The sequence below is a fragment of the Lolium rigidum genome, chromosome 3 (assembly GCF_022539505.1).
Source record: "Lolium rigidum isolate FL_2022 chromosome 3, APGP_CSIRO_Lrig_0.1, whole genome shotgun sequence".
In the NCBI taxonomy this organism is placed as follows: Eukaryota; Viridiplantae; Streptophyta; class Magnoliopsida; order Poales; family Poaceae; genus Lolium; species Lolium rigidum.
The window spans coordinates 280009957-280082045 of NC_061510.1; the positions used below are offsets into that span (position 1 = coordinate 280009957).

Sequence of the window (72089 nt, forward strand, 5' to 3'; positions counted from 1 at the left end):
AAGCACACCTGCTGCACAGCGTACTGGAGCTCCGGGCGCGTCAACGTCAAGTACTGAAGGGCACCGACGATGGAGCGGTAGAATGGCGCGTCGGACGCCAACGACCCATCACTGGCAGAGAGCTTGGCCTTCGTGTCGACAGGAGTAGGTGCGGGGTTGCAGTTGAGCATCCCGGCACGCTCGAGGAGCTCGTGAGCATACTTCCGCTGATGAAGGAAGAACCCATCCGCACGCCGGACAACCTCGATGCCGAGGAAGTAGTGGAGCGGGTCAAGGTCCTTCAACGCAAACTCAGCGCGAAGACTGTCGGTGAGCTGTCGAAGAAGTCCAGCAGTGGAGGCCGTCAGGATGATGTCGTCGACGTACAGCAGTAGATAGGCCATGTCGTGGCCGGTCCGGTAGACGAACAGCGACGCATCCGAACGTGTGGAGCGGAAACCAAGCTGATGTAGGAAGCCGGCGATGCGCTGGTACCAGGCACGGGGCGCCTGCTTCAGTCCATACAGGGACCGAGAGAGCAAGCAAACGTCATCGGGGCGCTCGGAGTCGACGAAGCCGATGGGCTGCTGACAGTACACCTGTTCCTGCAGATGGACATTAAGGAAGGCGTTGGAGACGTCCATCTGATGCACTGGCCAGGCACGAGACGCGGCGAGGTGCAACACTGTACGGATCGTGCCCGGTTTGACAACCGGGGCAAACGTATCCGTGAAGTCGACGCCAGCGCGCTGCCGAAAGCCGCGCACAACCCAGCGCGCCTTGTAGCGCTCGAGAGTACCGTCGGAGCCGAGCTTGTGCTTGAAGACCCATTTGCCGGTGATGACGTTGGCGCGAGGGGGCCGGGGAACAAGCTCCCAGGTCCGATTACGCTGCAGCGCGTCGTATTCCTCCTGCATGGCGGCACGCCAATGCGGGTCGCGTAAGGCAGCGCGAGCCGAGGTGGGCACTGGCGAAGGAGCGGTCGCCGGGCTGGCGGCGACGGAGGAGCCGGTCGGACCGGGCGGCAGACCGGGTGGGCCGGTCCCTGGCCCGGTTGGCCGGTCACCAACCGGCCGCCAACCGGAGCTGGGCGGCGCGCCGGGCGGCAGGCCGGGTCGGCCGGCAGGAGGGCCGGTCGGCGCGGGCGGAAGACCGAGTGACCCGGCCGGGGAACCGGTCGGACCGGGTGCGGGGCCGGGTCTGCTGGTGAAGGGGGCGCCGCCGTCGTGCGGCAATAGACTGTTGCCGCTGGCCCAGAAGGCAGATGGAGACGCCGCGCGGACATACCGGTCGGCGGGGTAGCGTGTAAGCGGCCGTCGCACGCCCGCACGTGCGCGGGTGAGCATGGGCGCAGGGGCCGCAGCGACGGGTGGCGAGGCGGACGGCGAGGCGCCCGACGAGGCAGCTGACGAAGCGCCCGAGGTCGAAGGGGACGCCGCAGGCGACGGGGGCGCCGGGGACGCCACGGGCGTCGCGGGCGACGGGGACGCCGGGGTCGCCATGGGCGACGGAGGCGCCACGGGCGACGGGGGCGCCGAGGGCGCCGCGGGCGACGGGGCGCCGGGGACGGGGCGCCGAGGGCGCCGCGGGCGACGGGGCGCCCGGGCGCCGAAGGCGACGGAGACGCCGAGGGACCAGACGGGGCCGGCGCAGAGGGGGCCGCCGTGGTCAGTCGCGGGCGCGCGGCCGCAGGAGGGCCAGCGGGCGCCGGGGGCGTCGTCGGAGGTGTCGCCAGAAGTCCCTGCTGAAACGGAAAAACCAACTCGTCAAAGTACACGTGCCGGGAAGTGATGACACGATGGGAGACCGGGTCGTAACAGCGGTAGCCCTTGGTGTTGGCGGGGTAGCCGAGAAACACACAGGGGAGAGAGCGCGGCGCAAGCTTATGCGCGGCGGTGGCAGCAGTGTTAGGATAACACCGGCAGCCGAAGATGCGAAGGTCATCGTAGGCAGGCGGCACACCATAGAGGAGCTGATGTGGCGTGTAGGACCAACGCACACGACACGGGCGGATGTTGACGAGGAGAGTCGCCGTGGCGAGGGCATCCGGCCAGAATCGTGGGGGCATGGAGGCGTGGAACAGAAGGGTGCGGACGTAGTCGTTGAGGGTACGAAGCATCCGTTCGGCACGACCGTTCTGTGAAGAGGTGTATGGACACGTGAGGCGAAAGACGGCGCCGTGGGTGGCGAGGAGGGAGCGAATGGTGATGTTGTCGAACTCCTTGCCGTTGTCGGTTTGGAGGGCGTGGATGGGGCGACCGAACTGAGTGAAGATGAAGGCGAAGAAGGCGGTGAGGGTGGTGGCAACATCGGATTTACGGTGAAGAGGAAAAGTCCATACAAAATGCGAGTAATCATCAAGAATCACAAGATAGTAATTATAACCAGAGTTACTCGCAAGCCGGCGAGGTCCAAACATCACTATGAATAAGTTGAAAAGGAAAAGACGCGACTGTGGAGGAGGAACTAAACGGAAGGCGAACATGTTTGCCTAGACGACATGCTTCACAAGAGTGAGTATCCGTTTTATTACAAGTAAAGGAAAAGCCTTGCATTATTTGACGCAGAGCGGCGTAGCTAGGATGTCCAAGGCGGGCATGCCAAAGGTCGACACCGGCGGAGAGGGCGAGTGGACGGCCGGTGGTGGTGGAGGCCGCGCCAACGGGGTAGAGATCGTCGGGGCTGTCACATCGGTGGAGGAGCATCCGGGTACGACCATCCTTGACGAGAGAAACCAAAAGCGTCAAATTCCACAGATCACAGGGTTATCACGACAGAAAGACTTAACAGAAACAAGGTTTTTAATCAAGTCAGGAGAAACAAGGACGTTATGAAGAGAGAGAGGAGTGGAGGTGGAAGGAAAAGACACAGAACCAGTGTGAGTGATGGGAAGAGCATGACCGTTGCCAACGATTATGCGGGAGGAAGTGGAAGAGGGTGTAGAAAAGGAGAGGTTACCGGGGTGCGCCGCCATATGCGCAGAAGCGCCGGTGTCCATGAACCAGTCGCCACCGCCACCATACGCGCCAGCGGAGGGGGCGCTCTGGAGGGCGGTCAGGAGCGCGGGATCCCACGGAGTCGCGCCCGGGTGGGCGGCGTAGGCCGGGGCAGGCTGGGGCGCCGCGTAGAACGCCTGGTGGGTGGCTGGACGCGGCCCCATGATGCCCGGGTAGGGGGCGCGCGGCACGGGCATGGAGTAGGCGTGAACAACCCCGGTCCACGGATTGTGACCGGCGGTCCACGGCGGAGGGGCGGTGTGCTGAGATGGACGGGGCGCAGAAGCAGGGGCACCAGCGTTACCACCATTGCCGCCACCGCCACGGCGACGACGGCCGCGGCGACCACCGCCGGAAGGGGCCGCCTGCCCGGTCCAGGGGCCGGTCTGACCGGCTGGGGCGCCGGCATGGCCGGTCCAGGGCCCGGTCTGGCCGGCCGGCTGACCGTGCGTGCCGGTCCAGGGGCCGGTCTGGCTGGCCTGGTGACCGGCTGCAGGGAAGCCCGGCGGCGGACCCGAGGGGCGAGGTGCGGGCGCGCGGGGCGCAGGAGCCGAAGCGCCACGGGAGAAGCCGGCGACGAAGGCGGTGTGAGCCGCCCGAGCCCGGAGATGCTTGAGGCGGCGCTCCTCGAGGCGCAGGTAGGCCACGGCCTGCTCGAAGGTGGGCGTGGCGAGGAGCGTGAGGTTGGAGGTGGCATTGCTGAGATCCTCGCCGAGACCCGCCGATAGGGTGGAGAGCATGATCTTGTCATCGATCGGAAACTCCAAGTCGCGGAGCTCGTCGGAGAGGCTCTTCAGCTTGAGGGCGTAGTCATCGAGGGACATGTCGTTCTGATGGGTGCCGAAGAACTCTTGCTGGAGGAAGGTGACCCGCTGGATTTTGTTGTCGGTGAAGAGGCCGGTGATCTTAACCCAGACCGTGTGGGCGGAGTCGCCGTCGCGGACGACGGTGCGAAAGATGTCGTTGGAGATGGTCTGGTAAAACTAGCGGATGATGGTGGCGTCGATGGCGAGCCACTCGGGGTCGTGCGGCATGGCGAGGAGGTCGATGGTGCCGTCGACGTGATCGAGGAGATCATACTCGCGGAAGAGGAGCCCGAAGTACGTCTTCCACGGGAAGAAGTTGGCAGCGGTGGTGGAGAGCTTCACCGGCACGCGCTCGGCGATGGGGATGTCGCGGATGACGGCGACGGAGGGGCCGGCGAAGGGGTTGCTGCTGCCGGAGCTTGAAGAGTTGAAGCCGGAGCCGGAGGAGTCGAAGCGATCCATGGCGGAAGCGGAAGTGGTGGTAGGCGGCTAGGGCTAGGGTGGGGTGGCGGAAGCGGAGGAGATGGCCGGCGGCGCCCGAGAGTGAGGGAGGGGCGGCGGCTAGGGTTGGGTGGGGAGGGGCCGGCGGCGCCCTAGGAGGGAGAGGGGCGGCGGCTAGGGTTGGAGGAGGAGGAGCCGGCGGCGCCCTAGGAGGGAGGAGGCGGCGGCTAGGTCAGGACCCGAAGGGTCTCTGATACCATGTAGAAGAGATATTGGAGATTGCACAGCACCAATAGGGCCGGCTGCTCATGTATATATAGGCGGACACATGTACAATTACAGGTACAACCCTAAGAAAACACGGGGACCTATACCTATACAATATGTTACTCAACATCCACCATCGGAGACGAAGCTGCCACATTCCACTTCAGGCCTCGTTCGACATTTTGGGTTTCAAAATCTTCCACTTCAAGGTCCTGCGCCGAGATCAATTAAGGGCCGCGAGTAGTGGCGGTAGTAAGCCATACGCGCGCACATAGATGTTGCTTTCCCGGTGCCACCTATTACCACATCTGAAGTCAAGTTCTTCATACCTAGTATGCACGTATTACATACTCCCTCCGTCCCAAATTAGTTGTCCCAATTTTTTTTAAATATGGATGTATCTAGACATGTTTTAGTGTCTTGATGCATCCATATTTTAACAAACTTGAGACAACTAATTTGGGACGGAGGATAGTACTTTTCTTATGGAACAACAAGATGTGAGAAATGGAGCAGACATTCGTGAGGTGTACGAGTAAAGATGTATGGTTTGGTCGATTATAAAGCAATGCATGATTCAGCTAGCTAGCTGGCAGAGTTTGTAGGACAACTCATTATTGTTGTACTATATCTTTTCTAGTATCGTCCAACACCCAAGAACGTGTTGGTGATATACGTTTCAGCCAATCTGTCAGATGGTGCATTGGGAGATTGGGAGCCTCCCACTGCTTTTTTCTAGGGTAAATGGCATAAGCTCTGCTTTTTTCACTATATAAATAATAACATGTCTCGTAGGTACCTCATCCGGGTGCAGGGTGAACCGCATAACATGGATGGATTAACTACATCAACAATGTTAGCAACAGAAATAAAAGTGTCAGAACAGATACCGGAAAGAAGAACTGTAAACATGATTATAATAATTTTGGCGCCAGATTTTTAAATAAGTTCATCGAATCCGCTAGATTTTACAACAATTTTGCAAAAGATGAACTAAATACAAAGTTTGCCAAACTACAATAAGCTAGCCGGGGGTTTGTACCAAGGTTTTGGCTCCCGACTGGATTTTTTTCCCGATGGTGCTTGGGGGCGATGCGAAGGCGGCGCGTCTTCGTGAAGGGGTCCTCATCGCCGGTGTCCTCGCCAAAGAGGTAGGTCTCGTCGTTGGAGTAGTCAACGACGACGAAGCCGTGCCTCGCCATCTCCGACCCAATGGACGCTCGATTCGTTCGGTGCACGTTGCGCTCCTCCTCCTCGTCACCGCTTGTGTTGAGCTCGATTGGCAGGGGTGGAGGAGGCCTGCGCACTGCTAACAGGATCAATCGCGCCGCCGCCGACGGCCCCACCTCGTCGTCATGCGCGCGCGGAAGAATTTCATTCCACGCAGGAGAGCGTGGCGACATGCTTGCTTGGAGATGTGAGCAGCGCGCTCGGCGAGCGTCTCCAGCACTCGCCTCATCGACACAGAACTGCGGCCTCCCGTCAAATTAATCCAGTCGCCACGAGCAAAATTGGGCGGCGTCATCAGTAACAGAGGAGTACGATTGCGGCGGCGATTTGAAAATGGCGGCCGGTAAGGAGCTCGATTTGGCGGAGTGCAGCGGGCGGAGGAGGCAAGGATGCGGATTTTACCCCATCTGAACCCTCGCATCCGCCTTGAATAGGGGCTTCGCGTTCCGGGTATGGTATCCCGCAACGAAAATCGTGATGTGGGCCGTGCTATGCATCTGTTCTGGCCGTGTTTGATCCACCACCGTATACAATCGCCATGCAGAAAGGTTGGGTGTCTGCTAGAGATATTCTAAGAGAAAACTACAAAAGAACATGTATTCCAAAAAAGACAGCAACTAGCTTGCAGATGCTAAAGTCGACAGCTTAATGTCTTCTTCCACGAGAAAAGCCACCCGGTCATGGCTAGTCGACTTGCTGCTGAAAATGCGACGATTTCTTTCGTTCCACAACGGCCAAGCGGTGAAAGATATCACATGCAAGGGCTCAGCAGGAGATTTTCCAACGGCAGTCCATCAGAAAGAAATCGATTCAGACTGGGAAGGCCAGCCGAGCCGATCGGATAGAGTGCCAGACCTGGGCAGCTTAACGGAGATAAGGTGCACCGCGGATTCCCGAACTTGATCACACAGGGCGCAGTGTTCAGCCAAACGATTGTAATTGGATAGAGATGCACCGAGAACTAACCTGTTGTGTGATTGTTAGGAGGGTAGTGGCACCCCCAGCCTATCAGAGTTCAAATCCTAGATTTGACACTTTGGTGTCTCGTAAAGACGGAATATTCTTCAGTGGGAAGCGATGTTTTCGTCGACAGCGAGGCGACTGAGGTGACTTCGTCAATCTCAAAACTTGCCCGATCAGTTTTTCAACGCAGTCTTTTAGAGGTGCTCATAGGGGTAGGGTGTGCGTATGTGCGTTTATAGGGGTGAGTGTGTACACGCATGTATGAGCTCTCGCAAAAAAAAAAAAAGTAGATGTGCACAAATGACAAGGCTAGATGCTCAATCCTCTGATATTTCTGATTGAAACAACATTTGGAATAATATATTCTCATAGTCGAAAGCAATCTGCATTGCCTTCTATATATGTTCCTTTTCCATTTTAACTCCCGTAGGTAATATGTAAGCATTTAGTCACACCTAGATGTGTACCCGACCCAGCCCGAGAAAAAGATAATGCATCTCAATCGTTCTACCAGGAGTCTGATACGAGATGGCTGGTCGCTTAAGGGCCTATTTGTTTCGCCTGACCGCGGGTGGCTGTGCAGAAAATCTGCTATGCAGGAGAAGCTGCTATTTTGAGTTTTAGTCTTTGGCAGCTGAGCTGGCTGTTAAATTGTGAACTGGAAAATAGTCTGAAATACTCTGACTGTTATGAGAACCTGTATTATTATTGATTTATGTGTAATAAATAACATGTGGGTCTATGAAATACATATGCTAATGTAGTTTTAGTCAAAAGACATATCCATTACAAATATTGATTTATCCAAATCATGTATCATATCATTTTCCTAGCTAGCACAAATAGATCTAGGTTCTCTAGCATTGAACAATGCATTGGCTATGTCATCATGTGTCAAGTTCATGCTTCTCATGTGCCGTCGTTATTGCTTGCCTTTGCACCTTAGGGATGTTAATTCTCGTCGGAGTCACAACGATCAAACTGTTTGTCACGTAAGTGGGAGTCTTTAATAAAATTGTGAAGCGCGATGCAGGCTAGGATAATTTTCTTTTGCGTAACCAAACCGTAAGAAGGAATACCTTTCAACATGCGCCACTTATTTTTCAAAATTCTAAAATTACGCTCGATAGCATTTCGAATTTGAGCATGCGCATAGTTGAAAATTTCTTCCTTCTTCGTTGGTAGCCCTTCTCGACGAAAGTCTGGTAAATGATATGTGTTATTCTTGTAAGAGCATCTCCAACAGGCACGCTAAAAATCGGCGCGCTAAACCACGCTGCCGCCGCGCTATAAACGGATGGCGCGCTAGACCGATATTTGCCCCGCCGGATGCTCCATTTTGAAGCACGCGTTGGCGCGCAAAAAAAACACCTCCGCCGGATGCTCCATTTTGCAGCACGCAGCGCGGCGCAAACAACAAACACACAACTATGCATCAAACAAGATCAAACAACCATATAAATTTACAAATAAAATGTACCATCCAAATACAATAAATTGTTCACAGCAAATACAACAAGTACATGAAATTGTTCACACCAAATACAACAAGTTTAGAGACCAACATAGAACAATACAACATAGTTTTGAGATAATATAACACATAGTTTTCAAACAAATACAACAAGTATGCAACTATTGTTGTCCATTCCAATTCCACCATTCTTTCATGAGATCTTTTCGAAGCTCATCATGTGTGTCGTTGCAGCGAATGGCATGGTATGAGGCAATGAACCGGCAATACTATGTGCGGACCTCCTCACTTGCACGGGAACCCCCATCAAGTCGTAGTGGGTATGATCCACATCTTTCCCGCAATCATCCTCTATAATCATGTTATGCAGGATGACACAAACGGTCATGATATACCAAAGGCATTCTTGGTCCCAAAATCTAGCCGGTCCTCTAACAATGGCAAATTGGGCTTGCAAAATCTCAAATGCTCTCTACATCTTTTCTAGCCGCCGCTTGTGCATTGTGGAATTGGGTTTGCTTCTTACCTCTAGGTTGAATAATCGGCTTCACAAATGTTTGCCACCTTGGATATATGCCGTCGGCGAGGAAGTAGCCATAGTTGTACTTGTGGCCATTTGCTTCAAACTCCACCAGTGGACCTTCCCGCATTGCAAGTCTTGTCATTAGTAGTGATCGTTGGAGAACATTGATGTCATTGCAAGACCCGGGCATTCCAAAAAAATGCATGCCATATCCAAGTCTCTTGGTCGGCGTCCGCTTCAAAGACTATGGTGGCATCCTTCTTGTACCCTTTGAATTGTCCATGCCATGCCGCTGGAGAATTCTTCCAACTCCAATGCATACAATCAATGGAACCAAGCATACCGGAAAATCCCCGGTTGGCTTTGATCTCCAAAAGTCTTGTCGTGTCTTGAGCATTGGGGGCTCTCAAGTATGTGGAGCCAAAGACATTGACAATTGCAACGACAAAGCGCTTCACACACAAGATAGAAGTGCTCTCTCCCATGGCCAAATGATCATCAACTAGATCCGCCGGTATACCATATGCCAACATACGCAAGGCGGCGGTCACCTTTTGATATGTGCTATGACCAAGTTCTCTGGCGGCATTTCTCCTTTGCTCAAAGAACCGATCATACTTGGTCACCTCCGTTGCGATGTGCTTGAACAAGTTGATACTCATCCGAAAACGCCGCCGAAAATAGCTTTCGGGAAATATCGGATTCTCATTGAAATACGACCGCATCAACTTCTCATGCCCTTCAATCCTTTCTCTCCACAACTTCTGTCTACCGAACATCGATCCACCAAATTTTGGCTTCTTAACGGCACGGTAAGCTAATAGTAGCGATATGTTCTCCTCTTCCTCTTGGCTGTACTCGTCATCCGATGAATCGTATGATGAACTGTACAAACATACATATGAAATTACTTAACTACAACTAACTACATTAGCTAATCGGCGAGCAAAATCATGGAGGCCGGACGGCGGAGGTGCATACCTTGCGAGCAAATCGACAAGCATCATGGTCGCGCCATGTCGTTAGCAAGCTCGAAGACGAAGACGACGACATGGCGACGGTGGCGCGGAGGAGAACGCGACGGCGGCGCGGAGGAGGAGTGGGAGGAGAAGCGTCGTCTACTTCCTGTCGCTGGCGGCGGTGCGGTCGGTACAGCGCGGCGGAGCAGCCGCTACTGCCGGGAGGAGGCGCGGGAGAGGCGGATCTACGGCGCGGCGGCGCGCAACAGCGGGGCCGGCGGCGAAATCGACCGGAGGCGGCTGGATTTCGCGGTGGCGGGGCGGTGGGGAAATGAGGGGCGCGGGGGGTGGGGGGAATTTTCCAGTCGTTGGGTTTTCGCGTGTGCGCAGAGTGTTGTATAAACAATTGGATCTTGAATTTTTGGATGCACATCCTTGAAATTTCGATCCACTGTTTTTATGTTATCTTTTCCCAAGTTGTATAAACAATTCAACACCATCTTGAACTTCCTACGAATTGTTTCAAGAGATCGACTGAAATGGTTCTCAACTTGGTGAAATGATTGTGGTCCTCCAACCATCCATAGAAACATACCCAAACATTCAATTGATTCCATATCTCTTGTTGACTCTAACCCATAGCTAGCAACTACGAGGTTGTGAAGTTGTTCAAACACATCTGGATACATTCTAAACATTTTATAGCATCTTTTTCTGTCATCAAGTTGTTCATGCACCCATTCAAGCCGGTTTGTTGTGGAATCCTCCTAGCTGCATTATTAATTTTTTTTTTCAGAATAGAGATTACCATAGTAGCCCAACACAGCCAAATCATGCGCCACTCCAAGAATATGTTTTATCCTTTCAATTTCTTCATCATGTCCATTGTCATCTCCATCCAACTACAAAATTCAAACTAAACAAGTGAAAAACGATTACATAATATAATAGTATACACCAAATTTCAATAACAACTCTCACAAAATAGTGTAAAAGATATTCCAAACAGAATAGAAACACAATGGTGCATAAGTTTTAGAATGATCAAAATAGTCTACAAAATATTCAAAATAAATAGTACACAAAATGGTCCATAGGCTCTAGAATTCCAAATACCAAATAAATAGTGCACATATTACATCCTACATTTGCTTGTTCATCTCATCATGTATCCTCTCGAGATAATCAAACCGTCCTCCAAGTGTTTCAAAGGCTGCCAACAACTCTCAGGTGGTCCCGACATATTTTGTGCCTAAACCTTTTCTGAGATCAGAGGGATCAACGTATGGATTTCCCAAATCGCCGAAATCCTCTGACGTCTCCGGTTGTGCTCGGTTTGTCTCTTCAATCGCGTAGACCTGATGATATTTTGAGTGTTGGTTTTTATCAGGATTGATGACACCATCATAGAGATTGGTGAAGACCTTTCCGATGGCAGCAGATTTGTCGATGAAGTTGAAGTTGTCGACGCTGTCGGAGTCGCTGCTTATAACAGAGTCCGCAGACGACTCGAAGGATGTGTCGCTGAAGATCTTGGCGAGCTTTCCGCTTGCCTTGGTGTCAATGAAGCGTGACGACGAAAACTCTTCGTCGCTCGATGAAAAGTCAGAATCGATCGCTGAAAATTCCGACGATATCGGAACTTCGAGACGATAGGATCCTTCCTTGTTGACGCCAAATCGGAATTCTCCGAACGTCATGACGATGGGCTCCTCCAGATACACACATGCATCCAAACGGGAGGGCGGGTGAGGAATAAAATCGACTAGATCAATTTTTTCCCGTTTACCTCGATCCGTCGCATTGCTTGTGATACGTCTCCAACGTATCGATAATTTCTTATGTTCCATGCTACTTTATTGATGATACCTACATGTTTTATGCACATTATATGTCATATTTATGCATTTTCTGGAACTAACCTATTAACAAGATGTCGAAGAGCCAGTTGCTGTTTTCTGCTGTTTTTGGTTTCAGAAATCCTAGTAAAGAAATATTCTCGAAATTGGACGAAACTTTCGCCCAGGGTCCTATTTTTGCACGAAGCTTCCAGAAGACCGAAGAGATAACGAAGTGGGGCCACGAGGCGGCCAGAGGGGAGGCCGGCGCGGCCCCGGCCCCGGCCGCGCCGACCTACCCCCTGGGCCCCCCGTGTGGCCCCCGCGTTGACCCTCCGCCTACTTAAAGCCTCCATCGCGAAACCCCCGATACCGAGAGCCACGATACGGAAAACCTTACCGAGACGCCGCCGCCGCGAATCCCATCTCGGGGGATTCCGGAGATCGCCTCCGGCACCCTGCCGGAGAGGGGATTCATCTCCCGGAGGACTCTACACCGCCATGGTCGCCTCCGGAGTGATGAGTGAGTAGTTCACCCCTGGACCATGGGTCCATAGCAGTAGCTAGATGGTCGTCTTCTCCTTGTTGTGCTTCATTGTTGGATCTTGTGAGCTGCCTAACATGATCAAGATCATCTATATGTAATTCTATATGTTGTGTTTGTCGGGATCCGATGGATAGAGAGTACTATGATTATGGTGATTATCAATCTATTGTTTATGTGTTGTTTATGATCTTGCATGCTCTCCGTTATTAGTAGAGGCTCTGGCCAAGTTTGTACTCTTAACTCCAAGAGGGAGTATTTATGCTCGATAGTGGGTTCATGCCTCCATTTAATCTGGGACAGTGACAGAAAGTTCTAAGGTTGTGGATGTGCTGTTGCCACTAGGGATAAAACATTGATTCTATGTCTAAGGATGTAGTTGTCGATTACATTACGCACCATACTTAATGCAATTGTCTGTTGCTTTGCAACTTAATACTGGAGGGGGTTCGGATGATAACCTGAAGGTGGACTTTTTAGGCATAGATGCGGTTGGATGGCGGTCTATGTACTTTGTCGTAATGCCCAATTAAATCTCACTATATTTATCATATCATGTATATGCATTGTTATGCCTTTCTCTATTTGTCAATTGCCCGACTGTAATTTGTTCACCCAACATGCTTTTATCTTATGGGAGAGACACCTCTAGTGAACTGTGGACCCCGGTCCTATTCTTTACATAGCATACAATCTACTGCAATTGTGTTTTACTATTTTCTTTGCAAACATCTTCCACTCGATACGTTTAATCCTTTGTTACAGCAAGCCGGTGAGATTGACAACCTCACTGTTTCGTTGGGGCAAGGTACTTTGGTTTTGTTGTGCAGGTTCCGCGTTGGCGCAGGAATCCCTGGTGTTGCGCCGCATCACATTTCGCGACCATCAACCTTCAACGTGCTTCTTGGCTCCTACTGGTTCGATTAAACCTTGGTTTCATACTGAGGGAAAACTTGCCACTGTGCGCATCATACCTTCCTCTTGGGGTTCCCAACGGACGTGTACATCTACGCGCATCAAGCACTTTTTCTGGCGCCGTTGCCGAGGAGATCAAGACACGCTGCAAGGGGAGTCTCCACTTCTCAATCTCTTTACTTTGTTTTTGTCTTGCTTTATTTTATTTACTACTTTGTTTGCTGCACTAAATCAAAACACAAAAAAATTAGTTGCTAGTTTTACTTTATTTACTGTCTTGCTCTCTATATCAAAAATACAAAAAAATTAGTTACTTGTCTTTACTTTATTCGCCTTGTTTACTTTTTGCCTATTGCATCATGTTTCCTTTTAATTTTGCCACAAAAGACATACCGGTAGGACGTGGGTCCATAGTTGGGAGAAATAATATAGAAGAATTTTTCAATCATGTTAGTATCACTGAAGATTTTGAAGATAGACACTTGGTAGAACTTGCACCTACCTATGAAATTGCTGCTGCTGCTTTAGTTCGCATGTTGGAAACTAAATTTGTTAATCTCAATCCTATAATCCAACACATGTTTCTTACACTTGGTGATATGGAAGAAGGGGAAAAGAAAGATTTTGTTTTAGAAACCCTTCTTAGAGAATTTGGTGGTCTAGCAAGAGAGGCTAGAAAGGTTTTTGCTAAATTTAATATGCTAGGTTCTCATACCAATTTTATTGGTCTCCTTGAAAAAATGGACATGGATAGAATAAGGTACACTAATAACATTAATGATGGTGGGGAAATCAAAGCACCAATACCATGTAAACTCCTAGCTATGAATGATGCACTAGAAAATAACTATGCTTGGCTTGTTCCTGAAAATTTGTTCGATGAGAGTAGCAAGCCTAAGACTAATGAAAAGGGAGACGCTAAAACTTATATATCAAACATATTATGCTTGGTTGAGAAAACTCCCAACACCCCTGGTTATGATGTTGATGCTTCTACTCTCGATGTTACTTGATTTGCACTTTCTGCGCCTAGCTGAAAGGCGTTAAAGAAAAGCGCTTATGGGAGACAACCCATGTTTTTACCTACAGCAATTTTTTGTTTTATTGAGTCTTGGAAGTTGTTTACTACTGTAGCAACCTCTCCTTATCATGTTTTTGTGCCAAGTAAAGTTTCTATGTCAAAGTTGATGTTATATTTGGGATCGCTGCGCAGAAACAGCATTGCTGTCTGTCACGAATCTGGGCACAGTCCTCTGTAGAAAATTCGAAAAAATCTTCCAATTTACGAGCGTGATCCTCAGATATGTACGCAACTTTCATTAGTTTTGAGTTTTTCCATTTGAGCAAGTCTGGTGCCAGCTTTAAATTCGTCTTTACGGACTGTTCTGTTTTTGACAGATTCTGCCTTTTATTTCGCATTGCCTCTTTTGCTATGTTGGATTTATTTCTTTGATCCACTAATGTCCAGTAGCATTATGCAATGTCCAGAAGTGAAAATAATGATTGTGTCACCTCTGAATGAGTGAATTATTAATGATGCACTAACCCTCTAATGAGTTTGCTTGAAGTTTGGTGTGAAGGAAGTTTTCAAGGGTCAAGAGAGGAGAATGATATACTATGATCAAGAGGAGTGAAAGCTCTAAGCTTGGGGATGCCCCCGTGGTTCACCCCTGCATATTTTAAGAAGACTCAAGCGTCTAAGCTTGGGGATGCCCAAGGCATCCCCTTCTTCATCGACAACATCATCAGGTTCCTCCCCTGAAACTATATTTTTATTCAATCACATCTTGTGTTCTTTGCTTGGAGCGTCGGTTTGTTTTTGTTTTTGTTTTTGTTTGAATAAAATGGATCCTAGCATTCACTTTGTGGGAGAGAGACACGCTCCGCTGTTGCATATGGACACATGTGTCCTTAGGCTTTACTCATAATGTTCAAGGCGAAGTTTCTTCTTCGTTAAATTGTTATATGGTTGGAATTGGAAAATGCTACATGTAGTAATTCTAAAATGTCTTGGATAATGTGATACTTGGCAATTGTTGTGCTCATGTTTAAGCTCTTGCATCATATGCTTTGCACCCATTAATGAAGAAATACATAGAGCTTGCTAAAATTTGATTTGCATATTTGATTTCTCTAAGGTCTAGATAATATCTAGTATTGAGTTTTGAACAACAAGGAAGACGGTGTAGAGTCTTATAATGTTTACAATATGTCTTTTATTTGAGTTTTGCTGCACTTGTTCATCCTTGAGTTTGCTTCAAATAACCTTGCTAGCCTAAACCTTGTATCGAGAGGGAATACTTCTCATGCATCCAAAATCCTTGAGCCAACTACTATGCCATTTGTGTCCACCATACCTACCTACTACATGGTATTTCTCCGCCATTCCAAAGTAAATTGCTTGAGTGCTACCTTTAAAATTCCATCATCCACCTTTGCAATATATAGCTCATGGGACAAAATAGCCTTAAAAACTATCGTAATATTGAATATGTACTTATGCACTTTATCTTTTATTAAGTTGCTTGTTGTGCGATAACCATGCTTCTGGGGAACGCCATCAACTATTGTTGAATATCATGTGAGTTGCTATGCATGTCCGTCTTGTCTGAAGGATCTATCATTTTAGTGGTTGGAGCATGCAAAATTGTTAGAGAAGAACATTTGGCCGCTAACTAAAGCCATGAATCATGGTTGAAGTTTCAGTTTTGGACATATATCCTCAATCTCATATGAGAATAATAACTTTTCTACATGCTTATGCATTTAAGAGGAGTCCATTATCTGTTGTCCATGTTGTCCCGGTATGGATGTCTAAGTTGAGAATAATCAAAAGCGAGAAATCCAAAATGCGAGCATTCTCCTTAGACCTTTGTACAGGCGGCATGGAGGTACCCCTTTGTGACACTTGGTTGAAACATGGCATGCAAAGATCCGGTAGTCCAAGTTAAGTAGGACGAGGTGCGGACACTATTAGTATACTATGCATGAGGCTTGCAACTTGTAAGATATAATTTACATAACTCATATGCTTTATTACTACCGTTGACAAAATTGTTTCATGTTTTCAAAATAAAAGCTCTAGCACAAATACAGCAATCGATGCTTTCCTCTTTGAAGGACCATTCTTTTACTTTTATTGTTGAGTCAGTTTACCTATCTCCTTCCACCTTAAGAAGCAAACACTTGTGTGAACTGTGCATTGATTCCTACACACTTGCATATTGCACTTGTTATATTACTTTATGTTGACAATATCCATGAGATATACATGTTATAAGTTGAAAGCAACCGCTGAAACTTAATCTTCCTTTGTGTTGCTTCAATACCTTTACTTTGATTTATTGCTTTATGAGTTAACTCTTATGCAAGACTTATTGATGCTTGTCTTGAAGTACTATTCATGAAAAGTCTTTGCTTTATGATTCAGTTGTTTACTCATGTCATTACCTTTGTTTTGATCGCTGCATTCATTACATATGTTTACAAATAGTATGATCAAGATTATGATGGCATGTCACTTCAGAAATTATCTTTGTTATCGTTTTACCTGCTCGGGACGAGCAGAACTAAGCTTAGGGATGCTGATACGTCTCCAACGTATCGATAATTTCTTATGTTCCATGCTACTTTATTGATGATACCTACATGTTTTATGCACATTATATGTCATATTTATGCATTTTCTCGGAACTAACCTATTAACAAGATGCCGAAGAGCCGATTGCTCGTTTTCTGCTGTTTTTGGTTTCGAAATCCTAGTAAAGAAATATTCTCGGAATTGGACGAAACTTTCGCCCGTGGTCCTATTTTTGCACGAAGCTTCCGGAAGACCGAAGAGATAACGAAGTGGGGCCACGAGGCGGCCGGAGGGGAGGCCGGCGCGGCCCGGGCCCCGGCCGCGCCGACCTACCCCCGGGCCCCTCGTGTGGCCCCCGCGTTGACCCTCCGCCTACTTAAAGCCTCCGTCGCGAAACCCCCGGCACCGAGAGCCACGATACGGAAAACCTTACCGAGACGCCGCCGCCGCGAATCCCATCTCGGGGGATTCTGGAGATCGCCTCCGGCACCCCGCCGGAGAGGGGATTCATCTCCCGGAGGACTCTACACCGCCATGGTCGCCTCCGGAGTGATGAGTGAGTAGTTCACCCCTGGACCATGGGTCCATAGCGGTAGCTAGATGGTCGTCTTCTCCTTGTTGTGCTTCATTGTTGGATCTTGTGAGCTGCCTAACATGATCAAGATCATCTATATGTAATTCTATATGTTGTGTTTGTCGGGATCCGATGGATAGAGAGTACTATGATTATGGTGATTATCAATCTATTGTTTATGTGTTGTTTATGATCTTGCATGCTCTCCGTTATTAGTAGAGGCTCTGGCCAAGTTTGTACTCTTAACTCCAAGAGGGAGTATTTATGCTCGATAGTGGGTTCATGCCTCCATTTAATCTGGGACAGTGACAGAAAGTTCTAAGGTTGTGGATGTGTTGTTGCCACTAGGGATAAAACATTGATTCTATGTCTAAGGATGTAGTTGTCGATTACATTACGCACCATACTTAATGCAATTGTCTGTTGCTTTGCAACTTAATACTGGAGGGGGTTCGGATGATAACCTGAAGGTGGACTTTTTAGGCATAGATGCAGCTTGGATGGCGGTCTATGTACTTTGTCGTAATGCCCAATTAAATCTCACTATATTTATCATATCATGTATATGCATTGTTATGCCTTTCTCTATTTGTCAATTGCCCGACCGTAATTTGTTCACCCAACATGCTTTTATCTTATGGGAGAGACACCTCTAGTGAACCGTGGACCCCGGTCCTATTCTTTACATAGCATACAATCTACCGCAATTGTGTTTTACTATTTTCTTTGCAAACATCTTCCACTCGATACGTTTAATCCTTTGTTACGAGCAAGCCGGTGAGATTGACAACCTCACCGTTTCGTTGGGGCAAAGTACTTTGGTTTTGTTGTGCAGGTTCCGCGTTGGCGCAGGAATCCTCGGTGTTGCGCCGCATCACATTTCGCGACCATCAACCTTCAACGTGCTTCTTGGCTCCTACTGGTTCGATTAAACCTTGGTTTCATACTGAGGGAAAACTTGCCACTGTGCGCATCATACCTTCCTCTTGGGGTTCCCAACGGACGTGTACATCTACGCGCATCAGCTTGCTATCGACGAAGTCGACGATTCTGGACGTGCCATCGAGATCAGCTCCTTGCAACCTCTAATCCCCAAGTCGGCGCCAATTGACAAGGGATTAACTTGTCAATGCCTACAGATTGTAGACTAGGGTTTTGCTGGAAGTAGAGGGCAAGTAGATCTCGAAGGTTTCAGCCGAAAAGTACTCGTTGATTGTAAAAACTAGGGTTTTGTTGACAATAGATTCGATCCTTTCTTTGTTCCTCGACTCCCCTTTATATAGGAGGTGGAGTCGAGGGTTTTCGTAATACACAAGTTACAGAGTCCGGGAGGGTTTCGTACATGTCGTTGCTTAGTAGACGGTACCTCGGAGGAGGGATCCTCACGAGGGGGAAAAGAAGTAGGGGCCATAGGGTGGAGTGTCCTCGGGACGGTAGTACGCGAGTTACCCAGCTTCGGAACACCTGCACGATGACAGGGCCTACTGCTGCGGGTCTGGAATCATCTGGGCGCTTGCACGTTGTTACAATGGTTGTGGTTGTGCCTCTAGGGCTCCCGGGATCCGGCTTATAAAGGCGCACGGATCTAGGGTTTACATGGAGAGTCCTAGCCGGATTACAGATTGCCTAACTACGGTACAATGTCTTGCCGTGTACGTCAAGGATCCGCCTCCCATATACGTCGTACTGGATCCGGGTTCCTCATGGGCCTCCACGGATCCGGGTTCCTCCGAAGGTCGGTGCGGATCCGGCTAACTGATCCTGGGCCGGACTTCATCCTTCATGAGTAACAACAACTGGGCTGCCCGATGGGCCACATGCCACATCACCGTCTATGGGCCACCCGGGCATGCCGGATCTAGGCATTGTCGATGGTACACCCATGAAGTATACCCACAATAGTAGCCCCAGAGTTCTCCGAGTTTCACCTCCAGTTTCCGCCTTGCTAGCACCTTATGATCTCCGGCAATGTTGGTAACGCGGAAAAACTTGAAGAACTCCAACTTCTCATTTTCTTCTTTCCCAAACTTTAGTCGGAAAATACCCCCATCCTGCGGGACTTCATCCATCGACAGCACATAGCATGTCTCCGGGTTACTCCCCTGCAACAGATAAGGATCCGATTATCTTTGCGCTGCGACCCAGAACCTTAAAAGGTTCAAACGGTTCCGCCAATTCTGGCGTCATTTTCGCGCGATCTGAGCGGTAACTTATCCTTAGCCATTTTTACCGTTTAGGGTTTTGACACGTGTCGCATATCCAACGGTGCGACGCTTGCGTTCCGACCACAGGATGCGGAGCACGAATCTCCTCCCACGGCCTATAAATATCCACCGTCAACCCGTAAACCTCTCATTCTCCCCCCTTTCTATCTCTCTGCGAAGCGCCGCCCTTGAGCTCCTCCTCCGCCGTGCCGGAACCCGCCGGAAAACCCGTCGGAGTCTCGCCGGAGCTGCTGCGCCACCGCACAGTTCATCGCGTTCTTAACGTCAGCGAGCCACCACGCAAAATCCTCGTCGCCGGCGACTTCCACCACCGCGGAATCCATTACGGTGAGTTCTCGAGCTTCAGCCTTTCGCCGCAGTTAGAAGGGATGATCCTTTAGGAAGACGACGTGGATCCGACTAAATTACGTTTTCTGCCACTGCTTTTTTCTTCAGATGTCTTCTGCAACTCCGCCTCCGAGCCAATCATGGCAACGCCCATCTCCTCCGCCCATCCACCCTTTGCTCCGGTCCACCTGGATCCCACCAAGGACTCCGGCAAGGACACCGAAGGAACCTCTGCTAACCCGGAGAAAGCTTCCGGGGAGGAACAGGCAGAACAGAAGGCGGAAGAGATCGCCTCCAAGAAATCCAAGGCTCGTCAGCGAGCTTCCGAATCCAAAGGGAAATGGTGGCCCTGCACCACCACTGATACGGAACTGAAGAACTTGGAAGCGGAAGGTTTCCTGCTTCCCGGAAGCTGGCGAACAGTTCCGAGTTCCTTGGCCCCAGCTGATACGTCCAATTTGCATCACTATTTTGTATCATAATTTGCTGTTATTCATTGATATATTTCATATTGGGACACAATACTTATGTTATTTCATCTATTTTGCATGTTTCATCATCATTGGAGGATCAAGCACCGGAGCCAGGATTCTGCTGGAAAAAGCACCGTCAGAACGCAATATTTCGGAAGATCAACTGTGGAAGGGAATTTCACGTAAATTCCTATTTTTCCAGATGACGGAGGGAGCCAAAAGGGGAAGAGGAGAAGAGCCACTGTGGGCCTGGACCATAGGGCGGCGCGGCCCATGGCTCGGCCGCGCCACCCTATGCTCCGGGGGCCCCACGAGCCTCTTTCGCCTCCTTTTCTTCGCGTACTCCTTCGTCCCGAAAACCTAAGCCACGAGAGAGGACCTCACGAGGGTTACAGCCCGCCTCTCGCGGGGCGGAGAACACCGGAGAGAAAAGAGCTCTCCGGCGGGCGGGAATCCGCCGGGAAATTCCCTCCCGGAGGGGGAAATCGACGCCATCGCCATCGTCATCGAGCGGGACATCATCTCCATCATCATCATCATCATCTCCACCATCTACACCGCCATCACCACCGCTGCACCTCGTCATCGCTGTAGCAATTCGGGTTAAATCTTGATTGTTTGATAGGGGAAACTCTCCCGGTGTTATTCTATACTTGTTGTAGATGCTATTGAGTGAAACCATTGAACCAAGGTTTATGTTCAGATTGTTATTCATCATCATATCACCTCTGATTGTATTCCATATGATGTCTCGTGAGTAGTTCGTTTAGTTCTTGAGGACATGGGTGAAGTCTAAATGCTAGTAGTGAATTATGGTTGAGTAATATTCAATGTTATGATATTTAAGTTGTGGTGTCATTCTTCTAGTGGTGTCGTGTGAACGTCGACTACACGACACTTCACCATTTATGGGCCTAGGGAGTGCATCTTGTATTCGGTTGCTAATTGCGGGGTTGCCGGAGCGACGTAAACCTAAGCCCCCGTTAGTATATCGATGCAGGAGGGATCGCAGGATCTCAGAGTTTAAGGCTGTGGTTAGATTTATCTTAATTACTTTCTTGTAGTTGCGGATGCTTGCAAGGGGTATAATCACAAGTATGTATTAGTCCTAGGAAGGACGGTGCATTAGCATAGGTTCACCCACACAACACTTATCAAAACAATGAAGATTAATCAGCTGTATGTAGCGAAAGCACTAGACTAAAATCCCCATGTGTCCTCAGGAACGTTTGGTCATTATAAGTAAACAAACCGGCTTGTCCTTTGTGCTAAAAAGGATTGGGCCACTCGCTGCAATTATTTCTCTCGCATTTTATTTACTTGTACTTTATTTATCCGCAATATCAAAACCCCCGAATACTTGTCTCGTGAGCATTTACGGTGAATCCTTCATCGAAACTCGCTTGTCAACACCTTCGCTCCTCGTTGGGTTCGACACTCTTATTTATCGAAAGTACTACGATACACCCCCTATACTTGTGGGTCATCAAGACTATTTAATGGCGCCATTGCCGGGGAGTGAAGCGCTATTGGTAAGCGGAATTGGTAAGGAAATTTACTGTTTGTGCTGATTTTATTTCTGCCTGCTGCTATAAATCATTATGGAGAGATCCTCTCTTCAATTTCTATTTGGGAAATCTACTACTACTGCAACGGTAGTGGATGAAGCGCCGGTGAGGAAGTAGTACCATATAAAATACCTATGAAAATTATTGAACGTGTTATGGATAACCGCTATGAAGGGGATGGAACCGTCCATCCTGGTGATCATTTACTGTTTTTGCATGAATTATGCGGGTTATTCAAATGTGCAGGTATTTCTATGAATGATGTTAGGAAGAAACTATTCACTATATCGTTGTCTGGTAAAGCGGCGCACTGGTATAAATTGCTGAAGAATGGTGATTCTATTGATTGGGAGGACATTGTGCCTTTATTTTATTCCAAATTTTATCCTCCAAGTGAAATTCACAAAGATCGGAACCGCATATATAATTTCTGGCCTCATGATGGAGAGAGTATCGCCCAAGCTTGGGGGAGATTGAAGTCTTTAATGCTCAAATGCCCCATTCATGAGCTTCCTGGTAATGTTATTATTGATAATTTCTATGCAAGACTTTCTTTTCAAGACAAGACCTTGCTGGATACTTCCTGTTCTGGATCATTTACACGCAAGAATGAAGAGTTTAAAAGGGATCTTCTTGATCGGATCCAAGAAAATACTGAAGGATGGGAGAACGACAAAGATAGAGAATCAGGTATAATTTATGATTATAAATGCATTGAAGCTTTTATGGATACTGATAAATTTCGTAATATGAGTGCTACATATGGTCTTGATTCCCAAGTTGTTGCAAATCTTTATGAAGCTTTTGCCTCTCATTATGAACTGCCTAAGAAGAATTTTGATAAGTATCATGAACCGTATAAAGATAAAGTTGATTCATCTCGTAAACAAATGTGTAGTGGTTGAAACTGTTGATAATGTTATTCCCGAAGCTTATATTGAGAAAACTCCTTTCCTCTGCTAAAATGAAGGAGTACTCGTCATATCTAGTGCGGTTAATAAAAGTGAAAAGAAACCTAAAGAACCCGAAGAACAAATTAAAATTGAACCTGCCGTTGCTATAGTTAAAGATCTTGTGACTGAAAATGTGGAGGATGGTCATATTATTTTCTGTGAAGATGCTTCTAATATTGTTTCACATCCTAATAAATCCAAACAAGTTAGTGTTCCTATGCTATCTGTTAGAATTGGTGATCATTGCTATTATGGTTTATGTGATATTGGTGCAAGTGTTAGTGCTATACCTTATGAGCTTTACACGGAGATTATGCACGAAATTGGTTCTTGTGAACTTGAAGATATTGATGTGGTTATTCATTTGGCTAATAGAGAAACTATTTCTCCAATTGGTATTGTTCGAGATGTGGAAGTTCTATGTGGTAAGATTAAATATCCTCGTCGACTTTTTGGTACTAGGTTCTGCTCGCTAGTGATCATTGTCCTATCATTTTTGGTAGACCTTTTCTAAATACTTGTGGAGCTATTATAGATTGTAAGAAAGAGAAAATTTTGACTAGATTTGTCTGGTGAACCTTATGAATTTAAATTTTCTAAATTTACCAAAACTCCTTATAAAACCGACTCGCCTAGTAATGATTTTAAAATGGAGCAAGTGTGCATCTATTGTTCTTGTTCCTAATAATCCTTTGCAGCAACATTTGGAGAATAGTGAAAGTGAAGCTTTTAGGAAAGAAAGAGATGAGCTTGAGGAAATTTTTCTTCGCCAACCTATTCTCAAGCATGATTTACCGATGGAAGATTTGGGTACAACACCGCCACCAAAGGAAGATCCTGTTTTTGATTTAAAGCCTTTACCTGATAATCTTAAATATGCTCATATTGATGATAAGAAAATATATCCTGTTATTATTAGTTCTAAGCTTTCGTAGATTGAGGAAGAAAGGTTATTGGAAATATTGAAGAAGCACCGAGGAGCTATTGGCTATACTCTTGATGATTTGAAAGGGATTTCTCCTTCTATTTGCCAACATGCTATTAATATGGAAGATGATGCAAAACCTCGTTGTTGAACATCAACGTCGTCTAATTCCGAAGATGAAGGAAGTGGTAAGAAACGAGGTATTAAAACTCCTTGAAGCTGGTATTATATATCCTATTGCTGATAGTAGATGGGTTAGTCCTGTTCATTGTGTTCCTAAGAAAGGAGGAATGACTGTTGTGCCTAATGATAATGATGAGCTTATTCCTCAGAGAATAGTTGTAGGTTATAGAATGTGCATTGATTTTCGAAAAGTTAATAAAGTTACTAAGAAAGATCATTACCCTTTACCATTTATTGATCAAATGTTAGAAAGGTTATCTAAAAATACTCATTTTTGCTTTCTTGATGGTTATTCGGGTTTTCACAAATTGTCTGTTAAAGCTAAAGATCAAGAGAAAACCACGTTTACTTGTCCTTATGGAACTTATGCTTATAGGCGTATGCCTTTTGGTTTATGTAATGCTCCTGCTACTTTTCAAAGATGCATGTCTCGCTATTTTTCATGGTTTCTGCGAAAGTATTGTAGAGGTATTCATGGATGATTTTTCTGTCTATGGGAATTCTTTTGATAATTGCCTCGCGAAACCTCGATAAAGTTTTGCAGTAGATGTGAAGAAACTAACCTTGTTCTTAATTGGGAGAAATGCCACTTTATGGTTAATGAAGGAATTGTATTGGGACATAAAATTTCCGAGAGAGGTATTGAAGTTGATAGAGCTAAAGTTGAAGCAATTGAGAAGATGCCCTATCCGAGGGATGTTAAAGGTATTCGTAGTGTTCTTGGTCATGCTGGGTTTTATAGGAGATTTATTAAAGATTTTTCTAAAATTTCAAAGCCTCTTACTAATCTTCTTCAAAAAGATGTACCTTTTGTTTTTGATGATGATTGTAAAGAAGCTTTTGAAACTCTAAAGAAAGCCTTAACAACTCGCTCCCGTAGTTGAACCTCCTGATTGGAATTTGCCTTTTGAAATTATGTGTGATGCTAGTGATTTTGCGTTAGGCGCTGTCCTTGGACAGCGAGTAGATAAAAAATTAAATGTTATTCATTATGCTAGTAAAACTCTTGATGCTGCTCAAAGAAATTATGCTACAACTGAAAAGGAATTGTTAGCTGTAGTATTTGCTTGTGATAAATTTAGACCCTATATTGTTGATTCGAAAGTTACAATTCATACTGATCATGCTGCAATTAGATACCTTATGACAAAGAAAGATGCTAAGCCAAGGCTTATTAGATGGGTACTTCTGTTGCAAGAATTTGATTTACATATTATAGATAGGAAAGGTGCCGATAATCCTGTTGCCGATAATTTGTCTAGATTGGAAAATATTGCTTATGATCCTGTTCCTGTTAATGATAGTTTTCCAAATGAACAATTGGCTGTAATAAAGGTGAGCTCGCGAGAGAGCCCTTGGTATGCAGATTATGCTAACTTTATTGTTTCGAAGTATTTGCCTCCAACCTTTTCAGCTCAACAAAGGAGGAAATTCTTTTATGACTTGAGGCATTATTTTTGGGATGACCCACACTTATATAAAGGAGTGGATGGTATTATGCGAAGATGTGTTCCTGAATATGAACAACAGGAGATATTGAATAAATGTCATGGAAGTGTTTATGGAGGACATCACGCTGGAGATAGAACCGCGCAGAAGGTTCTACAATCAGAGTTCTTATTGGCCAACACTCTTCAAAGATGCAAGGAAATTTATTTTATCTTGTGATGAATGTCAAAGAGTTGGTAATATCTCTAGACGCAATGAAATGCCTATGAATTATACTCTTGTTATTGAACCATTCGATTGTTGGGGATTCGACTTCATGGGTCCTTTCCCTTCTTCGTACGGTAACACTCATATACTTGTTGCCGTTGATTATGTTACTAAATGGGTAGAAGCTATACCTACAAAAAGTGCTGATGGTGAGACCTCTATAAAAATGCTTGTAGATATTATATTTCCTAGATTTGGAGTACCTAGATATATTATGACTGATGGAGGTTCTCATTTTATTCATGGAGGTTTTAGAAAAACTCTTGCTAAGTATGGTATTAATCATAGAATTGCTTCTGCTTATCATCCTCAAACTAGTGGTCAAGTAGAATTATCAAATAGAGAGATTAAAGCTATTTTAGGAAAGACTGTTAATAAATCTAGGAGGAATTGGGCTAGCAAATTGAAAGAAGCACTATGGGCTTATAGAACTGCTTATAAAAATCCTATGGGAATGTCACCTTATAAAATGGTTTATGGAAAAGCTTGTCATTTACCTTTAGAACTAGAGCACAAAGCTTATTGGGCTGTTAGAGAACTAAATAAAGATCCTAAATTAGCCGGTAATAAGAGGTTGTTGCAATTAAGTTCTCTAGATGAATGGAGAAGTGAAGCTTATGAAAATGCTAAACTCTTTAAAGAAAAAGTTAAGAAGTGGCATGATAGAAGGATCATCAAAAGAGAATTTAATGTTGGAGATCAAGTTCTATTGTATCGGTCTCGTCTCAGATTCTTTGCAGGGAAATTACTCTCGAAGTGGGAAGGACCATATGTTGTTGAGGAGGTGTATCGTTCAGGAGCAATTAAAATTAGCTCTCTCCAAGGCAATGCCACACAAGTGGTGAATGGACAAAGACTCAAGCATTATATCTCGGGCGATTCTTATAATGTTGATGTTGATATTATTCAAGTGGAAACACCGGAGGCCTTCATCAAAGGACAAATTGACAGTCCGCCAGAACTGGACTTTGAATAGGTAACAATATAGGTAATAAAAAGTCCGCGTTTACCTTTCCGAACATTATTTTTGCTGTTTTTGGAAAATATGAAAAATTACGGAATCGAAACGGAGTGGAAAAGACGCGCGAGGGCGTGCCACCATAGGCCGGCGCGGGCCCCACCCTGGCCGCGCCGACCTATGGTGACGGCACCTCGGCGTCCCGTTTCCACTCGTTTTCGACCTGGAACCTTCCTTTTGTCGTAAAAATATTTGCTATATAATCCCCCGGACCCCTGGAGGTCCATAATATCGTTTTCTCGTCGTGTTTTGTTTCGAGCTGTTTTCTGCCAGATTTGTTTTGATCTAGAAGCACCATGGTCTCCAGCAACAAAGACAAGGGGCCTTGGAGGGAAGAGATGGATGAGAGGATCAATAAGGAGAAGGAGAAGATAGCGTCGGCAAAAGGAGAGTGGGAAACTACGAGGAGTAAGCCAATTTTGGTGGGATCGGTTAATACTGGGCGCTCTTTTTCTCATAACTTGCAGGGAGCTCTCCCGCCTGCTCTGGACCTCGATTCTTTCCCTTGTGTGGAGGAAGCAATACGGGTTGCTGATGAGTTTTGTGATCAATATCGTGCTGTAAGGAGGGAAGTGGAGATACTTCGGGAGGAGAACCAGCGACTTCGCGAATCGTTGGAATATTACTCAAATCCCAGCACAAGGCCATCACCGCCACACTCGGGTAACAATGAGTCTCTTCAGGTTTTGGTGCAGAATTGCAAAATTGAGAAGCTGAAGCTGAAGGAGATCCTTATGAAGCGCGAGAAGAATCCATCACCATCATCACCGAAGGAGTAATTCATCATCGGTATTGGCATCCCCTTGGTTTGTTCCAAGCTTGGGGAGTGCCGCGGTATCACATCACCACCTTTATCTTTTACTATCAAGTAGTGTCATATCATGAGTAGGGAAGTTATCATATGGAATAGTATGCAATATGGAAGTATCTCTCTTAGTTAGTTATCTATGTATCCGTTGGTGTGAGTTATCGTTATGGAATATTAATGAGAAGTCTTATCATTTACTTTTTGCACACCTTATTTTAGTTTGCAATCTCCATTATATGATTACTCTTGACATGAGTATTGATATCACTTTGGGAGCATCAAGTAAATCTATTTGGTTTTGGCAAACTTAGCATTGGTCAATAGCAACAACATCTTGATGTTTAATGAAGGAGAGAAATACACTTAGATACATTATTCTATTATCTCTATGCTTAGTATTCTAGAGTTAAAATTGCTTGTGCTTATGAGAAAGATGCATGATTGTTTCTATCATATGTATATTTGTTTGTTTCCCTCAACCTTTATGCTTGCTATCAAACCTTGCTAGCCAAAGACCCGTATCGAGAGGGAATGCTTCTCATACATCCATAACCTTAGACCAAACCTATGCCATTTGTGTCCACCATACCTACCTACTACATGGTATTTTCTGCCATTCCAAGTAAATACTTCATGTGCTACCTTTAAATTATTCAAACTATTACTCCTTATTTGTGTCAATGTTTTATAGCTCATGAGGAAGTATGTGGTGTTTTATCTTTCAATCTTGTTGGGCGGACTTTCACCAATGGACTAGCGGCACATCCGCTTATCCAATAACTTTGCAATAAGAGCTGGCAATGAGGTTCCCAGCCTCAATTAATAACCTTCATTAATAATTCTCTTCACATGTTTTGCTCTGATTCATCAGTAAGCAACTTAATTTTGCAATAGACACTCCTCCATGGTATGTGAATGTTGGAAGGCACCCGAGGATTCGGTTAGCCATGGATTGAGAAAGCCAAGGTTGGGGGAGTGTCATCCTTAATAAAACTAAAATACATGTGTAAACAAAAGAGAAGGGGGATGATCTACCTTGCTGGTAGAGATACCGTCCCTCATGGGAGCCGCTCTTTGAAGGTTCGTTTGGCAAGGGGGTTAGAGTGCCCGCTACCATTCGTTGACAACAACAAACACCTCTCAAAATCTTACTTTTATGCTCTTTATATGATTTCAAAACTTGAAAAGCTCTAGCACATGATTTAATCCCTGCTTCCCTCTGCGAAGGGCCTATCTTTTACTTTTATGTTGAGTCAGTAAACCTATTTCCCTCTATCTCAAGCAAGCAATTGAGTTGTTGTGAACCAATCATTTATGCTGTGATCCAGTTAATCATGTCTTTTATACTTTCTTGTTTAGTACCAATTTTATCTGAATGAATATGACTTTGAAGTTATCAATAATTATGAGGAGATTGTTATGCTTAAATATGAAGGCTCAGCTATAAATTCTAATATGAAAGCTTTGCTTAGAAGTACAATCCGTTAGTAGTTCTCTGACCAAGAACAAAGTTTGCCATCACCAATTATGATTTCTTATGCACCTTTACTTGTGATTTCTCTTTACTTATTTCAAGATGAGTTATATGAGGAAGTTGTTTACTAGAATGTCTTGTGTGAATGAATATGATGCTTCTTGTCCGTATTTTATTTATCGACTCTTCACTCCATAAACATGTGGCCTCGTTTATCGAGCTCAGTTTCGCTTGGGGACAAGCGAGGTCTAAGCTTGGGGGAGTTGATACGTCCAATTTGCATCACTATTTTGTATCATAATTTGCTCGTTATTCATTGATATATTTCATATTGGGACACAATACTTATGTTATTTCATCTATTTTGCATGTTTCATCATCATTGGAGGATCAAGCACCGGAGCCGTGATTCTGCTGGAAAAAGCACCGTCAGAACGCAATATTTCGGAAGATCAACTGTGGAAGGGAATTTCACGTAAATTCCTATTTTTCCAGATGACGGAGGGAGCCAGAAGGGGAAGAGGAGAAGAGCCACTGTGGGCCCAGACCATAGGGCGGCGCGGCCCATGGCCTGGCCGCGCCACCCTATGCTCTGGGGGCCCCACAGCCTCTTTCGCCTCCTTTTCTTCGCGTACTCCTTCGTCCCGAAAACCTAAGCCACAGAGAGGACCTCACGAGGGGTTACAGCCGCCTCTGCGGGGCGGAGAACACCAGAGAGAAAAAGAGCTCTCCGGCGGGCAGGAATCCGCCGGGGAAATTCCCTCCCGGAGGGGGAAATCGACGCCATCGCCATCGTCATCGAGCGGGACATCATCTCCATCATCATCATCATCATCTCCACCATCTACACCGCCATCACCACCGCTGCACCCTCGTCATCGCTGTAGCAATTCGGGTTAAATCTTGATTGTTTGATAGGGGAAACTCTCCCGGTGTTATTCTATACTTGTTGTAGATGCTATTGAGTGAAACCATTGAACCAAGGTTTATGTTCAGATTGTTATTCATCATCATATCACCTCTGATTGTATTCCATATGATGTCTCGTGAGTAGTTCGTTTAGTTCTTGAGGACATGGGTGAAGTCTAAATGCTAGTAGTGAATTATGGTTGAGTAATATTCAATGTTATGATATTTAAGTTGTGGTGTCATTCTTCTAGTGGTGTCGTGTGAACGTCGACTACACGACACTTCACCATTTATGGGCCTAGGGGAGTGCATCTTGTATTCGGTTGCTAATTGCGGGGTTGCCGGAGCTGACGTAAACCTAAGCCCCCGTTAGTATATCGATGCGGGAGGGATCGCAGGATCTCAGCAGTTTAAGGCTGTGGTTAGATTTATCTTAATTACTTTCTTGTAGTTGCGGATGCTTGCAAGGGGTATAATCACAAGTATGTATTAGTCCTAGGAAGGACGGTGCATTAGCATAGGTTCACCCACACAACACTTATCAAAACAATGAAGATTAATCAGCTGTATGTAGCGAAAGCACTAGACTAAAATCCCCATGTGTCCTCGAGAACGTTTGGTCATTATAAGTAAACAAACCGGCTTGTCCTTTGTGCTAAAAAGGATTGGGCCACTCGCTGCAATTATTTCTCTCGCATTTTATTTACTTGTACTTTATTTATCCGCAATATCAAAACCCCCGAATACTTGTCCGTGAGCATTTACAGTGAATCCTTCATCGAAACTGCTTGTCAACACCTTCTGCTCCTCGTTGGGTTCGACACTCTTATTTATCGAAAGTACTACGATACACCCCCTATACTTGTGGGTCATCACCAGCCCCTCAGGATGGCGAAATGGTAGTAACTAAGGCGCTGGTGGAGCGAGGTTTTTCTTTTCCGCCGTCGGATTTCTTCTCGGAAATCCTGAAGGCGTACGGGCTCCAGCCCCACAACATATCGCCAAACAGCGTCCTGGCGATCAGCAACCATGTCACTCTTTGCGAGGGCCACCTCCGGGTAACTCCTGAACTTCCTCTTTTCCAATATTATTTCTCCGTCAAGAAGGAGAAGATCCGCCAAACCTCTGAGTTGGCGACTTGTGGATCCATCACCTTCATGCTCCGCCCCGGCCGTGTCTACCCCCACACCGACCGCCACGAATCCGTGCGGTATTGGTCCGGAAGCTTCTTCTATCTGAAGGACGTCTCCGACCCGGCGAACGACAGGAAATTTCCATTATTCAAGAACAGCCCCGCCAGCGAAACTCTGGCATGGACACAATGCCCTCACCTCTCCGAATCGCCACAGCTGACCCGCGCTGTTAGGCGGATCTGCAAGCTTACGGAGGAGGGCCTATCGGGGAAGGACCTCACCATGTCTTGGTTCACCAAGCGGATACAGCCACTTCAGCATCGGGACCGCTTGATGTTCCACTACACGGGGCGCGACGATCCGATGCGCGCCACAAAAGACAACCTCTCCGCCGACGCCATCGATAAGAGGATCCGGCTCCTCATCAAGATTCCACATGAACTTCATGTTCACGTGTGTAACATAGACATCCATACCAACGGTTCCGGGACCGCGGTACGTTATCTTGACGTGCCTGTTAATTCCTTCATATCTTAAATTTTGTCTAAGTCTTGGCTTGGTAACAAAGCTCGAAGCCCTCGAGGAAGGCGAGCTCGGAACTCTCCTCCGAGTCCCTCATTCGGGGAACAACGACCCGGAAGCCGCATCTGAGGCGGAAGCTCCCGATGCTCCGCGTCTCACCAAGAAGAAGAGGGCCGCCCCCTCCAGCCCTGCAGCCAAACGTGCCCGCGAGGCGCCTAGCATAAGGCGGAGGCGGAGAAGAAATGCCTCAAACTTATTGATACCAGCAACCGCGCTCAACCCAACATCCAGCAATTTTTTATACCAACTGGGTAAGCATTTGGTTTCCGTAACAAGATCTTGTCGCGTCAGCGTTACTTACCAGAGCGTTTCCGTCGGAATCGACGGTTTCGCTGATGAAGATGTGGATGCCGCCGATTGGGACGATGGAGAGCTTGACGGGGTTTGACCTAGCCGGAATCCAGAATTCATCCGGAGGGACGATCGGAAAATTCCCGGCGTAAAGTACACGCCCCACAGCGATCGAGTCGTCGTAGCTTCCCATGGCGGAGCCCTCCCGGTTCCGGCCTCCAGACGCCTCAGGTCCCACGGTGGGCGCCAACTGTCGTTGCTTAGTAGACGGTACCTCGGAGGAGGGATCCTCACGAGGGGGAAAAGAAGTAGGAGCCATAGGGCGGAGTGTCCTCGGGACGGTAGTACGCGAGTTACCCAGCTTCGGAACACCTGCACGATGACAGGGCCTACTGCTGCTTGTCTGGAATTATCTGGGCGCTTGCGTGTTGTTACAATGGTTGTGGTTGTGCCTCTAGGGCTCCCGGGATCCGGCTTATAAAGGCGCACGGATCTAGGGTTTACATGGAGAGTCCTAGCCGGATTACAGATTGCCTAACTACGGTACAATGTCTTGCCGTGTACGTCAAGGATCCGCCTCCCATATACGTCGTACTGGATCCGGGTTCCTCATGGGCCTCCACGGATCCAGGTTCCTCCGAAGGTCGGTGCGGATCCGGCTAACTGATCCTGGGCCGGACTTCATCCTTCATGATCAACAGCAACTGGGCTGCCCGATGGGCCACATGCCACATCACCGTCTATGGGCCACCCGGGCTTGTCGGATCTAGGCACTGTCGATGGTACACCCATGAAGTATACCCACAACAGTACCCATCCCGTAAGATTACAAGTATCTATATTTCCTAATACAATCTATCTTTCCTTAACACTAATTAGGCTTCCGAATCTTCTCATCCTTCGAGTCCTGGGCCTTCAGTAAACCCCGGGTACTATCTTCGGCAGGCCCATTGGGGATGCCTATGTCACTATGCTCCCTTTTCACGGCAAACTTGGCCGCTGTAAACATGAGATCAATGCCTTCACTGACTCCACACTCTCGAACCATCGATAAAAATTCCTTCATAGTTGGGACACAGTCTTCCTTGCCACTAAAACTTCCAGCATCCACCCTTGAAACTATGTTGCTCAAGACAGTGTTGTACGCCTTCAAAAACGGGCTCTCTTTTTTCCTTCTCACCAACACCCAACTTCCGTTTCCCTAGTGTTGTTTTCTTCGTGACCTCATCATCCAACATTATTGAACTTGGACCATCCTTGTCCTCTCCTAATTCTTGTCCCGGAATGGCCACTGATTCTCCGGTCACATGAGCTTTCCTAAACATGACATCTTGTTGTTCCAAGTTCGCGGGTGGCCTATTTCTGAACTTTGCATATTCAGGACGGTGCTGGAAAAATAACATGGTAGATATGTTAGTTCAAATTATAACAAAATACACAAATAGATATAAAAAGCGATAAACATATAACTTACAACTAGGTGAGTCTTCCACCACTCATCATCTACGTCCATTTTTTTTGTCACCGGATCCCAACCTAGCCTAGTTGCATTTTGCAACTCCAACCAACCCGTATAATCTTTCTTTAAAGCATCCTATTTGTTCTTGAATTGCTTGTTCGTAAATTTCTTATCTATTTTTTTGGTAAATATTGTCATCGAGATTCCTGTATCCTTTTCTACTCAAGCAACCTCCTATTGTTTGCGTTGACTTCATCCATACATATGTCGTAGATAACTCTAGTGTGATATGTATCCTAAACAGCCTTCTACATTGCAAAGTACTAAAAGACTATACGAAAAAACACTACACAATTATAAGGTGAAGTTAATTTGCAATATTGGCAGCAGCATCATTGTATGACAAATGTACCTAGCAAAACAGTGGCATCAAAAAAATAGTACAAAAATTCTGTTTACATGTACATGGGTACCACATATTAGATTCTAATCACAGTATAATGTAGGATCTAATCACAGTAACATGTAGGTTCTAATTATAGTACCATGTATGTTCGAATCACAGTATCAGGAGATTCTAATCAAAATTAGCATCAACCAAATTATATACCATCATAACCCCTGTACGAAATAGCTGCAAGAAATTCGTCGGCGTGAAGCACGGGGAGAAATACGTGAAAGGCATGCTTACCTGCGGGACGGGAAAGGGACCAGTTCGTCGGTGTTAACCAGTTCGTCGGCGGGACGAGTTCGTCTGGGAGGATTGTCGGGGAGGTGCGGTCAGCTGGGAAGACTTGGAGCGGCGGGAGACGGGAGAGATAAGGTGGCGGGACGACGGCCGGCGGCTGGCGGCGGAAGATTACCAGTCGGTGGGAGTGGCCGGAGCTACAGGGTGGCGGAGCGGGCGGAGCTGCAAGGTAGGGCGGCGGCTGGCAACCCTATCTGGCTTTTCTCTAAACAGAACCCGATTGGGATATACTCCGTAGGAAAGAGAACGCCTGGGAGAAAAAAAAAGAAAGGAAGACACGTGACGGCTGGGCTCAGCGGTGGCAGTACTTGTGTAATTTCTGAAAACGAAATGGGCAAAGCAAGGGAACGGTGCGGGAGGCCACAAAAAAAGCTCGAGAAGCACCTCATACTCGTGCTTTTTCTTTTATGTGGGGAGATAACCTGTTTTTGATAAAGCCTACCGCACAGCTAATTAAGACCAGCGGTTGTGTCCTACTTCTACTTCTAGTGGTATGGCTCACTGCAACTGGAACAAAGGGAAGAATCAACCACCGGTACGCACTGCCCAGGAAAATGAGGGGCTCCTGCTCGTTCGTGTCACGCCGCTGTGGCGACTTTCGCCTCATGATGAGTTTAGAAATTTGCATTTAAAATTTTACCAAGACCTTGCTACCAGCCTACCTACCAAAGCCCGTTTGGGGTGAAATCTGAAACCTAGTGCTTGTTCGTCAGATAAATTCATACATGTTGGATTGATGACTACGAGTCTAAATGATTTGTTTTTATATGTTTGTATCAGAAATGCTATATTCTTCATATATTCGGATTGGAAATGATATACGTGCTTGAAATTATGGAGAACAATAAATGGCTCACAGCAAGACAATGGTCTTCTGTCGGTCTTTCTGCCTCAGCTTTAGTTAGGCTAGTTTTGTTGGGAAAAGTCCGAGTTGAACCTGGGTGCACGTGAACTCAGGTTGAAAATGCATTTTCCAAATGTTAAAAAATTCTGAAATAAAATTAACGGAGTACGTACGCATGTTCCATGTGTGCGTAGAATGTTTTCACAGAGAAACCACTTTTTTATTTCAGAATCTAAAAAAGACAAAATACGTCACATATATACTGCTATATAGTCCTGCAAAATTTCACTTTTTTGCCGAGGCAAAATAAAAGGTTTTTTCGTCACGAAACTCATGTCCAGGGCACATGTTTAAGATCACCTTTGCAATCATTTTGTGAATCGATTTTTAAAACATGTTTTTACATCACAAACGACACTTTTAAAAAAGTGGGTTCACATGCACCCATGTTCTATCTATTCACTCTCAGTTTTGTTGTCTCTTGTCGGTCATTGTAGCAAAGGAACTGTCTGACCCGAATTCCCTTTCTGGCGATCAACCGCCGGAGCGATCAGTTTCCACAAAACACGCCCGCGCCCACCTACGGCTTTGTTCGGTTGGTCCCGCCCCGGCCGGGATTCACACCCAAACCCCGGGGGTTAGCCGGGATCAGCTGGCCGGGGATCGATCCCAGGAAATGCGTTCGGTTAAACCCGGCCGGAAACTGACCCCGGCCGAAACCACCCCAATCCCGTCGAAATCGCCGGGTTTTAAAACATCTAGTCTCACCTCGTGGTCCGGTTCCCTGTGTGGATGTCCCGAATCGGTATGATGGGGAAAAAAAGGACTATCACAGCTCCGCTCGTCTCGCTCGATTCAGATGCAGCACCGGCGGCTAAGGAAGGACGGCGGCTCTGGCGAATAAGGAGGGACGGCGGCTCCGACGAGTAAGGAGGGCGGCGGCTCCGACGGGTAAGGGGATGACGGGATGGACTGTGGCTCCTGCGGGGATGGGGGAGGAAGGGGTGGACGGCGGCGAGGATGGGAGTGGACGGCAGCGTGGACGACGGCGAGCACGGGAGTGAACGGCGGCGAGGAAGGAGTGGACGGCGGCGAGGATGGAGGGACGGCGGCGAGGACGGAGGGACGGCTGGACCTCCCGCTAGCCTCGCAGGTAGTAACCGAACAGGAACAAATCTGAGCGATTATAGAAAGTTTTTAGGAAGAGGAATTATCGGGATCAGGGTGATCACCCGAATCCACTCGTGGTTCGTTCCACGTGGGGTTTGGGCCCCCATGAACCGAACGAGCCCTACGTAGTTTTGTCGTATTCAACCTGCTCTCGCTTCGCGAGCGGGCCGGAAAAAATGATTTGCCGCTACCGCAGGGATTCGAACCTGCAACCCCTGGCTCCTACGCGCGTGGCGCGCATTGCAGGCTAACCATCTGAGCTACTCATCGTTCGTGTTACAAATAGAGACGAATTGTTTTTGTACTATCGAATGTACATGTTAGAAACGTACAAATATGAACTGTTTTTTCGCAAATTCCCTTTTGTGATTTTTTCATTTTGTATCAGTTATTTTCGATTGCTTAAATTTATCCTAGCTATGCAAAAAAAATTCAATTCCCTTTATACAATTCCCTTTTCAATTCCATTTTGTACAATTCCCTTTCTTTATTACTATGTAAGCTAATTCATGTTTCTTTTAACCAACTATTATAATTTCCTTTTTCGGGCTTGTGGTTTTTAGGGGGGAAATAACGGGTGGGAGATTCACTTGCAACTCAAATGAACTACCACTTGCTACTCAAAGTAAGTACCATTTTTAAGTTGTAACTTGTAAGGTAAAAAAAAGTTGCTAAAATATTCTAAATTAAAATAGACTTTTAGGGTTGCTAGGTATTTATATTTACCTTTGATAGATAACGTGCACCGAGTTGATAACTTCTATACAAACAAAAAGGAGTCTCTAAAATATTCTAAATGAAATTAATTTTTTAGGGTTGATAGTTATTTATTTTACTATTGATAAATAACGGGTCACCGGGTTGATAGGTCGCAAACTAAAAAGGATTCACTAAAATATTCTAAATGAAATACTTTTTAGGGTTGGTAGTTATTCATATTTACCGGTGATAAATAACGGGACACCGGGTTGATAGCTTGTAAATTAAAAATAATAGATAAACATTCTAAATAAAATAAATTTTAGGGTTGATAGTTATTTATTTTTACCATTGATAAATAACGGGTCACTTGATAGTTTGCAAACTAAAAAAAGGTCACTAAAATATTCTAAATGAAATACGTTTTAGGGTTGGTAGTTATTCATATTTACCGGTGATAAATAACGGGACACCGGGTTGATAGCTCGTAAATTAAAAATAATAATAATATTGTGTCAAAAAAATTAAAAATAATAGATAAACATTCTAAATAAAATAAATTTTAGGGTTGATAGTTATTTATTTTTACCATTGATAAATAACGGGTCACCGGGTTGATAGTTTGCAAACTAAAAAGGGTCACAAAATATTCTAAATGAAATAATTTTTAGGGTTGGTAGTTATTCATATTTGCCGGTGATAAATAACGGGGACCGGGTTGATAGCTTGTAAATTAAAATAATCGCTAAATATTCTAAATAAAATATTTTTTAGGGTTGATAGTTATTTATTTTTATCATTGATAAATAACGGGTCACCGGGTTGATAGCTTGTAAATTAAAAATAATCGCTAAATATTTTTAAATAAATACTTTTTTAGGGTTGGTAGTCATTTATTTTTACCGTTGATAAATAATGGGGTACCGGGTTGATAGCTTGCAAACTAGAAAATAGTCGCTAAAATATTGCAAATGAAATCAACTTTTTAGGGTTGATAGTTATTTATATTTCCTGTTGATAAATTACGGGGCACCAGGTTGATAACTTTGTAAACTTAAAAAAAAGATGCTAAAATATTTTAAATGAAATTAGCGTTGGTAGTTATTTGCATTTTCCGTTGGTAAATAACGGAGCACTAGGTTGATAGCTTGTAAATTAAAAAAAAAGTTGATAAAATATTCTTAATGAAATTAGCTTTTTTGGGTTGGTAGTTATTTATATTTATCGTTGATAAATAACGGGACAACAGGTTGATAGCTTATAAGTAAAAAAAAACCGTTAAAATATTCTAAAAAAAATTAACTTTTATGGTTAGTAGTTATTTATATTTACTGTTCATAAATAACGGGGCACGGGGTTGATAGATTGTAAGCTAAAAAAAATTGCTAACATATTTTAAATGATATTAAAATTTTAAAGTTGGTACTTAATAATTTTTACTGTAGAAAAAATGCCCAAAATGCAAATACCCGTGTTGATAAGTTTTATGAATTTTACTTCTGCCACGTTATTGATGATGTATAAAATTAGTCCGTCTCCAACTTACGCATGAAGTGTTTGGTGGAGGAGCTGGTCCGTCCCGGTCTCGTCGTGAGTGTGGTCGCGGGTTCGATTCCCTGCCGCTGCGCGAATTAATTTTTACATCCGTGCTCGCGCGAACTTTCCAGAAACGGAAACAGCCGAAGCGCGATTTCTATTTTCGGAAGCTGTCGGAACTGACCGCTCGCGTAGGATGGAACGGTCGAACCCTAGCTAGGGTCGCCCTGTCTGACCACTCTTTGTACAGAGTGAATTACACAAAACTACCACAATTGCGGCAGTGGTAACGCATCAGTACCATTCCTGGATTTTTTTACTAAAAACTACAACTTCTGGGGTAATACGTAACAGATCGCGCAAATAGTCGGGTGAGAGCAGTTTAAGCCATCTTGGCCCACTGTCAGCACCAACGGCCGTTTCTCTCCGTTAGTTGCAGGAGCTGGTCAAACACGGGCTCAAACACAGAAAGAACCAGTTTGCAGAGACCAAACAGTTTCAGTGCTACAGTTGGTTTGCATGCACGGCTGGTCGGCTGGACATGCACGGCTGCACCTTGCGAACGATGGCATCGGCCCGTGTCTCACACGCATGGCGCACCGGACAGGAGGTCACCAACATGACGACCCTCGCCATCGAGTTGAGCCGGCGACGCTCGCGAACCTGTCCCGCTGCACGACGGGAACTGGCCGGCGGCGCTCGCGGACCTGTCCCGCTGCGCGAGGGGAACTGGCCGGCGGCGTGCGGACCTGGCCGGCGGCGCGAGGGGAACTGGCCTGCGACGCGTGGACATGGCCGGCGGCGCGAGGGGAACTTCCTGCGACGTGCGGACATGGCGGGCGGCGCAAGGGGAACCATGCCGACGACGCGTGCGGAACCAACCGGCGGTGCACGCAGACCTGACGGCGAGAACGCCCGACCCACTGCGCCGCGCCCAGACCTGACGGCGAGCCTTTCATTTAGCGCGGGATGCTCGCGAGCCTCGTCAAGCTCCAGCTTTCCTATGTGCATGTCCACCTCATGAACCGCGCCGACGTCGAAGTCAAGGCCACCGAGCTCCGCCGCAGCTTGGACGCCGTTCTGGTCCAGCGCGCCGGCCTGGTCCAGCGCGCCGAGTTGGCGGCTGCTGCACGAGGCTGTCGAGAGGCCAGTCGTCGTCATTGGCGAGCTAGAGCGTCCACATTGCGCACCGGCGCCGGACGGTGACGCGCGCGCTGAGCGCTAGCATGTTCCACGAGGATCTAGGGGCTAGCAGTGAGGCTGCACCTGGGCGCCGGGGGGCGGGTGGCCGGCGAGTGTGGAGCGAACCGCGAGCAGCGTCGTACCGAGGGCATGCGCGGCCGGCGCCGGTCACCGGACGGAGGGAATGGGCGGGCGGCGGCCGCCCGCCGGTCGCCGGACGAAGGGCGTGCGAACGGGGCCGTACGGAGGGCACTGCGCGGCGTCGCCGGGGCGCGAGGCGTGCGCGGCCGGTCGCCGGACGAAGGCGTGCGCGGGCGGCGCCGGTCGCCGGACGGAGGGCCTGCGTGGGGAGGACGCCTGGTTTGACACGGTCGGGGTCGGGCTAGCGACTAACCGCTCGGTCTTAACGAGAGGAAACGGCCGTTGGTGCCGACCGTGGGCCCGGATGGCTTAAACTGCTCTCACCCGACTATTTGCGCGATGCTGTTACGTATTACCTCGAAGTTGTAGTTTTTAGCAAAAAAATCCAGGAATGGTACTGACGCGTTACCACTGCCGCAATTGTGGTAGTTTTGTGTAATTCACTCCCAGACGATGGGCGTGCGAACGGGGCCGTACGGAGGGCCTGCGCGGGCGTCGCTGGGGCGCAGGGCGTGCGCGGCTGGTCGCCGGACAGAGGGCGTGCGCGGGCGGCGCCGGTCGCCGGACGGAGGGCCTGCGTGGGGAGGACGCCTGGTTTGACACGGTCGGGGTCGGGCTAGCGACTAACCGCTCGGTCTTAACGAGAGGAAACGGCCGTTGGTGCTGACCGTGGGCCCAGATGGCTTAAACTGCTCTCACCCGACTATTTGCGCGATCTGTTACGTATTACCTCAGAAGTTGTAGTTTTTAGCAAAAAAATCCAGGAATGGTACTGACGCGTTACCACTGCCGCAATTGTGGTAGTTTTGTGTAATTCACTCCTTTGTACAGGTAGCATTCTCTCTCCCTGGTGGTACTGGGACCTTACTCCTATCTTGGACACTACGGTGACCCTATCGCCTCTGTCAGCATCCCAGGCTATGAGCCTTCGAAAATACAGGTTAATCACGCCAACACGAACCATTATTCGCCGATACAGAGATATGTTGCTTTCCCGGTGTCTTCTATTCTCAGCTTCCTAAGTGAAGCTCGTGGAATGTACATACGTATATCGGATCCCACTTTAAGTCCACCAAGCGGGCGAAGAGGAAAAGTTGAACGTTTGCAGGAACATATATGGTTCAGGTCGAATATATAGAAGTGCTCAATACAGGGTTGGTCGGGGGTACTCATTCTTGTGCCACTTCTTTGTCTATAATGGCCTGATGAGCCACAACCACCGGTGATATATACATCAGTCGACTGATTTTATCTTCAGTCTCAGTCGATTTTGTCAACAGTCCGATTCCAGCGTCGGCCTGCGAGCGACGGATCTGAGTTTCTTCCAGAGCGATGTAGAGCATCTCTAGCCGATCGCCCGTGACTAGAAGAGTAAAATATTTCTAAACGCACCTACTCCCTATGCGGTTCAGAGTGAAAATTATACTCGCCGGGCGCTCAGTTCCCTATATTTAGTCAAGTATAATTATCCATTCTCTCGTCGTTCACCAAACCCCTCCCCAATCACGCTATCGCCCCCCATCAGAAGCCTAGCACCACTCCGCCGCCGTTCCCATCCGCCGATTTGGAGCGCCAATCGAGGTCGCTCCCGCGGCGGCGCATCGTCCTCACTATCCCGTGGCGAGCGCTACAAGGCGGCGGTGGCCGCCGAAGTCGGGACGTCGATGACATCAACAGTTCAAGGTGTGCCAGTCATCGACCTAGCTCGAGTGATGACACCGATGATTCAATGAACAAGGCCATCAACGAGATCTTTACGAGTAGCGATGAAGACTTTAATATTAGATTTAGGATAATCTAGTAGCTAGTAGTTTAATGTACTAGTTTGCATCAAATATGTATGAATTTGTGATAAGTTGGGATTAATTTGAGTATAAGGAACTAAATACATGGGATCGGGTAGAACGACCGAAATTTGGAGAAGCAAATATACCCCTCTAAAAGACAAGGATACATTTACTCCTCTAAATTATAGGGACAGGGTAGAGATGTCCCGAGGTCACTAGTACACCGCGTGGGACTTTCGTGTTCTGTGTGAATTGTGCTATTGTACCAAACTAGTAAGGTTGCCCTAGCAAATATGAGGACATCATTTTTCTAGTAGGTTGAAATTGTTAGGATCATCTTTTATATATGTAAGGATCATATTTTTCTAGCTTGTGACCAAAATATGCTTCTAACAATTATTGTTTGACAACAATATGCTTCTAACAACTGATTTTTTAAATCATGATCTGTAGGGGAAGCCCCTACGGTATGTTTTCTCTTCTAACAATTGATGGTACGGGACTAAGTTTTATCTAAAAGAATAAAGAACTTTTCCTTATAAGACGTATTTTTGTTATTCTCTCGCGCTTTCTCCACTATTATCCAAGCATCACTTGCGGATCTACAAGTATTCATCGGTGAATACCCATTATCTTTCCGAAAAAAAACATGTGATATTTAGCCCAACAAATCCAGCCGTGTATCTTGGCCCAACAGTGACAAAAGCAACCAACAGAGGGAATGTCATATCGCAAGAAAAATCGCTGGCCATTCTCTATTGCAAAAGGAGATGCTGTCTCGCAGTGGTGCCGCGGAGCCGGAAGCGGGGGAGATATTCTCCAAACAGAGTCAGAATCCAAATCGGCCAAGAGATCCACGATCATGGATCATTTGAAGTGTAGATGAGCAGGGCCAAACAGCAAAAGAGTACTCCTTTCAGCGATTTGTTTTGGACACTACAACGGATTTATCGCATCAGTAATAACTGTCGGCAACGGATTCATGGCAACGAAGAAATTCTTCTTCAGATATGGTACTTTCATTATTAAGGATGGATCGCAGATACGGTTCTGGGAAGACACATGGCTAGGGAATAGGCCTCTCTCAGAACAATATCCAGCGTTATTTAGCATTGTCTGTCGCAAAAGTGATACCATTGCTTCTGTAATGGCAACCTCACCTCCGAATGTGACGTTTAGACGAGATTTAATTGGTCCGAGACTTATTGCATGGAATGCCCTGCTGTTGCGTTTGGCATCCGTTCAGTTGTCGGAGGGGCAAGATGAATTTCGATGGAACTTACAGTCCAATGGAAAGTTCTCTGTAAGTTCCTTGTACAATGCCATTCTCCAACCGGTCATACCAGTTGATAAGAACAAGAAAATTTGGAAGATGAAGATACCGCTTAAAATTAAGATTTTTTGCTGGTATTTACGTCGAGGAGTAATCCTAACCAAAGATAATCTTGTCAAACGGAATTGGCATGGGAACACGCAGTGCGTTTTTTGTCAACAAAAAGAGACGATTAAGCACTTGTTCTTCCAATGCCGCTTTGCCAGATCCATATGGTCATGCATCCAAATAGCTTCTGATCTGTATCCCCCGACTAGTGTGGCCAATATTTTTGGTAATTGGCTGCATGGTATCGATCACAGATTTAGAACGTTCATTAGGGTGGGAGCGTTTGCCTTGATATGGTCGCTATGGCTGTGTAGAAATGACAAAGTTTTTAATGATAAAGTTTGTTCTCTCCTGCAGGTTATTTACAGATGCACAGCTACTCTCCGTTCATGGTCTGCTCTACAGAAGGTGGAGAACCGAGACCTGTTTATGGAGGTCTGTACACGGTTGGAGGATACGGCGAGGGATACTTTTTCCCAACATGGGTGGCAGCATAATCTACGGATTGGCCCTCCGCCTTCCTCCTAGGCGTTTTTACATTCACTCTGCTTGTTATGTAATTCGCCTCCTTTTTATTTCCATCACATTTTGAGACTAGTTTGAACGGCTGTGTGCATCTTAGTTATGCAGAGGTCGGGTGTAATTGCTTTTGAGTAATAAAGCGCCCATTATCTAAAAAAAAAAAAGTAATAACTGTCGGCCATGAGGCATGCCGCGGACAAGTCAATCACGTCAACACGAACGATGATGCTTTCCCGATGCGTCCTATTCTCAGGCTCGGACGAAAAGTTCGTGGTATATATGTTCTGCTCCTACCATTGAGACATGTAGCTTGTGGGTCAAGAAGCCATGGTAAATAGAAGCAGATGAGCCTACATGCTCGAGGTAGGAACGAAGCCATATGGTTCCATGACCGACCCAATATAACGAGGGGCAAACTATTGGTAGGGAGAGCAATCAATCAACTTCTATGTACCACTTGTTCTTCGCCTAGAATGGCTTGACTGCTACAACCTCATGTGATATATATTTGTGTCACTTAAGAAAGTGGTGCATGGAGGTTGGGTGTCTGAATTTTTCAGACGGGGCATCTATTAAACAAGCTGGGCAAAACGATTTAAATTAGTAAGAGATGCAACTTTTAAGGGAGTCACTTCAGTGTCTGGCGAATTGAAAAAGATAGGCTTGAGAAGCGTTGAGAATGTATCTATATAGATACCTCCAGGATTGCGGTACCTAATAATCTCGATCATGCCTCTGATTGAAGAAGATGGCAAGAGCTACTCTGAAATAAGTAGTAGACCCGGATTAGGCCTTTGCCCCAAAATTAAAGTAAACGCACGGATGCTCACTTTGTTAATGGGTTAATGCAAATCAATGTTGGTCTCCTGTGCTTTGAAATTTGTAATGCAAGTCTGGAGATGGGGTGGGAATTGGTGGGTGGATTGATAAATACACTGAACGTAGTTCCAAAGGAGCAACCAAACCAATGGGGGTGGCCTCTCTATTGAGCTTTGGTGGCGAAACATGATGAGTGCCCATATGCCAAACCGCAAAGCCATCGCCTCCCTCACCCTCCTTGTTACTTGGGAGATTTGGAACTAGCGCCACGCAAAGGTCTTCAAAAGCAAGCATATGGCACCTTTAGTTCTCCTGAAAAAAAATAAAAAGGAAAGTCCGTTTGTGGGTAACCGCGGGTGCAAAGCGTTTGGGTCAAATCAAGCGGGAGAATAATCCTGCTTTGTATTTTATTTGTTCCGGGCTACCTTGTCAAAATACTTCTTAATTAAGAGATTGGGGTAAGGCTTTTGCCCCCGTTAAAAAAATACACTGAACATAAAATATGCTGCAAAGCAGCCGCACTATGTTCAGAATGACAGTGTTTCACATTAGTAAAAGTACCCTGAAGGAAGCATTACTACAGACATGCTAAAAGTACTCTGAATGAAGCATAGTACAGCTAGTTTCAACACTCCCTCATACTCACGTTGTAGCTGGGATGTTCATGTACGGAGTGTGTTCTTTGTGAAGAACAGACATAATTGCCTACAAACTGGACAGTGCACTTGCATGTATAGTAGTAAATGATTCCTCGGAAAGCTTTGGATCATGCAAACATATATAGACGGCCTCAGGTTCACCAGTCAAAAGGGTCGTCAACAGTAAGATCAGATGCTTTGAGGATGCTCTGCTCATTCTGAAACTCTGGGCCTAGCACCGTCATCTTACAGTCACGTCGCCATGGTACACCTAAAAGAGTCCCCAATATGTTTGTCATCTCCGCAGTATTGGCCAAGTTAGTAAAGGTGTGTTTGCTAATCAGAACACTGAGAGTCCGCAGCTCATGTGCACTTGCGACAATGAACTGAAGGAATTCAAGTTCGCTTTGATCCCCTCTGTATTCATGGACAACAATCTTCTTGACATGTGACTTGATGCATTCAATTGTAAAGACCTCCTCCCAGAACTTGGCATGGCTCCTTCCAGTTGGTTCAGTTAAAGACTGGAACATCATATCAGTAAATGATTCATTAGAGATGGATAATGCAAGAAGCAATGAACTTCCATTGCTGGTAATATGAATGCCAAAGAACCAGCTAAATAATTGCACGGGATACTAGGATTTCACCTCGACGTGCAGTGTGTCAATGTTGGGAAAGCATCTGAGGAAGGCCACCAGCATCTTGACCTCGTGCAAGACACCAAAGTTAACCTTACAGGCCAATATCTTGATGCCTGGAACCACTGTGCTTGGGGTCGGCATTGTGCCAGGCTGCAAAGGAAAGGACAGACGAAATTTAAGTAGCAGACATCATTGGCAATTAATCCCACCGACGTACTTAGAAAGTGATGGAAAGGTAATAGTAGCTACCTTGATGACATTGTCACCGATGTGCAGGCTGTGAAATCTTGGCTCCAAGTAGCCGAGCGCCCGCAGATTGGATGCACAAGGAATGTTGAGCATGACAGTATTCTCATCACCTCCACGAGGCGCCTCCAGCAAGAAGAGTCGCTCCAGGAGCGGGGCGTCCACCATGGTGACCCCGTCCACCATGGAATTCCAGAGTGTCACGCACCGGAGGCTTTGGCTGCGGAGTTGGAGAAGATTGGGCATGGTGCTCTGCCCGAAAATGAATATCTGGAGAACCGGGCTGCAGGCAAGAATGTAATCAAGATCCCAGCCGCTGATGGTCATCATGACCGTGCCGAGCTGGTGGAGGTGGGGAAAGACGTCGGGGCCGCGGGGGAGGCCGGCGGTGTCCGGGAACGCGGAGAAGCCACCAAGGAAGAGATCCCGGAGCGAGGCGCAGCGGAGGATGTCCGCGGGTAGAGACACGCTGTCGTCGACGGTGGATTCGTCGATGCTGTTGACGAGAAGGAGGTGATGGACGCCCTTGTCGGCGAGAAGGCGCGGCCACTCTGTGAGCTCGTGGTCGTGGGACGCGAACCTGCAACGGCTGATTTCTACCACGCTGAAAGGGCCCGGGTGGCCGGCGAGGACGCGGGTGACCGCAGAGGGGAGTAGGTCGTCGTCGCTGAGGAAGAGCGGGCTGGAGCGCCAGAGATGGCGCCATCGGGAGGCGAAGGTAGAGGTTCGGGCGGCGTCCTTGACGGGGAGGAGCGAGATGATGATGCGGAGGAGGTCGTCGTGGAGGGCGCTGATGCGGTCCTCGCCGTCGGCAGAACTTGCGACGGGGACGAAGGCGTCCATGGGAGACTTGGAGCGGAATGGAGTTGCGGCGGCCGGAATGGAGCGAGCGATGAAGGGAAAGTATAGGGGCGTGTGCTCCGGTACAACCCCCCCCCGCCAAACTCCCTCAAACTCAGTTTGGGCTTAAGCGGGCTCAAACACAAGAACGGCTAAGATCGCTCGATACCCCTTCGTTATTAGTATAAAACTAGATTTAGATGTGCGCCTTGGCGCACGACCCCGTGAATCTAATAAGAATACACACTTCATATAGCACCCATAAAAATTAAGTGCAAAAATAATAATACATTTCTTAGGTTTCAGAAAACGAAGTCGATAGGATGAACTTAGGATAAGGCAAACAAAATTGGAAACATTTATATATAACCAGGGAAACATAGGAGTATATTATAGTAGCAAACAATCGATGGCTATGTCAAGAGCAATAGAAGTAATGAAATAACCACAAAAGCAACATCTACATAAGTTGGGCATTGTTGCAGCACCAAGGAAACGTAAATGGTACTTGCACCACCAAAATTTAACACCCCTGCAAATGGAAATATAAATTAAGCAACAATCAAATGTAAGAAACGGTAACAACAGAACATTAACACATATTCGATACTATAATATCATGATTATCTAGCTAGGTTCTATATCTAAGGGAAGTAATTCTTTCTCTCATTTTCTCCAAATGCTTTTCCAGGACAACACATGCATGTTTAAGGTCAAAGCTCATGGCTTGAATGCTAATAAAAAAGATACATAGCACCTGTCCAGAGAAATGAAGACATATATGCCTCCCAGCAATAAACCAGCTCCTAGAACGGATGAAATTGTCATAGAGCAAAAAAACAGTACTAAAATACTTTTGAGATCTGAGATCGAGTGCCTTGCTGTCGCCTTGACCCAAACATCCACCGTCCAAGCACATCCCACGGCCAGCAGCAGTTCACAACCCAAATCATCACCCACGGGATCAGACAGTCTCTTCGTCCTTGCGCACGCTTCGGGAAGAGGAAAAATACTATGTCGCTGTATTCCGCACCAATGGACAGGTTACAAAGTGCTATAGTAAGCATTTATGAAAATCAGTGATAAGCAAGCAGCATCAATCATGGTTTTAACATAGTTGGTATAGAGCAATACACAAAAAAAGCACATACATTAGATATTTAAGATATAATTGGCTGCTTGGAACTGAAAGGTAGTATGTAGTACAATCATTACTACAGGGGACATTAGTTTCATTAGGGCACATTAATTTCATCAGGTTTAAAATTATAGTTGAATGTCTTATAATCAAAATATTGAATCGCCTTCAAATACATAGAACAGAAACTGGCAGAAACAATCTAACGGTGGCGTATGTGGGAGAGGTGTTCCAGGAGTAAAAATGCTCAAACATATGATGACAATAGAAGAGCATCAAGGTGAAAAAAAAAACAATCTAGTGGTAAACTCGACCATGCAACAGCTAATAACCAGTAAAAGACCCAAATAGAGTATCCAATACAAGTTATCAACCATACAACAGATGGTTTAGTACACCATTGGAGGCACGTTGAAAAAATAAATACTCCCTATTCAGCTATATCCTCAAGATGCAAAGGAAGTTGTGAAAAATGAAGAACCTGCATGATACGACTGTGAATCATATGAGAAGGCAATCACATATATCAGAATGGAAATTCAATGTTGAAAGAACAGTCTACAACATCCCAAAAGCAGAGAGATTCTCCTACTATGAAATTACAGAGTATATATGGAGCAGCAGGTAAAATTCTATAATCCAGGCATCAGATCATTTCACGCCCTAGCAATTTTTTATTGGAATAATTGAGTATTTGTATTTTTACCAGAAGCACACAATGGATAAAATAGATTACACATTTGACAAGCAAACATTGATAACATAGGGAAATATATTACACATACCAACGATTGCTCAGATCTAGATCAAAAGCACATAGCTCCTACATACACATGGTTTTCATACACGAGGTGTTTCAGAGTTAATAGGTCCAGCACTACGACATGTCTAGATGAGGAAGAGAGGGGGTGGTACGCGGTACCTGAAATTGGCAGGGGCATTGAGGTGGGCATATGTATTTATTCTCTACTTCACTGTTATCCTTCAGGGATTATTCCAACTGAAGTTATGTTTCCTAATGTGCCGACAAAGTTTGAAAACTCATATTTGTTAATATATATAATTCAAACTTGGTTCAGATTTGTCAGCAATGAATGCTACTTCTGGACAAAATTGACTACTGGCCTTTTCATTTTTACCGCATAAGCATCGTCCCGAAGCTAATAACATTGCTACTGGCCTTTTCATTTTTACCGCAGAAGCATCGTCCTGAAGCTAGGCCTACCTCTCTCATGATCTCATCTACTTACTACGGATGTAAGTGTCCCTCTTTTCTTATTTTATTCTGTACATATATATCTTTACATTGGTACAGTTTTTTCATTTTTACCGCAGAAGCATCGTCCTGAAGCTAGGCCTACCTCTCTCATGATCTCATCTACTTACTACGGATGTAAGTGTCCCTCTTTTCTTATTTTATTCTGTACATATATATCTTTACATTGGTACAGTTTTTTATAGGGGTGATAACAATCGATGAGGTTACCAAATACTCTTGGATGTGCATAAGAGAACAGAGACACCAGCACAGGATAGTTTTGTAAATTATTCTGTTTATGATTATTTGATTAAGATAATACATTAAAGATAAATTCGAAGTGACAACCATATCAAACTTTTTGTTGCACCTCTAGGATGGAAGAATTTACCAATTACCTTGTGAATGAATTGATCATAATGCTCAATTTACGGTCCAGAAAATAGAATGTATTTGGCTGCGCTCAAGCCGTAGTTGCAAAGGTTGAATCCAGCAACCTCTTTCTCGTTCAGTCCTAGCACAAGTAAACTCGTCCCACCGCTGCTGCTATGCCACAAGTGAGCAGCACTACAATATGTCAATATCCTTGGTGTGTTTACCTATTTAAAGAATAGGGAAACGGAAATGAATTATCCAATATGCAGTTATGGATTTTCATATCAACCCACTGTGAAATGAAGCCCAGTCCAGGATAAGAAAAGGCAGATGAAAATAGATAGTAGTAGGTAAGTAACCAAAATTACTTTTATATAATTAAGAACATATTCAACTACATTATCTCCCCTTTCCTCAGTACAATAAAGATCGGTGATCATAACTCTGGATAAGTTTACACATCCTGAAACAGAATAGAGGAGCATCCAAGTTTGAAGTTTCAAAAATGCAGAACTATGGACATGCCACTTGATATTGACTTTTCTTATTTTCATACGGAGTTAGTTGGGTATGCGACATTTCAGACAAGCATGCATTCAGCAGTTTGGTTTGATAATAAAATTGTCTCAAGCACAAAATAATGAGCTAAATCAAAATCTTGGTTAGACCATGAAATGGCAGAGGAAATTCAACCTTTGCCTCCAGGGAACTATTGCACAGAGGAGGGCTGCAACCTGGGATCTTTGTAGTGCTGCTTCTCCATCTCCTTACTACTTGGAATTTGGAGAACGGCCTGCTTGGAATTTTGCCAAACAACTTGTAGGCACAATACATAGAATTTGCATAAACATATAAGATTTGGGGGATTAAATAGACAGAGAGAGGAGGAACACCACCGACCTAGCCCAGAACATACCATCAAATCTAAATAGGTTGGAGGTCCGGAGGTCGACGTAGAGGTCGAGAGCGTCGAGGAGGAGCAGTGCTCGACGTGGGGACTCGTCACTCGATGCAGCCTGAAGGTCGGCGTGGCAATGGGTCGCTGGAGGGCTCCTCCCGGCAACTTGTGGCGGCGGTGGGCGGGGCAGAGGGGTCGTGCGTCCAAGCACGACGCCCAGCTCGCGCCTTACGCGGTTCCCGCGCCCAAGAATGGCGCCCTGCTCGTGCTGACACGACGCTCGCGCGCAAGTCGACAAGGGCTATCAGAGAGAGACGAAGGAGGGGGAGGAACGAGAGGGGAGAGGTGGGAGGCGGAGGTGCAGCGAAGAGGAGGAGAGGAACGACGTGGAGGTGCAGCCGCCGCCTCCCGCGAGGATGAGGAACGGAGGTGCAGGCGCGGGTGCGGTTAGGGTTTTCACCATGAGTTGAACTTTTTATATCACTCTGGTTAAAACGCGTGGACGGTTGAGATTCGCTGGATGCGCCATCAAATGGCCACGAATCCAAACGAACGTGGTGGCTCCGCAAGGGGGCATCATATATACCCCTGGATACCGATACGTGGCACCGTACAAAATTCGTATAGCCCAATTCAGTCAGTCAATTATACGAGATACAAGTACGGCACAGTTGTGGGCCCACGGCGAGTTTGGCGGATCATCGTGGGCTGTGCACCATCGTGGTGGGCGCCGGCCGGCCATGGCAGATCGGAGACACCGGACAGTCCGGTCAGGACCTAGCCGGACAGTCCGGTCCGGACCTAGCCGGACAGTCCGGATACGGCGGACATCCAGTTCATAGGGGACGGACTGTCCGGGGCTCGGTTTACGTGATCGACCGGTCAGACTGTCCGGAATATACACCAGACAGACCGGTAATGTTGTTCCGGAGGAACATCAAATTTTCAGAGGCATTTGCCAATTCTATCGGCCTGTCTGGCCAGACGGGCCAGCCTGTCCGGCCAAGGAATTTTTGTACGCAGCTTTTGTCGGCCTGGCCGGCGTAGAGAACCGGCCTGGCCGGAAAATAATTAACGAATATACGAAGGCTTTTGGCACTGCATTCCGGTCTGGCCGGCCACGACCACCAGCATGTCCGGGAGAAGACTTACAGGCAACGAGCCTCCGTCGGCCTCGACCGTGATCCTTAGCCGGTCTCGTCCGGCAATGAATTAACACCACCAAGAAAAATGCAGATGACAAGTACCAAACTTTTATCCATTGCGCCAAATGTTGAAACGCTTTTTGTGAACTCACTTTATGAGGCTAGTGTTATCCCTTTTGTAGCAGTTCAGTAATTTGTTGACCTAAGCTATTAATAAGTCCTAATCTTTGGGTATTATTTTTCAGAAAGTCAATACACAATTGGTTTTGGGTAAATTCCTGCACCTGAAGTATTTGGAGATAAAGCTTTTCATACCAAGTTATTATCATCCGCAAAGGTGTTAACGGATTGTTTGCAAAAGTTTGACAACAAATTCTGCGCAATAAAGATTATAGTGATGTCCACGGACAATAGTGAGACTATCCGGCACTTGATGATTGCATACATATTCCACAAAGTATGGTATTCCATATGACGCAAATAGGTATTGTAAAGTATAGTTTCCAAGTCATTACACAAGCAAATAGAATATAAAATGAACAAAGTCTTGAACACCGCCGGAAACCTTCTACGGGACGAAAACCCGACCATATCCACTAGACCTTGGACCTAAGCATCATCTTCCTCGCCATTGGGGTTGAGTAGTTTATCTTTGACCCTATCCAGCTCGTTACTAGGTGAAAAAATTATTTCACCGACCATAACTTCTCCGGTAGAGTCAACGAGTGTCCGCAAAAATAAATTAAGAGAACATGTTATGACATGTGCTGCTAGTTCATCATGTAAGTAGAATTTTGTTTTACCTACCTGTGTAATAGTGGTTCTAAATTCATCTCCATCCCATTCTTCCATACATTTTAGGACCCAAAGTCCACATGAGTTTCTGTCATAATACAAGACAAGCAAAAAACGAGTAAGTAACATTGCATTGTATATTAATAATATAGATGAAAATTAGTTGCACCATGTACTCACCCATCCTTTTGTCTTGGCATTTTGTATTGTTTTATAGGCCAGTTTGAAGGATCAGGAAAACCATGATCTGCTTTTGCTATGTCATAAGCAAGTTCGGTTCTCTGAAGTAAAACGAGTAGTTAAGATTAAGTAAGTAATGATTAATATTTTAACAAAATACTTATGACAGAGTAAAGTAGTATGAAAACATACCAATGCTTCAATGATATGTATGTAACTGCGAAGAACATAGAGGGAATCTAATACTTGAAATTCCTTCTTGGGTACATGCATCACGACGGTGACCCAATGATTGCCATTAACGTTTACAGCGAGATAGTACTGCAATAAAAATATGTAAGTATGTTTCAATATACACTGAATGAATTGTGTACACCATTGCATTGCATGTGCTCGTACCTTCGGTTTATGGAAATACTCGTCCATGCATCCGTGAATGGCTCGATTCTTCTCTATTTCGATCTGGTGGTGGCCGGGTGGAAAAACATCTCTACCCCTCGTCCTCCCTTCTATGAGATGCGTCGACCTCCATGTGGTGGACAGGACACGATCATCTGGAACACGACGAGACAAGTGTCGCACATAAGCATTGATGACCTGCAAAATTTATTGGTACACACAACTAATTAGCCCTTCAATCAAGAAAGTTATTGTGTAATACAACAGGGATAAAAAAATTGTTTTTACATCGCCCATCAACCAGTCATGGGTTATAATAGGTGCAACATGGTGGGCAGATCAGCACGAGTCCTTCGTAAGCTGTAAACTTTTTTGTTGCGGCGTCGGGAGCACTTTGATAGTTCTTTTACAAGTGACACGGCAGCTTCGACGTGATCTTCGGTCAAATCATTTACCTCGAAGTAGTGCATCTAGTGAATGGAAGTTACCCGCAACGAACAAGTAACGGTGAATCTGCGGTTAGTGATATGCAAAGGTCGTTAAGAAATTTGCATGTGAGACGAACAAACTTACCCTCGAATTTTTGTCATCTCGGAATTGACGCTTGTTTGCCATTTTTTCAGACAAGTAAGGGGACCGGACCTTTGCGGATGGCATGCGCTTCCGCTTCGAGGTTCATTTGGCTTTGCGTATACAAATGCTGAAGACGATAATGAGGATGACGATCGAGCGGGAACATCATTTGTAATTTCGATAGGATCTTTTTTGTCACCCTTGCTGCAATTAAACAAGTACAGATGGTTGAGGATCATCGGTCATTAATTTGCGTGCAACAGGTGGTGCAGGTGTGCTGCCATTTGCATTGTCTAGCTCGTCCTCGTCAACATCCTCGTCGTCGGCATCCTCGTCCTTCTCAACCGATGTGAAGTACTTTGATGGATAAACTCCCTTCTGGCTGCTCTCGCTTTCCTTGTCCCCTTCAGACGTGCCTTTGTTCTCACGTCTATAAATGATCCCCTCCTGATTTAACTTTGCAATAACTCTCTGCAATCGAAAAAAAAAATGTGTCATGGCAGGTCCAAAATGAATGATGCGTGCATAATTAAACTCGCCACGTTTTTACCTCTGCGCATAAGTGTGCTATAGTTGCAATCTGCTTACGGACAAGAGTAAGCTCCCCAGCCATGCGATTAACCCTTTCCAAAAGTTGCTCCATGTAAGGGGGGTTTTTCGCAGGAGTATTTGTGGCCTTCCTTGAAACAGATGTTTTTCTCCCAACACTATTTGCTGTGTTTATTTTTGAGAGTCTATGCTCCGTAGTAATATCGTTGTCAATCTGCATGTTACAACATCAAATTATTTATTGTTGTTAAATATGAGCTGCTGAAACAAATATGAACAAGAAAAAATTGTTTACATTTCCCTTCCCACGGCCATATTGCGCGTCGGAGGAGTCTCTCTTCTTCCCTTCTACTTCGGTCCAGTTCTTCATCAATGGGTACATACATACCAATGGGTTAAAGGCTGGTGCACCAGGAGGTTGCACCTTCTCCCAATACATGTACTGCAGAAGAAAAGATGTTAAGAATGAGTAAGAAATAGTTGTGACCAAAAAACTGCAGTTAAATATTACCTGACTAAGAAATATTACGGTTTACCTGTAATGCCGCCATGCTTCCTTTTGGCCACTGCCTCATTACGCGTCCACCTTTACACTGCCTTATGCCCTCCAAGGTGTACTCCGGAGTGAATGAGTTCCGAGTTTATCTTCCTAGCTCGATCGAGGTCTTCTACCAATGCATACATCGGCTTCGAAATTACCTTATTAGAGTACGGTGCAATTATCGTGGCGAGAAGCACCATCATGGCCTTGCGTACAAAATCGTCATCCGAGGCACCACGAAGCTCAACATCCAATATTAAATCATCAATTAACAGATTCTCTGTTGACGGATCGAGCCACTCAGGTGGTATCCGTCCCTGCGCTTCTTTGCCTTCTTGAGCAATTATGGCCACAGCGTTTAAACCTTTGTCTTGTAAACCAAATAATGCGTAGATTTCTTTGCCTCCTAGGGAAATATGGTCCTTTCCCTCATTTAACCCAAATGTACTTGTTTTAAGATCAAAAGCTTGCACTAGAAACTTCAGCACAGACTGCCGCATCCTTATCCTTGGCATTTCGAGCATACAATGTACACCGGATCCAAAAAGTGCACCTCGTTGTTCGTTTGACAACATATCAACAAAGTTGCACCATTTTTCAACCGAGCAAGGAACTTCGTCAACTTCTTCCATCCTGTAGATAACATACATGATTATTTAGCAATTAGAAATTGGCAATTGTTTAAGGTGTCGATTTAACAAAAAAAATTGTACTTTTCGGTGGTGATACTACGGGTGTAACAGGAAAAAAATTATGGGACTAGAACAAGCTGATGCGGGAGCGGTGTATAATTAAATATAAGCATCCCAAGTGATTCATGAATTTTAAGTACTGAAGACATGGAAATATAAGTAATACTGTCTCAATATAATAATATCTTAGACTAATTAACTAAGGCAGGATTGGTAATACAACGCCACTACCGGACATGCCGGCCAGAGCTCCGGACAGGCCGAAACAGCAACGGACATGCCGACTTAAACATCCCGGACTGTCCGGCACAAGCGCCGGACTTGCCGGCGAGATTGACGGACTGGCTGGCGTGTAGGGGAACGGACAGCCCTGTCGGGAGCTCAACGGACTGGCCGTCGTGGTGAGCAACGGTTAGGCTGGTCGTGCAAACCCGGACTGTCCGGTAGATCCGTATGACATTGATGAACCCTAGTCTGAACCCTAATACCCTATTTTCGCCATTGTTTACAGATTACTATGATCTACATACGCAAAGGATTGAAGAACTTGTACTATTGCAGTAACCCTACCATTAATCTACTTGCCACATTGATGAACCTTAGGGTTGATGTGTAATACCTTGTAGGATGCTTCCAAGTTGTAGATGGTGCGAGAACTTGGACGCGACGTGGGTGGTTTCGATGGCACTCGTCGGAGTGGCTCGCCACGGCGGGTCATGCACCTCGCTTCGAAGCAAGGCGGCGACCGGAAGACTTTTTGTCGATGGCGGCGGTGTCGCGGTGACGAGTAGTTGATTTGTTGCGTCGTGGAGGTGGGGCGTATATATATAGGGCGAGCATGTCTCGGATGGAGCGGTTTTGTCCCACGTAAATAGGGGTAGTTGCAACAGATGCTTACGCCGGACAGTCCGGCCAAATAACATACCATGTCCGGCGATGAAGGCCCTGCCAATTCGCGATTGGGCCGGCCCGGGAGTGCAAAAAAAAAAGAGGCCGGACAGTCCGGCTTATAGACAGCCGGATCGTCCGGATAAGTTTAAATTACCAAATTATTTTCATTCATATTTGTAACATATTTTATAATTTTTTTGTTGAATCATGTGAAATATATCTATTTTAACTCGGAGAAACAAGATTGGACCATTTGAAGAAAGTCAAAAAATCAACTTCTCGAAATCGGTCCCATAGGTAGGCCTAATAGAACCATTTCTAAAAAGATGATTTTTTCGACTTTTTTTAAATCAGCCAAAACATAATAAACAAGTCAATATACCATAAAGTTGACAAAATTCAGTGCTTGATCGCGTGAAGGATGTGGTCCAAACTAGGGTTTTCATGCAATACCGTTTTAACCCCAAAAACCCTGGTTTCGACTCCTTCGCACCATGGGGTGACCTTGGAAAGCACACAAAAATGGGAAGACCCTACGAAACATGTGTGTGACATGCCACCATGCAAGTGTGCCATATATGGCTCCAATCCAAGTTCACCGCCGCCTCCGCTCTAAACAAAGGTTTTAGGGTCAACATGGGTCCAACATGCCCTGAAGTAGATGTAACCACCATGGATGGGGCAAATATTTGGCACACTTGTGCATGGTGGGGTGGCCCACCCTTTCTAACCAGGGATTTCTAGGTTTGTTGTCTGTTTCATGGTGATCCCATGGTGGGGAGACGCGAAACAAAGGTTTTAGGGTCAACATGGGTCCAACATGCCCTGAAGTAGATGTAACCACCATGGATGGGGCAAATATTTGGCACACTTGTGCATGGTGGGGTGGCCCACCCTTTCTAACCATGGTTTTCTAGGTTGGTTGTCTGTTTCATGGTGATCCCATGGTGGGGAGACGCGAAACAAGGGTTTTAGGGTCAACATGGGTCTAACATGCCCTGAAGTAGATGTAACCACCATGGATGGGGCAAATATTTGGCACACTTGTGCATGGTGGGGTGGCCCACCATTTCTAACCATGGTTTTCTAGGTTGGTTGTCTGTTTCATGGTGATCCCATGGTGGGGAGACGCCGAAACAAGGGTTTTAGGGTCAACATGGGTCCAACATGCCCTGAAGTAGATGTAACCACCATGGATGGGGCAAATATTTGGCACACTTGTGCATGGTGGGGTGGCCCACCCTTTCTAACCATGGTTTTCTAGGTTGGTTGTCTGTTTCATGGTGATCCCATGGTGGGGAGACGCGGAAACAAGGGTTTTAGGGTCAACATGGGTCCAACATGCCCTGATGTAGATGTAACCACCATGGATGGGGCAAATATTTGGCACACTTGTGCATGGTGGGGTGGCCCACCCTTTCTAACCATGGTTTTCTAGGTTGGTTGTCCGTTTCATGGTGATCCCATGGTGGGGAGACGCCGAAACAAGGGTTTTAGGGTCAACATGGGTCCAACATGCCCTGATGTAGATGTAACCACCATGGATGGGGCAAATATTTGGCACACTTGTGCATGGTGGGGTGGCCCACCCTTTCTAACCAGGGGTTTCTAGGTTGGTTGTCCGTTTCATGGTGATCCCATGGTGGGGAGACGCCGAAACAAGGGTTTTAGGGTCAACATGGGTCCAACATGCCCCGAAGTAGATGTATCCACCATGGATGGGGCAAATATTTGGCACACTTGTGCATGGTGGGGTGGCCCACCATTTCTAACCATGGTTTTCTAGGTTGGTTGTCTGTTTCATGGTGATCCCATGGTGGGGAGACGCCGAAACAAGGGTTTTAGGGTCAACATGGGTCCAACATGCCCTGAAGTAGATGTAACCACCATGGATGGGGAAAATATTTGGCACACTTGTGCATGGTGGGGTGGCCCACCCTTTCTAACCATGGTTTTCTAGGTTGGTTGTATGTTTCATGGTGATCCCATGGTGGGGAGACGCCGAAACAAGGGTTTTAGGGTCAACATGGGTCCAACATGCCCTGAAGTAGATGTAACCACAATGGATGGGGCAAATATTTGGCATACTTGTGCATGGTGGGGTGGCCCACCCTTTCTAACCATGGTTTTCTAGGTTGGTTGTCTGTTTCATGGTGATCCCATGGTGGGGAGACGCCGAAACAAGGGTTTTAGGGTCAACATGGGTCCAACATGCCCCTGAAGTAGATGTAACCACCATGGATGGGGCAAATATTTGGCACACTTGTGCATGGTGGGGTGGCCCACCATTTCTAACCATGGTTTTCTAGGTTGGTTGTCCTGTTTCATGGTGATCCCATGGTGGGGAGACGCCGAAACAAGGGTTTTAGGGTCAACATGGGTCCAACATGCCCTGAAGTAGATGTAACCACCATGGATGGGGCAAATATTTGGCACACTTGTGCATGGTGGGGTGGCCCACCCTTTCTAACCATCGTTTTCTAGGTTGGTTGTCTGTTTCATGGTGATCCCATGGTGGGGAGACGCCGAAACAAGGGTTTTAGGGTCAACATGGGTCCAACATGCCCTGAAGTAGATGTAACCACCATGGATGGGGCAAATATTTGGCACACTTGTGCATGGTGGGGTGGCCCACCCTTTCTAACCATGGTTTTCTAGGTTGGTTGTCTGTTTCATGGTGATCCCATGGTGGGGAGACGCCGAAACAAGGGTTTTAGGGTCAACATGGGTCCAACATGCCCTGATGTAGATGTAACCACCATGGATGGGGCAAATATTTGGCACACTTGTGCATGGTGGGGTGGCCCACCCTTTCTAACCATGGTTTTCTAGGTTGGTTGTCTGTTTCATCGTGATCCCATGGTGGGGAGACGCTGAAACAAGAGTTTTAGGGTCAACATGGGTCCAACATGCCCTGATGTAGATGTAACCACCATGGATGGGGCAAATATTTGGCACACTTGTGCATGGTGGGGTGGCCCACCTTTCTAACCAGGGGTTTCTAGGTTGGTTGTCTGTTTCATGGTGATCCCATGGTGGGGAGACGCCGAAACAAGGGTTTTAGGGTCAACATGGGTCCAACATGCCCTGAAGTAGATGTATCCACCATGGATGGGGCAAATATTTGGCACACTTGTGCATGGTGGGGTGGCCCACCATTTGTAACCATGGTTTTCTAGGTTGGTTGTCTGTTTCATGGTGATCCCATGGTGGGGAGACGCCGAAACAAGGGTTTTAGGGTCAACATGGGTCCAACATGCCCTGATGTAGATGTAACCACCATGGATGGGGCAAATATTTGGCACACTTGTGCATGGTGGGGTGGCCCACCCTTTCTAACCATGGTTTTCTAGGTTGGTTGTCTGTTTCATGGTGATCCCATGGTGGGGAGACGCCGAAACAAGGGTTTTAGGGTCAACATGGGTCCAACATGCCCTGAAGTAGATGTAACCACCATGGATGGGGAAAATATTTGGCACACTTGTGCATGGTGGGGTGGCCCACCCTTTCTAACCATGGTTTTCTAGGTTGGTTGTATGTTTCATGGTGATCCCATGGTGGGGAGACGCCGAAACAAGGGTTTTAGGGTCAACATGGGTCCAACATGCCCTGAAGTAGATGTAACCACCATGGATGGGGCAAATATTTGGCACACTTGTGCATGGTGGGGTGGCCCACCCTTTCTAACCATGGTTTTCTAGGTTGGTTGTCTGTTTCATGGTGATCCCATGGTGGGGAGACGCCGAAACAAGGGTTTTAGGGTCAACATGGGTCCAACATGCCCTGAAGTAGATGTAACCACCATGGATGGGGCAAATATTTGGCACACTTGTGCATGGTGGGGTGGCCCACCCTTTATAACCATGGTTTTCTAGGTTGGTTGTCTGTTTCATGGTGATCCCATGGTGGGGAGACGCCGAAACAAGGGTTTTAGGGTCAACATGGGTCCAACATGCCCTGAAGTAGATGTAACCACCATGGATGGGGCAAATATTTGGCACACTTGTGCATGGTGGGGTGGCCCACCCTTTCTAACCATGGTTTTCTAGGTTGGTTGTCTGTTTCATGGTGATCCCATGGTGGGGAGACGCCGAAACAAGGGTTTTAGGGTCAACATGGGTCCAACATGCCCTGATGTAGATGTAACCACCATGGATGGGGCAAATATTTGGCACACTTGTGCATGGTGGGGTGGCCCACCCTTTATAACCATGGTTTTCTAGGTTGGTTGTCTGTTTCATGGTGATCCCATGGTGGGGAGACGCCGAAACAAGGGTTTTAGGGTCAACATGGGTCCAACATGCCCTGATGTAGATGTGACCACCATGGATGGGGCAAATATTTGGCACACTTGTGCATGGTGGGGTGGCCCACCCTTTCTAACCAGGGGTTTCTAGGTTGGTTGTCTGTTTCATGGTGATCCCATGGTGGGGAGACGCCGAAACAAGGGTTTTAGGGTCAACATGGGTCCAACATGCCCTGAAGTAGATGTATCCACCATGGATGGGGCAAATATTTGGCACACTTGTGCATGGTGGGGTGGCCCACCATTTCTAACCATGGTTTTCTAGTTTGGTTGTCTGTTTCATGGTGATCCCATGGTGGGGAGACGCCGGAAACAAGGGTTTTAGGGTCAACATGGGTCCAACATGCCCTGAAGTAGATGTAACCACCATGGATGGGGAAAATATTTGGCACACTTGTGCATGGTGGGGTGGCCCACCCTTTCTAACCATGGTTTTCTAGGTTGGTTGTTTGTTTCATGGTGATCCCATGGTGGGGAGACGCCGAAACAAGGGTTTTAGGGTCAACATGGGTCCAACATGCCCCGAAGTAGATGTAACCACCATGGATGGGGCAAATATTTGGCACACTTGTGCATGGTGGGGTGGCCCACCCTTTCTAACCATGGTTTTCTAGGTTGGTTGTCCGTTTCATGGTGATCCCATGGTGGGGAGACGCCGAAACAAGGGTTTTAGGGTCAACATGGGTCCAACATGCCCCGAAGTAGATGTAACCACCATGGATGGGGCAAATATTTGGCACACTTGTGCATGGTGGGGTGGCCCACCATTTCTAACCATGGTTTTCTAGGTTGGTTGTCTCGTTTCATGGTGATCCCATGGTGGGGAGACGCCGAAACAAGGGTTTTAGGGTCAACATGGGTCCAACATGCCCTGAAGTAGATGTAACCACCATGGATGGGGCAAATATTTGGCACACTTGTGCATGGTGGGGTGGCCCACCCTTTCTAACCATCGTTTTCTAGGTTGGTTGTCTGTTTCATGGTGATCCCATGGTGGGGAGACGCCGAAACAAGGGTTTTAGGGTCAACATGGGTCCAACATGCCACGAAGTAGATGTAACCACCATGGATGGGGCAAATATTTGGCACACTTGTGCATGGTGGGGTGGCCCACCCTTTCTAACCATGGTTTTCTAGGTTGGTTGTCCTGTTTCATGGTGATCCCATGGTGGGGAGACGCCGAAACAAGGGTTTTAGGGTCAACATGGGTCCAACATGCCCTGATGTAGATGTAACCACCATGGATGGGGCAAATATTTGGCACACTTGTGCATGGTGGGGTGGCCCACCCTTTCTAACCAGGGGTTTCTAGGTTGGTTGTCTATTTCATGGTGATCCCATGGTGGGGAGACGCCGAAACAAGGGTTTTAGGGTCAACATGGGTCCAACATGCCCTGATGTAGATGTAACCACCATGGATGGGGCAAATATTTGGCACACTTGTGCATGGTGGGGTGGCCCACCCTTTCTAACCATGGTTTTCTAGGTTGGTTGTCTGTTTCATCGTGATCCCATGGTGGGGAGACGCCGAAACAAGGGTTTTAGGGTCAACATGGGTCCAACATGCCCTGATGTAGATGTGACCACCATGGATGGGGCAAATATTTGGCACACTTGTGCATGGTGGGGTGGCCCACCATTTCTAACCATGGTTTTCTAGGTTGGTTGTCTGTTTCATGGTGATCCCATGGTGGGGAGACGCCGAAACAAGGGTTTTAGGGTCAACATGGGTCCAACATGCCCTGATGTAGATGTAACCACCATGGATGGGGCAAATATTTGGCACACTTGTGCATGGTGGGGTGGCCCACCCTTTCTAACCATGGTTTTCTAGGTTGGTTGTCTGTTTCATGGTGATCCCATGGTGGGGAGACGCCGAAACAAGGGTTTTAGGGTCAACATGGGTCCAACATGCCACGATGTAGATGTAACCACCATGGATGGGGCAAATATTTGGCACACTTGTGCATGGTGGGGTGGCCCACCCTTTCTAACCAGGGGTTTCTAGGTTGGTTGTCTGTTTCATGGTGATCCCATGGTGGGGAGACGCAGAAACAAGGGTTTTAGGGTCAACATGGGTCCAACATGCCCCGAAGTAGATGTATCCACCATGGATGGGGCAAATATTTGGCACACTTGTGCATGGTGGGGTGGCCCACCATTTCTAACCATGGTTTTCTAGGTCGGTTGTACTGTTTCATGGTGATCCCATGGTGGGGAGACGCCGAAACAAGGGTTTTAGGGTCAACATGGGTCCAACATGCCCTGAAGTAGATGTAACCACCATGGATGGGGAAAATATTTGGCACACTTGTGCATGGTGGGGTGGCCCACCCTTTCTAACCATGGTTTTCTAGGTTGGTTGTTTGTTTCATGGTGATCCCATGGTGGGGAGACGCCGAAACAAGGGTTTTAGGGTCAACATGGGTCCAACATGCCCTGAAGTAGATGTAACCACCATGGATGGGGCAAATATTTGGCACACTTGTGCATGGTGGGGTGGCCCACCCTTTCTAACCATGGTTTTCTAGGTTGGTTGTCTGTTTCATGGTGATCCCATGGTGGGGAGACGCCGAAACAAGGGTTTTAGGGTCAACATGGGTCCAACATGCCCCGAAGTAGATGTAGCCACCATGGATGGGGCAAATATTTGGCACACTTGTGCATGGTGGGGTGGCCCACCATTTCTAACCATGGTTTTCTAGGTTGGTTGTCTGTTTCATGGTGATCCCATGGTGGGGAGGCAGCAGAAACAAGGGTTTTAGGGTCAACATGGGTCCAACATGCCTCGAAGTAGATGTAACCACCATGGATGGGGCAAATATTTGGCACACTTGTGCATGGTGGGGTGGCCCACCCTTTCTAACCATGGTTTTCTAGGTTGGTTGTCTGTTTCATGGTGATCCCATGGTGGGGAGACGCCAGAAACAAGGGTTTTAGGGTCAACATGGGTCCAACATGCCCCGAAGTAGATGTATCCACCATGGATGGGGCAAATATTTGGCACACTTGTGCATGGTGGGGTGGCCCACCATTTCTAACCATGGTTTTCTAGGTTGGTTGTCTGTTTCATGGTGATCCCATGGTGGGGAGACGCCGAAACAAGGGTTTTAGGGTCAACATGGGTCCAACATGCCCTGAAGTAGATGTAACCACCATGGATGGGGAAAATATTTGGCACACTTGTGCATGGTGGGGTGGCCCACCCTTTCTAACCATGGTTTTCTAGGTTGGTTGTTTGTTTCATGGTGATCCCATGGTGGGGAGACGCAGAAACAAGGGTTTTAGGGTCAACATGGGTCCAACATGCCCTGAAGTAGATGTAACCACCATGGATGGGGCAAATATTTGGCACACTTGTGCATGGTGGGGTGGCCCACCCTTTCTAACCATGGTTTTCTAGGTTGGTTGTCTGTTTCATGGTGATCCCATGGTGGGGAGACGCCGAAACAAGGGTTTTAGGGTCAACATGGGTCCAACATGCCCTGAAGTAGATGTAGCCACCATGGATGGGGCAAATATTTGGCACACTTGTGCATGGTGGGGTGGCCCACCATTTCTAACCATGGTTTTCTAGGTTGGTTGTCTGTTTCATGGTGATCCCACGGTGGGGAGACGCCGAAACAAGGGTTTTAGGGTCAACATGGGTCCAACATGCCCTGAAGTAGATGTAACCACCATGGATGGGGCAAATATTTGGCACACTTGTGCATGGTGGGGTGGCCCACCCTTTCTAACCATGGTTTTCTAGGTTGGTTGTCCGTTTCATGGTGATCCCATGGTGGGGAGACGCCGAAACAAGGGTTTTAGGGTCAACATGGGTCCAACATGCCCCGAAGTAGATGTATCCACCATGGATGGGGCAAATATTTGGCACACTTGTGCATGGTGGGGTGGCCCACCATTTCTAACCATGGTTTTCTAGGTTGGTTGTCTCGTTTCATGGTGATCCCATGGTGGGGAGACGCCGAAACAAGGGTTTTAGGGTCAACATGGGTCCAACATGCCCTGAAGTAGATGTAACCACCATGGATGGGGAAAATATTTGGCACACTTGTGCATGGTGGGGTGGCCCACCCTTTCTAACCATGGTTTTCTAGGTTGGTTGTTTGTTTCATGGTGATCCCATGGTGGGGAGACGCCGAAACAAGGGTTTTAGGGTCAACATGGGTCCAACATGCCCTGAAGTAGATGTAACCACCATGGATGGGGCAAATATTTGGCACACTTGTGCATGGTGGGGTGGCCCACCCTTTCTAACCATGGTTTTCTAGGTTGGTTGTCCGTTTCATGGTGATCCCATGGTGGGGAGACGCCGAAACAAGGGTTTTAGGGTCAACATGGGTCCAACATGCCCCGAAGTAGATGTATCCACCATGGATGGGGCAAATATTTGGCACACTTGTGCATGGTGGGGTGGCCCACCATTTCTAACCATGGTTTTCTAGGTTGGTTGTCTGTTTCATGGTGATCCCATGGTGGGGAGACGCCGAAACAAGGGTTTTAGGGTCAACATGGGTCCAACATGCCCCGAAGTAGATGTAACCACCATGGATGGGGAAAATATTTGGCACACTTGTGCATGGTGGGGTGGCCCACCCTTTCTAACCATGGTTTTCTAGGTTGGTTGTTTGTTTCATGGTGATCCCATGGTGGGGAGACGCCGAAACAAGGGTTTTAGGGTCAACATGGGTCCAACATGCCCCGAAGTAGATGTAACCACCATGGATGGGGCAAATATTTGGCACACTTGTGCATGGTGGGGTGGCCCACCCTTTCTAACCATGGTTTTCTAGGTTGGTTGTCTGTTTCATGGTGATCCCATGGTGGGGAGACGCCGAAACAAGGGTTTTAGGGTTAACATGGGTCCAACATGCCCTGAAGTAGATGTAACCACCATGGATGGGGCAAATATTTGGCACACTTGTGCATGGTGGGGTGGCCCACCCTTTCTAACCATCGTTTTCTAGGTTGGTTGTCTGTTTCATGGTGATCCCATGGTGGGGAGACGCCGAAACAAGGGTTTTAGGGTCAACATGGGTCCAACATGCCTCGAAGTAGATGTAACCACCATGGATGGGGCAAATATTTGGCACACTTGTGCATGGTGGGGTGGCCCACCCTTTCTAACCATGGTTTTCTAGGTTGGTTGTCTGTTTCATGGTGATCCCATGGTGGGGAGACGCCGAAACAAGGGTTTTAGGGTCAACATGGGTCCAACATGCCCTGATGTAGATGTAACCACCATGGATGGGGCAAATATTTGGCACACTTGTGCATGGTGGGGTGGCCCACCCTTTCTAACCAGGGGTTTCTAGGTTGGTTGTCCTGTTTCATGGTGATCCCATGGTGGGGAGACGCCGAAACAAGGGTTTTAGGGTCAACATGGGTCCAACATGCCCCGATGTAGATGTAACCGATACGTCCAATTTGCATCACTATTTTATATCATAATTTGTTGTTATTCATTGATATATTTCATATTGGGACACAATACTTATGTTATTTCATCTATTTTGCATGTTTCATCATTATTGGAGGATCGAACACCGGAGCCGGATTCTGCTGGAAAAAGCACCGTCGAACGCAATATTTCGGAAGATCAACTCGTGGAAGGAAATTATACCAAAAATCCTATTTTTCAAGATGACGAAGGAAGCCGGAAGGAGGAGCCGGGAGGAGCCGGGTTGGGCCCACACCCTAGGGCGGCGCGGCCCAGGCCCCGGCCGCGCCGCCATGTGGTGTGAGGGGCCCACGACCCCTTTCGCCTCCTTTTCTTCGCCAAACCCTTCGTCCCGAAGACCTAAGCCGGGGGGTACCTCACGAAGAGTTACGGCCGCCTCGCGCGGGCGGAGAACACCGAGAGAGAAAGAGCTCTCCGGCGGGCAGGAATCCGCGGGGAAATTCCCTCCGGGAGGGGAAATCGACGCCATCGTCACCGACATCGAGCTGGACATCATCACCATCACCATCATCATCATCTCCACCATCATCACCACCGTCATCACCGCTGGACACCGTCACCGCCGTAGCAATTTGGGTTTGATCTTGATTGTTTGATAGGGGAAACTCTCCCGGTATCGATCTATACTTGTTGTTGATGCTATTGAGTGAAACCATTGAACCAAGTTTATGTTCAGATTGTTATTCATCATCATATCACCTCCGATCATGTTCCATATGATGTCTCGTGAGTAGTTCGTTTAGTTCTTGAGGACATGGGTGAAGTCTAAATGTTAGTAGTGAACTATGGTTGAGTAATATTCAATGGTGTGATATTTAAGTTGTGGTGTTATTCTTCTAGTGGTGTCATGTGAACGTCGACTACATGACACTTCACCATTTATGGGCCTAGGGGAATGCATCTTGTATTCGTTTGCTAATTGCGGGGTTGCCGGAGTGACGAAACCTAAACCCCCGTTGGTATATCGATGCGTGGAGGGATCTCGAGTTTAAGGCTGTGGTTAGATTTATTCTTAATTACTTTCTTGTAGTTGCGGATGCTTGCAAGGGGTATAATCACAAGTATGTATTTAGTCCTAGGAAGGGCGGTACATTAGCATAGGTTCACCCACACAACACTTATCATAACAATGAAGATTATTTAGCCGTATGTAGCGAAAGCACTAGACTAAAATCCCATGTGTCCTCGAGAACGTTTGGTCATTATAAGTAAACAAACCGGCTTGTCCTTTGTGCTAAAAAGGATTGGGCCACTCGCTGCAATTGTTACTCTCGCACTTTACTTACTCGTACTTTATTCAACTGTTACATCAAAACCCCCGAATACTTGTCCGTGAGCATTTACGAGTGAATCCTTCATCGAAACTGCTTGTCAACACCTTCTCGCTCCTCGTTGGGATCGACATTCTTACTTATCGAAGATACTACGATACACCCCCTATACTTGTGGGTCATCAAGACTATTTTACGGCGCCGTTGCCGGGGAGTGAAGCGCTATTGGTAAGTGGAATTGGTAAGGAAAACCTTTATCGTTGTGCTGATTTTATTTCTGCTCGCTGCCATAAGTCATTATGGAGAGATCTTCTCTTCAATTTCTATTTGGGAAATCTACTACTACTTGCAACGGTAGTAGATGAGGCGCCAGGTGAGGAAGTGATACCATATAAAATACCTATGAAAATTATTGAACGTGTTATGGATAACCGCTATGAAGGGGATGGAACTGTCCACCCCGGTGATCATTTATTGTTTTTGCATGAATTATGCGGGTTATTCAAATGTGCAGGTATTGCTATGGATGAAGTGAGGAAGAAATTATTCTCTTTATCGCTGTCCGGTAAGGCGGCGCATTGGTATAAATTACTGGATAATGGGGATTCTCTTGAATGGAATGATATTGTGCCCCGGTTTTATTCTAAGTTCTATCCTCCAAGTGAAATTCATAAGGATCGGAATCGCATATATAATTTTTGGCCTCATGATGGAGAAAGTATTGCCCAAGCGTGGGGAGATTGAAGTCTTTAATGCTCAAATGCCCCATTCATGAGCTTCCTGGTAATGTTATTATTGATAATTTCTATGCAAGACTTTCTTTTCAAGACAAGACCTTGCTTGGATACTTCTTGTTCTGGATCATTTACACGCAACAAAGAAGAGTTTAAAAGAGACCTTCTTGATCGGATCCAAGAAAATATCGAAGGTTGGGAGAACGACAAGGATAGAGAATCGGTATAATTTATGATTATAAATGCATTGAAGCTTTTATGGATACTGATTTATTTGGTAATTTGAGTGCTACATATGGTCTTGATTCCCAAGTTCTTTGTAAATCTTTATAAAGCTTTTGCCTCTCATTATGAATTGCCTAAGAAGAATTTTGATAAGTATCATGAACCATATAAAGATAAAATTGATTCATCTATTAATAAGTGTGTTGTAATTGAAGCTGGCGATCGTGTTATTCCTGAAGCTTATATCGAAAAAACTCCTTTCCTCGCTAAAATGAAAGAGTACTCTGTTATAAATAGTGCGGTTCATAAAAGTGAAAAGAAACCTAGAGAACCCGAAGAACAAATAAAAATTGAACCTCTTTGTTGCAATAGTTAAAGATCTTGTGACTCGAAAATGTTGAGGATGGTCATATTATTTTACGTGAAGATGCTTCTAATATTGTTTCACATCCTAATAAACCCAAACAAGCTAGTGTTCCTATGCTATCTGTTAAAATTGGTGATCATTGCTATTATGGATTATGTGATATTGGTGCAAGTGTTAGTGCTATTCCGTATGAGCTTTACACGGAGATTATGCACGAAATTGATTCTCGTGAACTTGAAGATATTGATGTGGTTATTCAGCTGGCTAATAGAGAAACTATTTCACCAATTGGTATTGTCCGAGATGTGGAAGTTTTATGCGGTAAGATTAAATATCCTGCTGACTTTTTGGTACTTGGTTCTGCTTGCTAGTGATTATTGTCCTATCATTTTTGGTAGACCTTTTCTAAATACTTGTGGAGCTATTATAGATTGCAAGAAAGAGAAAATTTTGACTAAATTTGCTGGTGAATCTTATGAGTTTAACTTCTCTAAATTTACTAAAACTCCTTATAAAGCTGATTTGCCTAGTAATGATTTTAAAATGGAGCGAGTGTGCATCTATTGTTCTTGTTCCTAACAATCCTTTGCAAACAACATTTGGAGGATAGCGAGAGTGAAATTTTTAGGAAAGAAAGAGATGAACTTGAGGAAATTTTTCTTCGCCAACCTATTCTCAAGCATGATTTACCGGTGGAAGATTTGGGTACAACACCGCCACCTAAGGAAGATCCTGTTTTTGATTTAAAGCCTTTACTCGATAATCTTAAATATGCTCATATTGATGATAAGAAAATATATCCTCGTTATTATTAGTTCTAAGCTTACGAGTTTGAAGAAGAAAGGTTATTGGAAATATTGAAGAAGCATCGAGGCGCTATTGGCTATACTCTTGATGATTTGAAGGGGATTTCTCCATCTATTTGCCAACATGCTATTAATATGGAAGATGATGCAAAGCCTGTTGTTGAACCTCAGCGTCGTCTAATTCCGAAAATGAAGGAAGTGGTAAGGAATGAGGTATTACGACTTCTTGAAGCTAGTATTATATATCCTATTGCTGATAGTAGATGGGTTAGTCCTGTGCACTGCGTTCCTAAGAAAGGAGGTATGACTGTTGTGCCTAATGATAATGATGAGCTCATTCCTCAAAGAGTAGTTGTAGGGTATAGAATGTGCATTGATTTTCGAAAAGTTAATAAAGTTACTAAGAAAGATCATTACCCTTTACCATTTATTGATCAAATGCTAGAAAGATTGTCTAAAAATACTCATTTTTGCTTTCTTGATGGTTATTACGGATTTTCACAAATTGCTTGTTAAAGCTAAAGATCAAGAGAAACCACCTTTACTTGTCCCTATGGAACTTATGCTTATAGACGTATGCCTTTTGGTTTATGTAATGCTCCTGCTACTTTTCAAAGATGCATGTCTGCTATTTTTCATGGTTTTTGTGAAAGTATTGTAGAGGTATTCATGGATGATTTTTCCGTTTATGGGAATTCTTTTGATAGTTGCTTGCGAAACCTTGATAAAGTTTTGCGAGAGATGTGAAGAAACTAACCTTGTTCTTAATTGGGAGAAATGCCACTTTATGGTTAATGAAGGAATTGTATTGGGACATAAAATTTCTGAGAGAGGTATTGAAGTTGATAGAGCTAAAGTTGAAGCAATTGAGAAGATGCCCTATCCGAGGGATGTTAAAGGTATTCGTAGTGTTCTTGGTCATGTTGGGTTTTATAGGAGGTTTATTAAAGATTTCTCCAAGATTTCAAAGCCTCTTACTAATCTTCTTCAAAAAGATGTACCATTTGTTTTTGATGATGATTGTAAGGAAGCTTTTGAAACTCTTAAGAAAGCCTTAACAAGCTGCTCCTATAGTTGAACCTCTCGATTGGAATTTACCATTTGAAATTATGTGTGATGCTAGTGATTTTTTTGTAGGCGCTGTTCTTGGACAACGAGTAGATAAAAAATTAAATGTTATTCATTATGCTAGTAAAACTCTTGATGCTTGCTCAAAGAAATTATGCTACAACTGAAAAGGAATTATTAGCTGTAGTCTTTGCTTGTGATAAATTTAGATCTTATATTGTTGATTCAAAAGTTACTATTCATATTGATCATGCTGCAATTAGATACCTAATGACAAAGAAAGATGCTAAGCCGAGGCTTATTAGATGGGTACTTCTTTTGCAAGAATTTGATTTACATATTGTAGATAGGAAAGGTGTTGATAATCCTGTTGTCGATAATTTGTCTAGATTGGAAAATATTGCTTATGATCCTCGTTCTCGTTAATGATAGTTTTCCAAATGAACAATTGGCTGTGATAAAGGTGAGCTCGCGAGACAGGTCCTTGGTATGCTGATTATGCTAACTTTATTGTTTCCAAGTACTTGCCTCCAACCTTTTCAGCTCAGCAAAGGAGGAAATTCTTTTATGATTTGAGGCATTATTTCGGGATGACCCACACTTATATAAAGAAGGAGTGGATGGTATTATGCGAAGATGTGTTCCCGAATATGAACAACAAGAGATATTGAGTAAATGTCATGGCGGTGCTTATGGAGGACATCACGCCGGAGATAGAACCGCGCAAAAGGTTCTACAATCAGGTTTTTATTGGCCAACTCTCTTCAAGGATGCGAGAAAGTTTATTTTATCTTGTGATGAATGCCAAAGGGTTGGTAATATCTCCGGACGCAATGAAATGCCTATGAATTATACTCTTGTTATTGAACCGTTTGATTGTTGGGGATTTGACTTCATGGGACCTTTTCCCTCTTCAAAAGGTAACACTCATATACTTGTTGCTTGTTGATTATGTTACTAAATGGGTGGAAGCCATACCTACAAAAAGTGCTGATGGTGAGACCTCTTTAAAAATGCTTTTAGATATTATTTTTCCTAGATTTGGAGTGCCTAGATATATTATGACTGATGGAGGTTCTCATTTTATTCATGGAGGTTTTAGAAAAACTCTTGCTAAGTATGGTATTAATCATAGAATTGCTTCCGCTTATCATCCTCAAACTAGTGGTCAAGTAGAATTATCAAATAGAGAGATTAAATCTATCTTGCGGAAAACCGTTAATAAATCTAGAAAGAATTGGGCTAGTAAATTGAAGGATGCACTATGGGCTTATAGAACTGCTTATAAAAACCCCATGGGAATGTCACCTTATAAAATGGTTTACGGAAAAGCTTGTCATTTACCTTTAGAGCTAGAACACAAAGCTTATAGGGCTGTTAGAGAATTAAATAAAGATCCTAAACTTGCTGGTGATAAGAGGTTGCTACAATTAAGTTCTCTAGATGAATGGAGAAGTGAAGCTTATGAAAATGCTAAACTCTTTAAAGAAAAAGTTAAAAAATGGCATGATAGGAGGATCATCAAAAGAGAGTTTAATATTGGGAATAAAGTCCTATTGTATCGGTCTCGTCTCAGATTCTTTGCAGGGAAATTACTCTCGAAATGGGAAGGACCATACGTTGTCGAGGAGGTGTATCGCTCAGGAGCAATCAAGATTAGCTCTCTCCAAGGCAATGCTACGCAAGTGGTGAATGGACAAAGACTCAAGCATTATATCTCGGGTGATTCTTATAATGTTGATGTTGATATTATTCAAGTGGAAACACCGGAAGCTTTCATCAAAGGACAAATTGACGAGTCCGCGAACTCGACTTTGAATAGGTAACATGATGCGGTAATGAAAAGTACGCAATTTACTTTCCGAACAATATTTTCGCTGTTTTTGGAAAATATGAGAAATTACGAGTTCGAAACGGAGTGGAAAGGACGCACGAGGGCGTGGCACCATAGGCCGGCGCGGCCTAGCCTGGGCCCGCGCCGACCTAGGGTTTGGCCGCCCCGTCGCCCCTTTCCGACTGCGGTTCGATCCGGTACTTTCCTTTTGTCGAGAAAATTTTTGCTATATAATCCCCGGACCCCTGGA

General features: G+C 46.0%; 1 protein-coding gene and 1 long non-coding RNA gene across 2 annotated transcripts; both read right to left on the minus strand.

Annotated features, from left to right (window-relative positions):
- Positions 1-10813: 10813 nt before the first annotated feature.
- LOC124704746 lies at positions 10814-32743 on the minus strand. Its single transcript, XR_007003649.1, has 3 exons — positions 32644-32743; positions 30522-30524; positions 10814-10863 (listed from the first exon to the last, which is right to left on the minus strand). It is a non-coding gene; the product is annotated as an uncharacterized LOC124704746 (long non-coding RNA).
- An 11787-nt stretch (positions 32744-44530) lies between these two features.
- Positions 44531-46333, minus strand: LOC124696586 (FBD-associated F-box protein At5g60610-like). The gene is made up of 3 exons (XM_047229294.1): positions 45494-46333; positions 45251-45394; positions 44531-45124 (listed from the first exon to the last, which is right to left on the minus strand). The coding sequence occupies exons 1-3, from the start codon at positions 46331-46333 to the stop codon at positions 44759-44761; spliced, it is 1350 nt and encodes a 449-aa protein (XP_047085250.1). The 3' UTR covers positions 44531-44758.
- Positions 46334-72089: the final 25756 nt, after the last annotated feature.

Excerpts from the sequence above, each read along its gene's own strand:
- LOC124696586 (XM_047229294.1), bottom strand. The coding sequence starts at position 46,333 with ATGGACGCCTTCGTCCCCGTCGCAAGTTCTGCCGACGGCGAGGACCGC. Across the intron at positions 45,395-45,493 it reads TCGGTGACAATGTCATCAAG|CCTGGCACAATGCCGACCCC; the intron begins GTAGCTACTATT and ends TTTCCTTTGCAG. Across the intron at positions 45,125-45,250 it reads TTGACACACTGCACGTCGAG|TCTTTAACTGAACCAACTGG; the intron begins GTGAAATCCTAG and ends ATGATGTTCCAG.